The sequence below is a fragment of the Haemaphysalis longicornis genome, unplaced genomic scaffold (assembly GCF_048455015.1).
Source record: "Haemaphysalis longicornis isolate Haplotype H1 unplaced genomic scaffold, Haemaphysalis longicornis Haplotype H1 scaffold_7, whole genome shotgun sequence".
Lineage (NCBI taxonomy): Eukaryota > Metazoa > Arthropoda > Arachnida > Ixodida > Ixodidae > Haemaphysalis > Haemaphysalis longicornis.
The window spans coordinates 133,479,099-133,551,187 of NW_027526422.1; the positions used below are offsets into that span (position 1 = coordinate 133,479,099).

The window sequence follows — 72,089 nt, forward strand, 5'->3', positions numbered from 1 at the left end:
ATTAACTATATAATCTTGGCCACTCTTCTTGTTCCCTTATTTTTGCTATATATTCTACTAGCGCCCCAGTCGCATAGTAATATGCAGCTTACAGCTCCAGTAAAGCGAACTCAACGAAGCGCCGCACGTGTGAGTGCATAGAACTACTTTGACTTCAAGACCTTTGTAATCTTTATACTGTTTACAAACTAAAACAACTAAATCTACCTTCTTTCGGGCAGAAATATTATGGGGGCTTAGTTTTGAGTGAGCGTACCTACTACGGCGAACCAGCAGCCTCCAAACGACTGACTCTGTCGAAGGGTCGGCCAGCCGCGCCGTCGAACCTAGTTTGCTGCAGTAAACGTCACACGCGACATCCTAGGTAACCGGGAAGGAGGATGCAGAGGGGAGGCCGGCACTTTCGAAATGATTTTTTTCCAAAACAAAGCCCCACCCAGCATCAAGAGTGGTCAAAAAATGGCCTAGAGCTCCACGCTTTAAGTTCCGCAAGTACTCCTATAAAGTTTCCAAACCGCTTCTGTGTCCCTGTAAGACATTAAGTGTAAATGATATACATGTCACCAGTGCTCTTTTTTCTGTCTTTTTCAGCTTTGACAATCAGTGGCAGTGGTAATTGTACGTTCGTTTCGAAATTAACTCTGCTCAAATGGGGTTTGTTACGAGGAAAGTTGAAGTCGGCCACCTCCTTTGCAAATAAAAAGTGCGCGATTGAAAAATTTTACGTCCCATATTTCTTCGTTTTAAGTTGAACTCGCGGATACTTGCTGAAGTAGCCACTATTCGGCGAGGAAAGTTAAGTAATAAACACTAGTGGCAGGTAAACAATTCTAACAGGTACAAGCTAACAAACGTAAGATTATGTTCTCTTAGCGGCCATCAATTTGTTGATTGAAAATGGGGCGAGCTTACTCGTGAATAAATTCCTAGCAATTCATTGTTTCAGCAAAACGTTGCGGGCAAGTCCTATACAGCCGAGCCAAAAATATCTTCCTTTCAAATGCGTCGACGATAAATCAGGCGAACATTGACAATTTGGGATGATCGCCGATTAACGTGTTTGAATCTCTGGGAACTTATAAGGTGGTCTACATTCCAAAAGATGGCTTAAACAAAATTGCTTTGATAAATTTATTTAGGTGGATTTACCCAACTATTCTTTTTATTTGGAAGATCCTCACAAGCTTGTTATTTGCACGCTTTCAAAACAAGATGATCTCGTGAACACCAGATCCGTAGCATGGCATTGAGTGAAGTTCGTAGTACAATTACCGACGTCAGTAAACTTACTGGCGTTACACATGTACTTGTAAGTGTTGTTTTCTTCAAGTTTAGAAACTGTACTGTTGTCACGTTTAAAATCACCTGGAGATTTCTCTTGATGAGCCTCATCATAAGTGCAGAGTCGTGTTCCTACAGCCACAACACAGGCGTGCATTAAACATAGGAACCAAACCATTTGCAGCATTGGCATTAAACAATTTTCTCAGCAAAATGTTTATTCACATTTGATATACAATATAATATTACGCTGAAAGCTGTGTACGATGACAAGAAAAAAAGTAGTACTGTGTCCGTTTTTCTTCTGCAGAATGTTTTAGCATCAAGAACTTCAAAGAAGACTCTGTACAGATGCATACCTTATGATACTCTGGAAGCTACCATCTCAGCCCGAAAAAAAAGGCACCAAAATATATCTTTGAAGAAATGCCTAGGAAGTGCGTTTTTACAACACCTAAACAAAATAGGCATGAGCGATGCGACTTTCGCCATTATGTGTTAGAGTTTGCGACTACAGACTAAAACTGCTGCGATTTCCTGACGAACCCCCTCTAGATCCAAGACCAGGTTAGTTGCCTCTGTCTAATGCGTGAATTTTTTACATAAAAAATAAGAGTACAAGAATTGTTCGAAGCAACTCCAAATTAATATAGCAAAATGATCATGAAATATTTTCCGCTTATTTCAGGAGCTCCAGCAGGGGAGTTGACCTCGAATAAAAACACCACCTGTAGGCATGTTAGAAACATTCGTGATGAGGTTGCAGTGACTAGTTTGTATTATTGTAAATACTAAAGTACACTAAACACATTTGGATCCCCGAAAGCGGACAGCTTACCATAAACGCAGTATACACAAATATAAAGTTGCAACTTGCGCCCTGACAACTACTGGATTTAAACTATCTCTTTTTTACAAAAATATGGTGGCAGCAATTTTTTCCTGCGAACCATTTTCTACAGAAGGTGCAAACTTATTGATATAGAAGTGGGTGTATGGTAGAATATTACGCTGATACACTGACACCGGCAAACATAGCAAATATGGCCACAATTTATCATGGCATTTTGTTGTAAATACAAAGCGATACTAAGCAGACAGCACAAGCATGGATACTTACTAAGCGGTCCGCCACACCAACGCATTGGTTGAAAACAATGGGCCACGTGCCATGATAACACGCCGAAGCAAAGACCTAATCTGAGTGGCCGTATCATTGAGGCAATGAGGCAGAATACCTTCCGAGGACGAAGTTCACTATACAGAGCTGAATCTCAGGCCGTGCTTTACTGTTTCAAGAGAGTTACTCTTATCTATATACTCTATGCTCCAGCTGGCGGCTAGCAATAATGAGTCTAACGGTGAAGTGATTTACAATACTGCAGAGGTGCAACGGCCACCATAGGAAATATTGATCGCCCACTACGACGTAAATCAAGCGCGAGATACACAAGAGCCAAATACAGAGACGTACTGTGTGCACCAGCCGCCGTTATTCTTTTAATGAAGCTGTGACAACAAGCCAAACTTTGTTTGCACAGAGAAAACGTGAAGCCAACCCTTGAAGGACAGTGCCTCCTCAGAATATCAGTGCATGATAGTGCACTGAAACATCCTAATTTGAAGTCACATAATTCGGACCAACGTAAAAATGAAACTTCTACATTGGACGGGCATTTGAACGAGTGAAAATTCTCGCTAATTCGAACCTGGTGCACGTGCCACGGTTATTCTAAGCATATTGCCCGCGAGCACAGACTACTTTTGGTGAAATTCGAAGTCGCAGGGCAAATTTTCGTGCGTCACCAGCCTCCGCAGCTTCCCAAATCCGTAACGGCGTGGTTTATCCGCGTGGACTGCATTAACAGCTGGCATCAACCACCGGGCCTTGCTTAGTCCGCTTGCGGGGGCGCGCTTCTTTTCTTTCTCTGGCGGGCGTTGACTTTTTGCTTTCTTTTTTGTCCTTTCGCAGCACGTAGACATTTAAGTGTACTCAGAAAGTGGCGCGATAAAGTCTACTTAAACGCGCATGCATTTGCAATACTGGTAGCGGGCCGTGGACCGCCAAACAAACGGGCCCCCGCTATTTCGAACTCTAGCTAATACGATTAGATTTTCTATCCCCTCGGATGTCAAATTAAAAAGGTTCGACTGTTTTTTTGAAATTCTAACCCCGTGAATACAATATTTTTTTCCGATTCAACAATCGAAGCGAATGCCATTACTAAAGGTATTTTAAACGTGTACTATCGGTTAGCGATTATGTACACTTCAAGCCTTTTTATATAAGTTGTTATGGCTCCAGACCAGGATTGTTTTACTAATATATAAATCGAGAACTACCTGGATACTTTTGCGCCAGTACCATCGTAGGAATGTGTGAAAAAAATGCTGCCTTCGGTTGGTACGTTAGTGCCCGTAGAGAGGCCTTAAGTGTGGCACAATACCGAACATAAGGGTTTCTTGCAACGGCAGCGGAGTGAACCCGCCTTGTATCGCCGAAACGTTGCCTTTTTGTAAGAATGGTATGTACTCTAACACACTCGTTTTCTTCTCACGGTCACTTTGTATTCAAAGATATAGTTAGTGAGGTATCCTCTACTCTATATTTCCTCCTCCTTTTTAGAAGTCCCATATTTATGCCGGCGTGCTTGATACTCCTGAAAGTTTTAATCTCAAAGAAAAAAGCAGTCGCAAGCATTCGGCAAATCCAACTTTCGGCAGCCGTTTTCGGATATTTTATATCACTAGACCTCTCTGAGATTGGTTCACAAAGCGACTAAGCAGCCCATGGGCCTCCTGCGGGTGACGAACTTTCACAACCGACTCGGCACTGAAACACTTCAATGAAAATCACCAAACTTAAACGTTTATTCCTGCGGGTGAGGAATTTACACAACCGACTCGGCATTGAAATACTTGAATGAAAATCACCGAACTTCCACGTTTGCGTCCTCAACTCTGGTCATACCTCTATACTCTCTGTTTTAACCCGTCTCCTTTTTCGGCTTTCTCTATTCTGCCAACCTTCCCGTTCTGATGCGCATTTTGCTTCGGAGGATAAGTGGACCTGGAGGAGAAACGGGAACACCTCGATGTTTCTTGCTCCCAAGGATGAGAGGTAAGCAACAGTTTTCGGAGATCCTTTCGCTCATACAGTGGATTGTGGCTGCATGTACTAGTTATAATTAAATTTGTATTGGCGGTGACATGTTTGAGTGGCGCACCCTGGCTCGGAAGTCGGCCTAGGGACTCGCGCAGCCGTCGTCTGCTACGCTCCGCTTGTGAGGGGCAGCAGTGCCTGTGCTATAACTCACCCGCTTTAATGCTTTAGTGCATTAAAAAGCGTATTTTTCATAATTCAGTTAATGTTACCAGCTCCTGACACATCTGAATTATTTCAAGCTGTATCTCCTACAAGTTCACAACACACGAGGAGAGAGAAAAACTTCCTTCACCGCATCGGTCAGACGATCATGTGCAACTCGTCCTTCCTAGCCTATTCAGTAGGTTCAGCGCTCAGAGCTCCTTCAAAAGTACTCACAATGCGTCGGCTTTCCTACACTATTTTTGAGATGCTCCTATGAAGGCTCAACAGTGTAATGCTACATACCAAGCACTAGGCCCCTACACGAACTTCGCACAGCAGGATATAATGCGGTTGTCGTCTATCTCCACATTTATATTTATATTTCCACATTTACACATATATTTACAGATATATTTACATTTTTACAAATTTATATTTATTGTCCTCACTTACCCCTTGAAACTAGGCTGGCGACTGAATCCCCAAAGCAGAAATGTCAGTTAATGTCATCTCCCCCATTTCTCTCGGTTGGCTAATAAACACCTAACTGAAGCGGCATCTCTCCTGATGCCTCAATACCTTTGAGGAAAACTAACAGCTGTGCTGTTTTCGCACCAAGCCCGTTTTTATAAAATTGATTTTTTTGGGTTTGAGATCTGTCCTGCCGTAAGATAGTAGGTGAGTATGCAACATGCGCGAATATTCAAGTTACAAGCTGTGCATAGATGCAGCTTTCGTCTGGACTCTAAGCCTTGCACCGGCCTATTTATTAGTGCCTACACCACCACTAAGGCATAAAGGGCACAGCTGGACACGACATAAAAAGAGAGAAGAACATCAACGTTCAATAAATACAGTGCAGTAAAACCAGACAGTAGGTGCTATATTCAATACAGTATAGAACATACGTTTATGAAAACAGGAACATTCAATTCGCATTAGATACAATGATAACGAATGCATGCTTTACGAGGTTATGCTACGCTTATATAGAAGAAAATTGTCAGCAACTGACTTATTCAGCTGACTCTAACCAAGAAAAAAATAATCTTTTCCAAAAGCGACAACACTCTGAAGGCAAATGATTCGACTGGCAAACTAAAAATGATTTTAAAAATGCTGCTGCCACTCATCGGTACTAACTCATGGTGTGAATGCTTCTGACTTGTCAAGTATTTACTGCGGTGGAAAAATATTGTTACGGGGAAAATGGTATATTGCAGGGGTAATTAAATATGCCACACCGTGGGGAACACAGCAGCACACAGTCTCAAGTGGGTACAGCCACAGCGAGATGGCTCGTCCTCTTTCTCCCCTTCGGTGAACCGTCCACCGCACCAGCTGTCCGGGCTGGGGCCAATCCCTCGGTGTCCATATTCCTTTCAGAGGATACATACCCAACCCGTGACAATATAACGATCGCAACTACTACACATTCCAGAAGAGTGCATATCATAAAAGAGCTTTTTACGCTGCTTAGTTCGCCGTGCGACCACGTGCCAACTGTTCCAATTCCAAAGCTTGCTTCCAGCGCGTCGTGCTGAAGGTGCGGCACCTAATAATGTTTCCAAGGGCTTAGGACGTGTCGAAGCTCCCAACAATTTGAAATTTACCTTTTTTCAAATTTACTGGGTGAGTCTAAACTGCAACACCCATATCAAGTGTCAACCGCAAGCAAGATTTGTGCATTATTACCAGTGTTGTACGGAACGGCGTTACAAGGAACGGCGTTCCTGGAACTAGTTCCTTTTTGGAGGAACGGAGGAACGCCACCGTTCCATTAAGGGTCGGTGGAACTGTAACGGTAACTCGTTACGTTTTTGAAGGAACGGCAAGAACGGCGTTCCTGCCGTTACATCGCTAGGATTTGGCTGTTTTTGATGCCAAGGCTCGAGTACAAAAATCCACAACGCGCTACTGCGTTTATCTTCCCATAAGATGGTCAGTTTGCCCGCCCTTCAGCCGTACGTGCTTCCTCGAAGGTGAAAGGCAGAAGAATAACCACGCAGCAGGCCGCCGCTTGTGCTTGCTTTCATGGTGGTTGCTTACGCGGCGTTCGACGGGTGAATAGCGCAGCCGCGAGAATGCTTTTCATCCTTCATCGTTTGTCTGGGGAGGCCAGAATGCGGGTCTGGCCGATAGAATTGTTCCCTGGCGGGGAAAGAACAGAGAGTTTTAGCAGTCCGTCCGTACTGTCGTATGCGTTGTTACTGGGTTTACCGGGACCCGGCTGGGCACTTGGGCATTCGTCGCGGTAGGGGAATTAGTTCCGCGGGCCTGCCTTCGCCTTGTCCGTGCCTCCGCACCCTTCCTACTCGCCCTTGCGCGCGCTCAGGAGCAGACCGGTCCCGGCCAACTCGGTAACAACGTAGCCAACGAAACGGACGGACTGCTAAACGGGATCCGGACATTTCGGTGTCGGACATTTCGGTCCCGCACGTTTCGGTGTGGACATTTCTGTGCACGGACATTTTGGTGCACGACGTCTTGACCCAGACATTTTGAGTGAGAGGATGTCCCAGGCATTCTTTGAACATTTTAGCTTTAATATTGTAATTTTGTGACTTGATATGATTTTACGTTCGAGACTTGTGCTTGCGCCGCCGTTCGTGGAAGCGAACGCTAAACCCTGGAGGAGCATTGCCACGTGAAACCCAATTTCTGTAGCAGATGGTAAAAATTAACGTTGTTATTTTGGATCCGTTCAACCATTTTTCTGTTATTTTAACATTCATGTGAACAATCCTAATACTTTAAGTGTTACCAAAGCGCTTTCCTTTCACTTCACCCAACCGTGCATGACGCTGCTGCTTTTAGTCTATTCCTCCCCTCTCCACCCCCCCCCCCAAAAAAAAAAACTTCCGCAAAAAAACAACAGAAAAACGAGTTCGATTAGGCGCGTGTGCATTTCGGTTTAATTAATCTCTCAATCAATACCCCCTTCGTTGCATTCGGTGTCAGTTCTACTTAAAACTAACAAACCAACCATCGCACTTGCGGTGGCGTTACTAAGGGGAGGGGTAAGCTGAGCCCCGCCGGCAATCATCCCCCTAAGTAGAGAGAGAGGGGTGTCCCTTGTGCTTCACCATTGCGTCAACTGGACTTCGAAAACTTGAAGGCGAGTGTTGCCGCTCTCGTCACACTAGCCTATTCATTTTTTTCTTCTGCTCCTTATAGTGGGAGGAAGCGATGTATGCCTGGGGTGTCCATGATATGCGCGACTTGATGAGTTAATTCATAAGGGGGCGACTGAAGGCGCAGAAAGAGCGATTCCTGGAGTGGGTGCGCCGTCGATATGACCGCGACGCGCGGAAGGGCGTAGCCAGCAAACGAAAGTGGCCATTGTGTTTTTAGCGGCTTTTTGGGTGGCTTTTTGTGTCACATTATAGAGGTTTCGTGCGCCCATGGTGAATGTAAAGCTTTTTCTATGTTCTAAACGCGAAGTGTGCTATGTAATTGTTCTGAATGTATCACCCAATTCCTGCAAAAGCCTCCACTAAGAGGCTAGCAGTATGTTCTAAATAAAAAATAAAAAATCACTGCGGTGACGCTTCGGAGACAAAGAACTCCACCACGCATGTAGGATTTTCAGGGAAAACCGAAAATAATATGGCTGAAAAAGAAATCTGGTCGAGATTCGAGCGTACAGGCGGAAGGTGGAAGGTGGGGGGGGGGGGGGGGAGGGCGCTAGAACAAAGAATTAAAATGTGGTAAATGTAGGTTTGTAAACATTAAACGAAGGTTGGTTGTCCCGAGCACAATGGCTGGATTTTGTATGCACAACCGGTACGCGCTTAATCAGCGTTTAGGACATTAGAACCTGCGGCTGTTTTCCAAAATGCACGTTTTTCCTCCCAGACAATATCCTAGACCAGTGTTCGCGAATTCATTTTAGCAAGGCAGCCCAGCCTACGTAATACTCTTCATAATGTTTTCTTCATTCTGATGGGCTAGCTAATGTTTGTTACTTTTTGGATATTGAGAGTGTGCATGTAATTTTTGTAATTTGAGGATGTGATTTAAAAAAATACAAAAGAGGCGGTAGACCATGGTAAACACGGGTAATTGCCTTAGCTAAAAAGAGCGAAAATAAATTAACAACCTCTCATAAATGAAAAAAAAAACGTGTGCTAAAGAATTAAATCAGCTGCATAACAGGTGTTCCAGGAAGAGGTATTAAACAAAAATATAGAAATGTAGAATTTCTAAAAATACCTGGCAAAGATCGAACATGGCATCAATCAAAAAAATAAATTCACTGCTCCAGATTGTTGTCCATAACCCACGTTAAGCGGAAATAAAAATATAACGGCTGTCGCAAACAGGCAAGCACCGGAAAATTTGGTCGCCGACATTTGGACACCGAAATTTCCGCACCGAAATATCCTGCACCGAAATGTCCCCGAGCCGCTGGAGTTTGTCCAGTGCTCCCTGAAAAAATTCGCCTAGGAGCGCTTCTTTTGATTATCTTTATCTCCACATAATCTGCTGCCGGTGGTGTGAATATTCTTATAATATACCTAGCTCGATGTGAGTTTTAAATGTCTCACTTAATTTCTACCCAGGATTATCGAACACTATATTTTAATTTAAAAACCTAATTGTAACGTTAATGTAACGACATGTTCCAACTTACGAAGTGGAACTGGAACGCGTTCCTTTCGCAATAAAGGAACTTGTAACGGGAACTCCTTTCAAAATTGGCAAGGAACGAGGAACGAGCTTTCGTTCCTATTTTGGAGGAACGTGTACAACACTGATTATTACCCACATGAACTCGGAAATCTCACTGGTGTATCTACGCAGGAACCACAGGGAGCGACACACCTTAACCACTGTAAAATAAACAAGATGACGCCTACACAAACTTGGTGTAAAAATACGCCTAAATTCCTATATTGGGATAATAATTTTGAAGCCTTGTTATTGGCGATATAAAAGGCGAAGCTCTACCCTTCTCTCCAGGACCATCATAGAAACTTGAGTTGCACCCGCCATTTCTCGTTTAATTCATTTATTATTTCCAGTACTTTCTGAACTGTAACCAGATCATTTTCGTAGTTTATTACTCCATATTACATACAATCATCAGGAAACCCTTTCATAGATAATTTTACTTACAGTTTATTTTCTTTTTATTCAACAAAACTTTAACGCACAGTACCATTCCTCTGGCACTTCTTACGTGATGGTGTCAACGTGTTCGCGTGCTTTGTTCACAACTACACATTGGCTCGTTAAATTTAGTTGTTCACCTGTAAAGTTAATCACATATTGGTTAATTCAATATTAAAACATTTTCTACCTTCGTAAATTGGGCAGCACCAAATTAAAAGCTTTTCAGAAATACAGAGAATCGAGTCTATGGTAGTAGCAGTTTCAAGCGCGCATTGCATGAATGTGAGTAAATCCAAATGACTGCGTAACAAATTAATTGTCACCGCGAAGACCGTCTTGACGCCCATTTACCCGGATTCAATTTTGTGTTTCATTGTCGAAGGTTATAAGCAATGTACGAAACGCCTGTAGCAAACGTCTCTTAGCGCTGTAAGACGGTACAATAAAAATATTTTTGTGGCCCCTATTTTTGAATAGATACAACAGCATCCAGTTTCGAGTCACTAGGAAAAAAGCAGTCGATTAAACAGTTTTACCCGGACACCATAAGGGCGCAACATCTGAAGAGAGCGTTGAGGCCTCCGTAGGGTCCAGAAACGGTCGATGCACTAGACAGCTTAGCACGATTTGCACAACCGAAATATCAAATACAATTCGCCCATCCGGTACTCCTGAGACACGGAACAGATAAAAGACACGCTCTTGTTTTTGTACCGGAGTTTGTAAGAGCAGAGATTAAACGCGGAATAGAGTATTTTCAGTGGTGCTTTCAGTTACTACGTCATTGAGCTTTCGAGCAGTAACTGAAACAGGGCACGTTTTCTTTCGGTTAACATGTTTGCACAAACCCTATGATTTCGCTGAAGCCATTATTGAAAATACTGAACTTAAACAGTTTTCTCAACTGTCAGAGCAAAGGGATGTTCTTAAGGTTAAGCAAGTTCCTAGTTGATAGACTGCGCGAATGATTACTGCAGTTATTTGTTCTATTTCTGTGGTAAAACACATGACCATCTTGTAACGATGACTTGCTTCTTCAAGTCAGTTTATATACCAACAAGGATGGCACGCGACAAAGTGGCGTAGTGCCAAAAGCTTACTTTTGAAACTTCACCAAAACCTGTTGTACTGAGAGGGATTCCTCAAGCGTATCGAAGACAAGAAAATAATAACTAAGATCAGCAGCAATGTCACCAGTATTTGCCTTCACAGAATGATATATAGGCTGTCATTTATTGTCACTGGTATTTTAAGGATAGTAGTATTTATTGGGCTACCTCAACACAGAAAGCTTTGTCTGTCTGTCTGTCTGTCTGTCTGTCTGTCTGTCTGTCTGTCTGGTCTGTCACTCACACTGTCTGCCTCTACCTCATTTCAGTCGCGCAGCCAAAAAGTAAAAGAATTCCTGAACGACACGGTTAAACATGTAAAGCAGTTCTAAACAACTAAAACTTGTGGCAATGTTTATATTTGGCAACATGGTTGCGCAAAAAGATAATATTAGGTATACTTGTGGCAAGACATTAATACACCAGTATATTTAAATTGTTAGTATAATCGAAATAAGCGGCTGCTAATCTTAGTGATTGGTTTAGGTTTTAAGGTCAAGATTTAAGTGTTAAGTTTGTTTTAGGTTTTAAGCTTAAGTTTTAAGCTAAAAAATGTAAGCTCAAGATACAAAAAGCCCTCGCAACGCGTCCTAGTGCCAGTGTTCCCAGTTGAAACTAACAACGCGTTCCAGTAGATACCGCGAGCGAAAGAAGGCAGAAAAATTGAATTGACTTGAGGAAACGTCCATCTGTGTTCTTCGTGAGAGGAGCGAAATGCTATTTGAAGCGCTTCAGAGGTTGGCGGAAATAAGAAAAGAGGTATTTATGCGGAAGGCGCGGCAGAAGGCTGTCGGCTTTCGACAATATTTGTAACGAAATGAGCAGATACGCATCAAATTTTTTATAGCTCCTGTTCATTTTCCGCACAAAAGCTTCGTCGTTACAAATTCTTAGTATAACTACCATGGAAGGAAGTTTGTCTGCTGCACTTGTAAGAAATAAATCAAGAATACTATTTTTTCTATTGTAGTCTCGAAAACACTTACTCAAAGAGAAAAAGTTTAAAATGTTGGCAACTGCACTATGTAGTTTATCAGCCATTCATATAAAATAAGGTTGTCTGTAATAACCAATGTCCGAAAGGTTAAAACCTCAAGCTGAACCAGCATCGTCAATTTTTGATCGCCCTTATTTAACTGCTAAGATTTGATAATGATTCTACAGTGGCTTACTTAAGGACCGTACAAAGAGCACACTGGTGGTTTTGCCATTCTGAAGCCTTACTGACATTTTCTAGATCACACCTGTGGCTTCTCATACAGCTTGTGAAAAGGCAAGGCCTTCTTCAACCTGGATAAATGTTCCCCCACCATAGATAGCTATTCTGATGTTTTTTTTAACTACTCGAAGTTTGGTGGCAGCACTTCCCTGTCAACTACATTTTCGTGAAACCCTGAACCCCTTGTTCTTAAGAATATTGTTCTGACACAATCGAATAAGTTATGCAGTTCATTTTGTTTATTTTTATTAGAACGGCAATACTCCAATATTTGTTGTTATTTGTCTGTTAATTTCCTCCTTCATTGCTAAAGGAATTCGTTCGTATAAGCGCCATTTTTATAAGCAGCCTCCGCCCTACCATAGGCGCTCGCGAAACGAAGGTTATAAAGCTCACGAACAATGTCGGTCATTGAGCAGTATCCGCAATGTTTTTATTCAATCAATAGGTTGATGTCCTGCATGAAACTGACTCCCGTCTTGCTCTTGGAAATTCAATTAGTTTGTTTTTACAACACCGCATAGATACTCAGAATTTTTTACCCATGACACGGTACTCTTTCTTTTCATCTTTGGTGACACAATGTGTTCAGCAGTTTTGGAAGACCAAAATTTGGTTATGACTCGTCGAACCTTACCTGCTTCAAAGCATCCGAGGCAGCACAGGACCGTTCGGCCTAACGCAAGCCGACGCACTATGGTCAGGGATTTTCTATCCGGCCTTTTTCCAGCAGGCGTGTTCGGCCTGTGTCAAAATGTGGGCCCTTTGAGACCGTGTACGGCCGTACTCCCAGGGCTATCCAACGGCCAGTCTCCATCGTGTAGTCGACCAGGTTACGTTCATACGGCCAGTTTTCCGCCGTAGGGCTCAGGCTATTCGAAAGCCACCCGTGAGCCGCCGAAGTACGGCAACCGGACGTCAGCTGAGATGCGGTCATCGGACTCGAGCCGGCTTAACTCTTTCGCTACCGCAGAAAATTGACCAATTTTGGGGTGTCCAAGAAAACATTTTTTTTTCTGCTAAAAAATTATTTAGGCACTAATTGCAGGAGCACAAAATGCAGATTATTTAACGGCCTTTCCAATAACACCAGTTTTTTAAAGGTTTTCATATATCATAGTTGTGAAAAAAAATATCAAAATCAAAAGTTTTGTCAAGTTGTCGAAAAAAATGATAAAAAAGGAGTTGTGTATATCAAACCACCGGTAGTAGAAAAAAATTAGAATATACATTTTGCAGGGAAACATTTCAAAAACACACCCTAAAAAAAATGTCGACTTGCGCAGAACAGTTTTTCAGATATAAAAAAAAAATGTTAGCACGCACGGTGCTCGTGTCATGCGGTGAATCCCAACCTCTAATTCAATCTGTGCAATTTTGGGTGGTTCCTTGGAATAAATCTGGCGGTTTGACGTTATCAGAGGCACCAATTTGCCCCCACATAACGTAAAAACATCTTGTCAATGGCTGACTTTGCATTTACAGCGAGCACAATATTTGGGACAAGCACGCGATGCAGAAAAAAACATGCATGAAGTTGAAAACGGAACGCCGTGGCTGATGTTTGTTGTCGTTCACGGTCAGTTATCTCTCAAAACATAAAGCTGAGCTTTATTATCATCTTCTTACTCGCAATTGTAGCCTTGCTCGCAAAAATGAGGTACGATGAGCTAGAATCGTCCCCTGCGATCTTTGGCCGAGTAGCAGTCGCGCGCTAAAAAAGATCAGCACAACGAGCCTCCTCTATTGCAGCGCCACCTAACATTTTTCAAATGAAACAGTACAAAAACTTATCGGAGACTCCGTCCGAATAGACAGTTCAACTAAGCAGCAACATTAGACACCCGGATATACCCTCGCATGAAAACGAAACTGGAAGGCGAACAGCTGGCAGTGTAAGGCCGGTTTGAAGCGCTGTCCTCGGCGGAACAGATATCTGGCGACTGGGTGTGACCTTTTGACTTGCATCTGAAGTTCTTATCGCAGAAATCGGGTTAGGGTGGGGGGAAATGAGGAGCGCCGTGCTTTGTTCGAGGATCAGTCGCGGACGCTTCAGGCGCCATGGCAGTTAGCCTTGAAGTTGGGTAACTGCGTAGTTGCGCTAAATATGAATTTCGCGATGCAGAAACGAAACCAAAACTGTTGTAAACTGTTTGGGAATGGTCCTGGGGTAAGTAGAACTACCAGAGTACTTAGGACAACTTGCGCAAAGGCAATAAAACTGCCTAAAATCATAAAGTAGCTTTGCAACCAGGCACTGCTGGACATTTTCAGCTGATTTCTGGGATTATTACTGTCTGAGCGTGAACCTGACGATTGAAAATCGTTTGCTAGTTCCCCATTCACGCCCTGATAGCAAAAAACAAGCGCTGGTGCAGAGTAATTACGAGTTGCACGCGTTCTTCGTTGGTAGCCTTGAGGCGCGATGACCACGCCCCTTTTCCACAACCAGGTGATTCAAAAGCGTGTCAAAAATCCCGTTTCCGTTGAAAAAATGAAAACAAAACTGATTTTGAAAGGCCATTTTCTGATCTAACTCCGAACAGCTTTACTTGTTCGAGAAACGCCTGGAACGCTATGAAAAGGCGCTCCCAAAAGTATCGATCAAATTGATCGATTTTGATAGGCGCGGTAGCGAAAGAGTTAAAGCAGCCGGAAGTTCTGTCGTGCTACAGGCATTGGAGTTCAGCCACAGTATCTTAACTGTAGTGAGGCCGCGGAACGACTACTGCATGTAGCGGAAGCAGATGACTCAGCCGCACTGTGCCGCAGCACAAACCCACCATTTTGGGTCCACTGCTCCCACATCAAAGCGAGCCGCGCAACACCACCAGCCGTGTAGCCTTCAGCGCAGCCCTCTTTATTGATCAGCCTCGGTGGACCGCAAAATTCATTTATTAAAACCTGGTCACAACTTGTCGTTCCTATAACTGCTGTACCTCTTTTACCATCGGATAAAAAAAATATTCATTTCATTGCTGTAGCTGGAACAGTTGTATTGTCCAGGTCCTGATATCTTCTGTGCGGTGGCCTCGCTGCAACAAAAACGGGGTGGAGCGGAGGAAGCTTACTTTAGTGGTTTGAATTTCACAAAGAATTGACGCTTTTAACGAATTTCTTTTAGGACAATCTTCCGGAACACTTCCATGCTCTGACTGAACCAACTAGTTTTACAACAGTTGCTTGACCTGTTAAGTCGTATATGAAACCGGCCTCGAATGCCTTTACGAAGCGTTTGGTAATACACAAAACACTCAGGAACATTCCATACAATTTCCTTCACACAGAAAGTATGTCCAGTTTTTGACCATTTCTTTTTGAATTAAACTTTATGCTCGATCAACTTTTCTGATTAGCTTTCACAGGGCTAATTCTAGCCGAGATCCAAGAAGTGCCTTCATTTTTAATCTATATTTGATGTTGTTTTTATAAGCTGCGCACATACCGCTTTATAGTTCAGAAGAACTTATTTCTCTTTAATTCTGTACTTCGTTAAAAAAAATTAGGCTTGTTGCGAATGACGCCCTGCTTCAGGTGGCTGCAGTTCCATCCAACTTTGTGTTCAAGGTGTAAGACTAGAGTTTCATAATTTGTTTCAAAACAATAAGATAGGAATATTAGTATGAACCTTGCATATGACAACGAATAAAGCAATCAATATTTCATTGGTAAAGTTTCAGTGCGTAAGGCTCTCAACCTCTTGAAGGTGAACTTGCGGCTCGGCCTTAGTATACACACCTTCCTCCAGCGTTATAGTGTAACATAACCTTTCTCGCACGCCCATCGAAAACAGCACCAGCCGTGCTATGCACTCCACCATTCCAGTGGCAACGTTTTCGTACTTTCAGGAGCGTCAATGGCTGCGTGTTAGTTCATTTCCGTTACGACAATTGACACTCCGGGAAAACAATTTTCGCACCATGCTATTCCCATTTTCCAAGGGATGCCCAAAAAGAGGCACTTTTCGACTTGTCTCTAATTTTTTAATAATTTTTATTTATTTGTTTTTTGTTTATTCGCTACCTGATTCGCCTTTGCATGCATTACAGCAGGGGAGGCCTAAAAGAAGCACAAATGCGAGACCAAGTAACAAAATAATTCAACAAAGCACGGCGAAAATCCTCATTAGAGACAACGGATACAATCATAGGTTGAAGATAACTCCACATTCGTATTGACCTAGGAGAAATGAACTGCGCAAGGTGTAACCCTCAAAAAACGTTAATAATTTAGTTGAAGATAGTGGTCCCACTTTCGGATATTTATTATGACGCCTTTATATACTTCTCGTTATCGATTCCAGTCCTCCAATGATAGATATTGTGAAATAAATTCAAACTGAGGTTTCGTCTCGATTTGTCACGTCTTACCTTTTACGTGTACTCTTGCTTTCTCTCACACTGTTTTGACGAACCCAATTAACTATAATGAATTGCACTGTCCATTCTGTACGTTTTCGAGCCTATCGACCAACCCTTTGGTGTACGGATCCCAGCACACACATGCGTACTCCAACATAGAGCCCACAAGTGTGCAATACGGTTGTTCTTTTAGCTTAGATGAAGGTTTGCTGAACTTTCGTCCCAGATAACCCAAAATACGTGGAGTATTAATTTTTATGCAGAACAGGTGCCTATGTCACTTCAAATCACTCGTTAAATAAACTCATAGTTATTGATATTCCGCTGCCATTCGTAAAGCAGCGTCATCTACGCTATGCTTATTAAACTGGTATGAACGTTTTATTGAAGAGGGGACGTGAACAAACTTTTTAACATTCAGTGACACTTCTGAATTGGCACACTATGATGCCATTACATTCAAATCATGCTTCAGGTATCCAAAATCATGTTCATTTTCTACACTCCTCTAAACTAAACAGTCATTCGCGAATATTTTGAACAAAGATTTGACACCAATAATAATATCATTTGTATAACAGAAACAAAAGAGGGCTCACAACTGATCCCTGGGGAATTCCTAAGTCAACCGGAACATATCCGGAAGAGCAACCGTTGAGAACGACCGACTGCTGCCTTAGAGAGAGGTACTCAGTTCTTCATGCACCAACCGATTCATTCAGTTTATAGCCTCGCACTTTACTAACAATGTAGCATGGAACAACGTCAAATGCCTTTTTGAAATCCGTCAAAAAACAGTCAACTACTTTGCCCTTATCGATGGCTAGAGCTAAATCATGCGTTAATTCAACAAGCTGAGTTGAGCAAAAAAACCTTGACTAAATTGGGGTTGACTAGGATGCTGGATATTATGTTTAACCAAATGTGTCATATCACAAGTGTAGCTGAGCTCACCTTCATACACCGAAACTAAATTAAAATCCAGGCTTCGTCATTGAGTGAGCTCGGCTTTTATTGCAAATTTAAAATAACCCTTCTTTACAAACAGGCAGTCAAAAAATCAGACCACGTAACGTAGAGCAGGGCACGAAGTTGAGACTACAAATGCACCAGCTTAGATTCGAACAAAATAATGCAACATTGTTTTTTCAAAGTATTATTGTGAGAAGAATTGGCGGTAACTTGCGCTTTTGCGTGCTCTTGCCTTTCTTTGGCGGGGAGTCCTTGATATGACGCCGGTTAAGCTCCTGTGTGGTGGCAGCTTGCTCGACGCCCTTGTTGGCCCGTTAATTTCGGCGAACCACGGCCATCTCGAGTCGGACAACTATACCGCGTCGATGTCTCCAATGCTCTCCATTTCTCGAGGGGGCGAATAGGCTGGCGAGGCTGGCGGGCGAGGCGTGGTAGCGCTGCGACTGGCGAGGCTTAGCTGACCTCTCGGTGTGGCACAGTCTTCATATGGTAATAAATGGTATTCCGATGGCCTAAATGGTTAACTGGAAGTGTCCAGTGAGTCCTTGCACCTTGCCCGTTCACCTAGAACCTCTCATTACTGCTTGACAAAGGACGTTCGTTCATAGAAACAATGAGCAGATTGAAAACGCGTCTACATCGCTCGGCTCCCTAACGAATTTTTCAAACTACCAGTTTCCAGGTGTGCATGGGGTCTCGGCGCCCCGACGCGTGCCGTTGTTCGGCTGTACACCGCTTACCGACGTAACGACGGATAACCTGAGGCTATACGTCGGCCTATCTCCAGCTAAACACCGCTTGGCAAATATTCTGCGGAAGTTCGGTTGCCGTAATTCAGACGAAGACCACTAACCGAATGAAGAACATGCATTCTGGGGACTTAAGTAGGCCGGTCTTCCTTTATACACCGGTTGCCTGAAGAAAACTAATATTCTGCCGCCCGACGCGTGCCTCACCATGTAGAGAGCGAATGCACGGCAGCCGTACTCCGGCCGGTCTTCTTCCGAACACCAACTGCCACAACAATACGAATATTCTGTGGCCGTTAGCTTGCTGCTCTTCGGCTAAACACTGTTTCCCGAAGGAACAACGGATGCCCTATGGCCGTACGTCAGCCGCTCTTGTGAACATCCACCGCCGAATGTAAACTGAAAAGCTGGCAGCCAGGTACCTGCCGCTGTGTGTCTGAACACGGGTGGTCGGAGAAATACCGAACCGAAGTGCTGGGAGCCGAATTTTGTCTGCTTAACCGATCAACAGTGGCTCCCATAACCTGGATGGTGGCCGGAAATGCCAGAAAGCGGCCATGTACGGGCCGGTCTTGGGACACACTTTCTGTGCTGCATGGGATACTACTCTATGTGCTCTCGAAATGACCTCGTAAAAAAATTTAAATTGAATAAAACGCCAGAGAAGGCACGTCCTTCCACGTCTTATATGTGTTAGAGCAAATCCAATAGAAAGCTGCAGCTGACATCTTCATTTGGATGCAACAAATCTTAGTGCGACATCATAGCGCTACTCGTAAGTTCAGAAAGTGTTTAGAAACGCAATTGCTGCAGTTGCGATCTATGCATCATGAGCACTGAAGTTCAACGGAATAATAAAGACTAGCACCAAAGCTTTTTAATCGCATTGACCCATTAGAGACACAGGGACTATGCTGTCCTGGGGCTTAAGATGTGTGCGTGGATATTTCGGCTAAGGTGATTTGGCCAGTTTGAGCGGGAAAGCGATAATATCATTGCATTAAGGTTTGTATTCGCCAATGTATTAGCCGCAGGGAATGGTTTGATTTTTAGCTGAGATTAAGAGAATGAATATCTGTGTAGAGAAAGAAATTGTTTGGGCAGAGGGAAAGGGGGTGAAAAGATGGTAGGGAGCTCAAGGGTGGAATCTCAACTCTAGGACCCCAAGTGTAGCAGCACCTTTTTTTGTGTCCCAACCAGCTCATGGTGATGTTAGGGTTAAACCTGCCGCCCCTGTCTTCATAGAAGGAGATAATGTGATGTCTGAGGTGTTCTCCCCAAGACGTACCCTTGCGCATAATTAGGCTGAGCGGAAGAGGGTGGATGTTTCTCCAAATTCACCACAAATTTAGGTGATTGTCTGATGTTCCAAAAGAAACTATTTGCCAGCACAAAGTTCCACAGACTTGTGTTGGTTTATCCTCCAAAGAGTTTGCGATTCTTTACTATTGAGATTCTCTTGAGCCATGGGAAAGCATCGTACTCACAGGCGTAAAATAGAGGGATATTCGAATGCTTTTCTGGTTTTTTCGACTGCCGTAGTCGTGTTCGCAAAGAGCTAGTTATTCGTGTTCGCTTGTCTCATATTCGCTGCCTCGTTCTCTTCTGGACCCATTTGTCCAGGTGTCCAGGTTGTGTTAACCTTTGTGGATGGTTTGTCTTACCACAACATTTAGATATTCTATCTCCACCTAACAGTCTAACACCCTTTGAGAGTCTATAATGATGTTTTAGCTTCTATTCGATACTTCGTCTAGTTCAATTGTCAAGAGGATGGCTCGCACTTCCACGTTTTTGTTTCTGTTGTAGCCGGGTCATGCTATGGCAACGATGGCCAGGATATTCTACTCCGCCTCGTCATTTCGCACATCCCGGAGTCGGTACGCTGCGTTTTAATTGAAACTTTCTTTTTATGAGTTTGATCCTGCCTTTTTGCCTTTGCTTGCGTAGGATTGGTTCAATGCATTTGGGACATAGTTGTTATGCAGAGCCGCTGGGTCGGTGACGTATACGTCATAGCATCTAGTTCTTTCTTTCCCTTGACGACTGCCTATCTCCGTACGGTGGCCCGTCAGCGATTATTTTTCCATACCAGGCCTCTTGCTGCTACCAGTGTAATTACTCTGATTTCTTCAAAGGTGTTATAGCAATCCATTTTGATGACCTTTCTACCATCATCATCTTTATTATCATCATCACCGCCCTCTTAGCTGAACTTCAGGACAGACTCCTTTACAAATGACCTTCCCCGTTCCAATTCTGCACTGCCCGAGTCTATTCTTTTGCTGCAAATCCTCTCATTGGGTACCTCCGTCCGGTTAACGGCCTTCCGCTTCTTTTATTCACGTCTATCGTTATGCATTCTGTTACCGTGGTGGTCTAGCAGTTTTCGGTTCATCTCATGGTAAAAACTGAAATGTTGAGGCATGCCTTATATGGTGTCCTACCGCATAACTTCAGGTCTACCGGGGCTGCCTTAGATCACATAGGGGAAGCCCTTGTTAAGGTGTTTGTTCATTCCGGCCGGTGCGGGTAAGTTTGTAGTAACGTAGGCTCTGCGATATCCGGAAGATGAATGGTAGGGGCGTGAGTCTTATCATTTCTTCTACCCTCATTCCTCGTCATCTCTTCGTGAAGAGCGGTGTTCAGTAGGCACCTCACTAAAGATTATCTCTATTTTCGAGATAGTGAGATGGGATGCACCATTTGACTCAATAGCCAAGCTGAGTATTCTTAGGGTTCTCTTTTCTGGCAGGACATCTATACCTGTTTTTAGTGTGATTTTTAGCTCCACCGTGTCAGGCCACCGTTGATTGCCAAACAGAGTGCGGTGGAGACAGAGCAGCGTGAATATCAAAATGTATTTTCTCATTTCTCGTTTTTAGACATCATATAATGGTGTCTTTTAGTTTGTTCCTGCTCAATATCGGCTTTATTTCGGAAAACTGGAATTACTCTTTTGTCCCTTGCTTGAGGTAGTGGCACAATGTTGGTGCGGGATCAGTTCTCTGGAAAACAAACACGCCGTGGTGGCGCCGTGAGTAAGGCGTCACCCTCTTAACCCAAAGGACGCCTTGTGCAATACCCCGCAGCGGTGGCGTTTTCCTGTGCACAAAGAAACTGCTGTGCGTCGGGGTTTCAGAGCACTTTACAGATTTCCGGGTGATCGAAACCATTCCAATGCGCCCTACTACGGCGCACCTCATAGCCCACATGTTTCTGCTGTTGGCGTATTACTGATAATTTAAGTGTTTTAACTTCCGTCGGATAGGCTGTTTTTTACGATGCCGTCAGTGGAGGCAACGAATGAGTTCCATGTCTGCTTCCACCCATCGGGCATGATGGGGCCGCACTGCCCAGGCGGGCCACCTGCTGAAACTGCGTATCATTTATTTTGTCTCTGCCTAATATCATTCTCCTTCTTTCCACACTGAAGTTACCATTGCATTCAATCGAGCACTCGCCACAGGTTGCCTCACTCGTAGCATCCGAGTGGCAGCGATTACGCGTTTCCGCGGATGCTTGATGATCATGGCTGATAGCGGAGGTGTAGCAGCATCGGGAAAATCAAGAAGTAATCCTAATACCCTATTGGGGTAAAATGAGATAATAAATTCTCTATCGGTCCTCAATGTGTTCAACCGCAGGTCACATGCAGCTCTCTCTGCTTTATTTGCCTTTCCAACAAGCCCTCGAATATCATTCGCCTGTTGCACTGCATAAATCGTTTCATGTGCAAAGACAGCGGTTTCCAGTTTGGTCACAAAGTGTGCCACCGTCACAATGACCCCTGCTTAATCGTTCTTGTAATCTCCAAATGCTTTCACTACTTCTTGGGGGATTCATCCTCTTATAAAGTGGGGGCGGCAAGAGAAGAAAACGAGTCGTTATAGCTGTAGCTAGGATCAATGAAACGAGGTGCCGTTGCAAGTTGATTTTACAAACTGTTTCTTGCACTGTTCAACCGGTTAGTCATGTCGCGAGCAAGTAGAGAAAGCGATATTTATGCAGGATGTTAGACCTAATGTTACCTTTCCGCTCTCATGAGGAGAGGTTTTGCAAAATACCTAATTGAGAAAATAGTTCAAGAAGTGCATTTCTTAACTCTGCATACACAGAAAGTCGTGCGTTGTAGCAGCCTGTGTAAACTTTTCAGTGCCTAATAATATCGGTGTTACGTTTTTCCCACTCTATGTGATATCGTTTCCTTTCATTTTCGTTGCCCTTTATTGCTGTTTAAATTTTTGGGGAATAGAAGTGACAACAGTATGAAAACGACTGCCAACATGCGAGTCATCTTTGGGTACAAAGAGCACGGGTATGAAGATACCAAGCACCACCAAATTCGGATGAGATATTTGAAGCATACCACGCCGCAAGTGGTTTGAACTGAAAAACTACTCTACAAAGACATTTAATTGCAACATTGGCAAACAATGCCTTTCCAAATTCTTCAGAAAGTTAATAACGAAGCGTGTGGCATCGGCCTCACTGTAGTGTCTCTCCTGCAAGTGCAATTGACTCTGCCTGTTTCAAAGCCGTTAACGTGACAACTGGTGGTTGAAAACCCATTAGACGTAAGTGAGCCTACGTATCTACCATTACATAACAAAATTGTAAGCTTGTAGGTGAAATTATATTCGGAGCGCGTTGCATTTTCTCTTTATGTTGCAGGAAGCTACCAAATTCTGCGCGGCCTGGCGGATTTGTTTAGCACAGGCAGATGACCACCGAAACGTAAGAGTGCTTTGTCGGGCGATCTCAGTCCTACATCGAGATTATTTTTTCTAACTATTCACCCAAGCAAACTAAAATCAAAGAAACTCTGTGACAATAGGTTGCAACAGCACCTGGCCACGTTTTGGTACCCTTTAGTTTTGGGAAGTACATCACCTAGTGTGCGCCGCAATTGCGTCAGAGTTAAATCTTACAAAAGTAATCTATCCGTGCCAGTTCACAAAGTGGTTGCAGTATTTGACGCTTTACTCAACGTACGAGACATATATGCAAATCTCGCTTTCAAAAGGTGATTGACCCTCATAGAAGAGCCGCGATAATGCAGGAAAGGGTGCGGGTTGTATACAATGAGTGTGTTAGAAGTGAGCCGGTTAACGCGCTGATTAGTGCAGCGCTCGAGGGAGTAGTCGTTTCTAGAGATACGCCAGGTAAAAACAGGCGCTTAGGGCCTGGTGGCCCAGCTAAGAACGCTGCTGGTGGCTGCTGGCGACCTATCGCAATATGGCACGTCTGAATAAAAATTGATGGACCTGAGCTTGCTGACGTTCCTTATAAAAAAAAGCAAATAGGCATCCACTTTTTTTAAAATTGGGTGCGAGCATCTAAATTTGGAGATCTTCCAGCTCGCAAAGAAATATGCAGGAATTGTGAGCCGTATGCTGACGTGAAAGCGAGATCATAATTTGTTCCCGCACTCTGTGCATTCGACTGCAGTTATCATGATAACTGGTGAATCGACGTTTAACTGGCTATTTCACCATTTGACAGAGCAACTGAAACTCCGAAGTGAGACGTTACCATTCAGTATTATGGTGGCTCTATTGAATGATCTTCACAGAAGCGAGACCTAGCAGTCAAGTATGGAAAGAGGAAAGTATAACGCTTATGAATGCAAAGGACGTAAGAAACTAAAGTATACGTCGACAGTCTTCCCCTGTCGCGAAGTCATAAAATTGGGGGCGCACACATTCCTTTCATACCTATTCTCACCGCTGACCATAGCGGTCATTGTCATTCACGGTTATATTTGAGTAGCATTTGAAAAGGGTAGCTTTATAAAAAAACCCTTTACACACTCCCTTTGTAATAGTACAGTGACGTCAAGAGAAGCAATAATACGCTCGCTTTAAAAGCACGCAACATGTATAATGTAGCTTAGAATCAGTAGCTCCTGAGTCGTAGGAGTATTATTGTGGTTAAGGCCCATGATTCTGACCGCGCCTCCCTGGGTTCGAGGAGCATTTGAGCTACACTTTTTAATTAATTTAGGTGCAGGAACGTGGACTTGCCATCAAGCCGTTATTTTATTGGTGAAACAAGCAATGTTCCCACATAGAAGAAACAAATCACGGTGATGGATATCGGTTTTGGTTGGGGATGAATATTCGTAATGAGCAGCGCTAGCTTGTAGAGTGGGACAGCGAGCGAGTATATTGAACTAATTAGCGGCATAAAGGCAATTTTCAACATGTATTCATATATATATATATATATATATATATATATATATATATATATATATATATATATATATATATATATATATATATATATATATATATATATATATATATATATATATATATATATATATATATTGCTACGTGATGGGAGAGCAAATGAGATAAACGAGGGTTAGCGATGATTAATCATCTATTTAAAGTATTTACATGGCACCCAGGACAGCGCCCAGCCAGGCGACGTGATACCCACGCCTTATTCTTCATTTCCAACGCCTACATTTTTCCTTCTCGAAATATACTCCCGGCTTGAAGCGAACGTGCCTGTCTATGCCCCGAGAGAATGACGACTGCACTGAGGTTGAGCGCAGCGATGACCCCAAACCATGAATGAATGCTTGTCGGCACTGATAACGATGATCGACTTGTTGATGCCTAGGTCCCGCAGCAGCGACGTCACCAATGCACCGACGAAGGGTCCGAGGTACTGGGATTCACGCCGAAAAAGAGGGCTCTGGACATGAAATCTTCGCTTGGTCTCGTCTCGTCTCCCTTGGAGGTAGCTGTTATTGGTGGTGTAGTCACGGGCAGGGAACACAAGGCGGCGTAGGACGTGGATAGCGTGTGGTTGAGGCAGAGCTAAGGCTCTCGACACGGTCCAAGCACCATTGACGGTTGCGACCGGTTGCGATAGCGGAAACAGGATGGGATAACCTTGGACCATCCACCAAAGACGTTACGTTGCGGCAGAGGAAAAAAGACGAGCGATGGTTAAGGATGTGACCGATCTGTGAACGATCATCAGCAATGAGGCTAAGGATGAAGAGTAAACGAATACTTCACCGATTTCTTTCCCAAGCCTCTAGCGTTCCTACCACCGGTACTTCAGTGATTGCGACCTGTGTCAGCCCAGAAAGACACCAACCTCGCTTCCAGAGGGCCGGCTGCAACCGCTTCACGCACCGACAGATATTTTTTCTTGTAGGTCTCGACCGAGGAGAATAATAAAATTGCCGGAGTAAACAGGGCGCCCGTAAAGGGAAGCCGCGACGCCATCTTGCTATGGGAGAAGACGCGCAGTTGTTGCAGCGCCCGTTCCGTGCGTGCACGGAAAAGTGTTGATTCGCGTAATGCCATCAAAGCAAGTATGGTTGGTTCGTGTGTGGCTTACAGAGTTACAAACAGAGCGAAGGCGGTGCCGGGAGTCACATTTCACAAGTAAGTTGCACGTGTGCAAGTTTATTCCAAACTGAGGTCAAGCTCGTTGCATTGTGCCGCGTAGTATTTGTGCCTTGAAAGTTTACTTTCTTTGCCCCTAAGTTTCCGAAACATCGACGCCGACAAGGTTGTTGCAGCGATGCGTCTATTCTTCGCCTACTAAATTTTCTCGTGCTCCCTGAGACCATACCATGTTGTTTCTGATTTTAAAGGGTGTCTTTTTTATTACGAGATGTAAACGCAGTCTAGTATTTGCTACCGCCTATTCAGGATAAAAAACTCGGAAAGTCTAGGGTTCATATTAATTCAGTTAATGGCCAGGTTATATTTTTTAGGTATGTAAAAATGTCACCCTATCAATTTCAGGCGACACTGTTGAACCCAACATTTTGATACAGTGCCGCCAGGCGGCAGAACTATGTTGTACTACTCGAGAACGCTGGTAAATACAGAGAGAAGTGAATTCGGCAGTTTCGTTTGGGTGCCCGGTATCTATACGCGTTGCAAATAGGGCCGGTGATGTAAAAAGTGAGTATAAATGTGTTTCTCTAAAACTAATTCGAAAATAGAGCTCTCAAGGTGAGCTTGCCATAATGCAAAGAATACACAAAATATACAATTTATTGGATCGAATATATAATAACATGCTATATGGTACTGACCTCGAAACATCGAACAAACGGGTAAAAACGCAGATTTCTAATGTGGATTCTTTTGTAGATTTGTATAATCAAGTGGTACTTTTGCGAAACTTTTTTTATACTCGATTAGTAAAAGCAGTAAAAAATCCTAATGTTCTACGCAAAATACACCATTACGAATTGCCTAGAATATATACCAACAATGGTAAATGGTGCTGGGAATACTACATTCCTTTTTATTTCAATCAGTTGCCCAGGGGCACAGAAATGGCATGCTCAATTATTAAGGCTAAATCTCAAATAAACATTGGTGCAATAATTAAAGTAATGGAGTGTCGTAGACAGTGTGTCACCCGGTAGAAGCAGTGTAATATATTTCGAACAGCCCCTTCGGTACATTCATTATTTTATTTGTTTCGTTAGTTTGTTCAAATTACCGCCTCATTTGTTTATAGTCTGTAAATCTATAAACATGTGTGTGAACTTTAAAAATAGGAAATTTTATGAAGTTTGATGATTGATGATCGCGAAAGTGCATCTTGTTATAGTGATGTGTATAGGGTTTTCTCTTTTTTGTTGTTTCTTCGGCAAAAGAGTTGCCTCTTGTATTGTTACCCCTGAGCGAGCATCCTGAGTCTGAAACACCCACAAGCGATTTGCGCTTCTGCGGGCACGAAATGTACTGTGAAATTTATCGCTAAATGAAGCTGATGCGTGTATGTGTGTATGTGTGTATGCATGTATGTATGTATGTATGTACGTATGTATGTATATATGTATGTATGTATGTATGTATGTATGTATGTATGTATGTATGTATGTATGTATGTATGTATGTATGTATGTATGTATGCATGCATGTATGTATGTACCTATGTATAGGTTCTGTAGGGAAGAGGCTGTGGAAAGTACAGCGTGATTAGTGTGGGCAATGGAAAATACAAACGAAAAGCAGTACTTACCGGCCCCATCAATCATTTCTTCCATACATCAGTGAAATAAGTGCTTTCGAAGTGCGGTAGTTAGCGCCGTGGCGCAATTATTATTTCGTTATACCAACAAATTTTCTTAATCCAATATTCTTTCGTTAAGCCTCAAGGATATTTTGTGGTGCTTTTAAGCTGTTGTTTTGTGAAACACCATAACAGGATTATTTCTGCCTGTAATATCTTGAATGCGTATCTTGCCAAAATTATGCACTCGACTCGACATCACACGTGTAGCCCGTAAAGATCAAACAAAGCGTGCGGTTATAACATTTTTGTAATATCCGCTTACACAATTCCCAGAACGTGTGTCCCTGTCCGTAGAAAGAATAAACACTGTAAAAAAATTCTGATGACTCTTCCAACTTTGATAAAAATCATAAAACATCACGAATTTAAAACTCTGCAAGGAACAACGGGAAAATTTGTAGCACTCAAAATTCACCAAGGAAGTAGGGGTTTTGCAGAGCACAGTTTAGCAATCAAACTCTTAACTCCTGCATCGCCAGGTGTTGTAGAAGAATCACACTGAAAATTGCTTACTCTGCTTTTATTTTTTGCCCACAACATTGGCAGGAAATGTATGTACGCAAACGTGTATCGAAGAGTGTTTGGTTCTCCTAAACTAAGTGAACCTGCAGTATGTAAAATTTAAAATAGTGAATGTCTGTTCGCGGAAGACCGTTATTTTACGCAGGGACTGCAAAACTAGGCAACAGCGCCGCCAATTGTTCTAAGCAATTTAAAGCTTAAAGCAATGTTCAATACTTAAATACTTAAGTTTGAAATATAATCTCCCTATGCAAACGACTTCCTTTCTCTTTTAAAGCAGAGAGGGGCAGTTTATATTCTAGTAGCCCCCACGAAATAGCTATGTACTTGTGTTTATAAGCTCCCTACTTGTTTCTAAATAAGATTGTCTTTTCTTCCTTAAACCCAAAAATGTCTGTATGTCTGTCTGCCTGTCTGTCTGTCGTTTCACTGCGCCACCCGACATAAAGGTAAAAGTATTCTAAAACGAGACGTTCGCCCAGGCAATACCTTTCCAAACAACTAATTATGGCACCACACTAAACACTCATCAACACTGTTACTCGACCCGCCACGTTGGCTCAGTGGCTAAGGCGTTGCGCTGCTGAGCATGAGGTCGCGAGTTCGATTCCCGGCAGCGGCGGCTGCTTTTCTGATGGAGGCGAGAAGCAAAAACGCCCGTGTGTGAGAGATTTCGGCGCACTGTAAAGATCACCAAGTGGTCAAAATTAATCCGGAGCCCTCCACTAGGGCTCGCCTCATCGCCTGCGTTGCGTCGGCGCGTTAAACCCTACAATCAATCAATCTTCAACACTGTTAAGCAAAAACAAAATATTCGGCGATCTTGAGGCAACACATGCGGACAGAGCTAGTACCAGGCCCTGTTCTTCTACACCAGCACCTCTGGGCCTGATTTTGTAAAATCAAATAAAATGCCGTAAAAACAATTTTGTTGACTAAAAAAAATTAACATCGCATCAAAGAATACGCCTCGTGTGACGAACGGTTCTAATCCAAGGCGATTTAACTGTACAGCAAAGAAACATTGAACTTTAGCAAGTCTCCACCGTGTTTATCACGGGACGAGCGCTACAGGCGGGTAAGAGGTGAGAGGGGTGCGGGCAAGAGAAGTGCGGCATTTACCTGGCAGTGGCAGCAGGAGATCTTCTCTCGACAACATTTTCAATAAATTATGATCACATACGTAGCGACTTTTTTACATGACTATTGTGCGCAGTATCAAATATAATAAATAAATCTCGATACAAAGTAGACACCAGGAAACACTCATTACATTTGCATTTTTCATAACAGGCCATAGAATTTTTCTTAGTGTGTTGTTATCGTATTTTCGAAAATTAACTTTAAAACACCTGACTGGCTTTTAGACGTAGCGGTGGTACACCTTCATTAAATTCGCTTAAAAATTTGTTTTCATTCCCTGTCACTCCGATCGCTAATACACAATGCATTTCATCGTAAAGAAAAATGTATTGCTTATGCTGACTTCTAGAAAAAGCTTTCCTATATTTGGCGTTGGTTATCGCCGTTATATTGCGGTGTATTGCCGAAGGAGACATGTATACAGAAAACATATCACCGATAAGCGCGTACTGTACTTGCTTGTTCCAGCAATGTTGGTTCTTGGGCAATGCACATTCTATTCCCATTTCAGCCTGCTTGAAGAACTTGAGGCGTGGGGACCTCATTTACGCATAAAGAGCTAGTATTGAGTATTTCAAAGACTTTGCATCGGGATGAAGCGGTGTTTGGAAACTTGTTATAACTCTTTAGGCAACCGTTGTTTTAGTGCGTTTTTTTATGTTGGAATAATATTGAAATGTCGGTGTAGTTAAATTTCGTATTATTTTTCCTCTCGTGGCTTAGGTACAGACGATTAAAAGAGATCGGCCCCCTCAGGTTCATTATGAGCGGATTATCTTGCCACTGTTTGTCACCACAGAAACATAAATTCTGAGCCATGATTTTACCATACAAAACCGCATAACGCTTACAGTTGCAACCTGTTGACGTTACTATGACTATGCAGCGTGGGCAATTCGCGATGCTTCCTGCAAATCGACCACCTGTGTCGAACACACCAGTTCACAAATTCATTTCATATCCCATCTTTCATGCGTTCCAGCTTCACCTTCGAATTTATTAGCCAAGATATTACTCAAATCAATTTCTGACGGGAAGAAAGCTGCCGGGAAAAATTATTTCTTGCGCAGTAGGAGGGGGTCTGTCATTTACCTTGCGTCACACAACTGACACATTTCACGCATGATACGGCAGTATTGTTGAATGGGCGTTAGTGTGTTGACTGCGATTTCTTAGATTTCATTAAAGCATTCCATGTGGTTCCTCATAAGCTGTCATGGAAAAACCTCTCCTGCTATGCTATTAGCCCCGACAATTTACAATCATTTCCAGCGTACTTCGCCGGTAGCAACAATATTTAGTCATCAATGGCGCAGCCTCTCATACCTCAGCCATCCCATCAGTGGTGCCCAAAGGGTCCGTCTTGGGGACTGTGTTGTTTTAGTTTTATATAAATCACATCAGTAATACCATTACGTCTTCAACGATGATCTTAGTGAACGATTGTGGGTTACTGAAAAAGACGTCTTTAACACTAAATATGTTGACTCCGCGTTTTAATTTTTTGCCTTTTGTCTGCGGTGCACATTTGTTTGCGCGGTGTAAGGGTAGAAGGGGAGCAGCTGAAACAACTCGAAACATCCTGATCCGCCGCAGTGTATTAAAGCTTGCTTCTGTACCAAGCGAAACTGTCTTGGCGCCAGCGTTGTAACATCCAAGTGACTCCCCGCTGTGAACCCGCGCCGCCTTCGTTGAATGATTTATTATGAAGTTTTTCGCGTCGACGCTACACAGGCGATTTGGGGCGCCGTAGTGGAGGGGTCGGGATTTCTTTGGACCGCCTTTTCATATTTAACGTGCACTGAAATGCAGAACACACGGGCATTTTCGATTTTCGTCTACATAAAGAAACCGGTCGCCGTGGCAGGGAATCGAACCCGTGTCCATGAACTCGGCAGAACCACGCCTTAGCCACTGATCCACCGTGATGGGTGGCGCTGCGTTTCCTTTACTATAATAGCATAAATGGAGATAATTGGTCGAAAAGAACTTTAAAATTTCAAAAGAAGAAAACTTTAAAGAAAACGCAAAGAATGGCAAACATTGTCACCAACTGCATTTCCACAAAAAACATTTCGCAGAATTTACGCGGTTAATTATTTTGTAATAGCCTACCTGTAGATAGCTGGTCGACCGAATGGCGAGGACGAGGAATAAACTTTTATTGAGCACACCAGGATGTGTTCAGCCTCCTATGTCCAGGAGGCCCGAGTGCGAGCCGTGTCCAGAGCTCACTGCACCATGGCTTGCTTTTGCTTTGCTGCTGAGCTATTAGGCTCCGCCTGCCACTGTTCGGGTTTGGGGGACGGGATGTAGTTAGGATGGTGAGGACAAGAGAAAACTAGGTGGTCATTGGTTAGAGGGGTGTGACAGTGAGAGGAGTTGTAGCGGAAGAGGGACGGCGAAATGTGGTGGAGGATGGGGTGATTATAGAAGGTATCAGTTTGCAGGAGGCGGTAAAGGGTGGTGTCGTGTGTTGGCAGGGTGGAGTGGGGCGGGGCGTATATCTTCGTATGTCTGTAGTGGGATAGTATGGAACAGAAGGTGTAATCAAGATGAAGGAGCATGTTGGTGGGTACCACGTGGTGTCGGTCCTTGACATTGGGAGTGCCCGGTAGTGCAGATCGCAAGCTGCGGCATGAGCCACTTCATTCCAAACCAGACCGGCGTGGCCAGGAGTCCACACAATGGTACCTTCTAGGTCCGGAGGTAGGCAGCGTAGCATGGGAAAGGCTTGCTGTAGGGCTAAAGCGGCCCGGTAAAGGTGACAGGCTTGCTTTGAATCGCTAATGATGGTGCGATAAGGCTGACATCGATGTGTAGTGATGGCATGGGCGATGGGTACGGCTTCGGCTTCGGGTGTAGGCATATTTCCGTAAGTGGCCACAGTAAGGATGCAACCAGATGTGTCCAGACTGACTAGTGTAGCCGTAGAATGGAGGGAAGGGTGTGCAATATGCATGTAAAGGGCCTGCGGGCAGTTGCCGTAAAGCTTCTCGACGCGGTGTGCGCGACTTCTCTTCACGCCCGGTTGTAAGTGGGGTGCATTTGCCTGGGTATGGGCCCTGTTCTGAGTTGATGCCGAATTATAGGGGAGGTGCAATGTAGGTTGAGATGAGCAGGGGGCGGAGTGCGGCCTATAGGCACGTTGCACCGCACAGAGGCCGCTGTGAGCGTAACGCTTTTCCTACTAAAGTTGTCTGCAGCGCACGCTAGGGCATCGATAAAGGAGCGGCGATTTCTAGAGCAGTTATCACCTTCTGCCTGCAGCATGCCGTGCCAACAATCTATGCGGTTGACACTAAGACATGGTTATAGAAAGACGGCTTTAATGAAGGCATGGGTTCCCCCTGCCATTTGTATTATCTGCAATCTGACTGGTCGGCTATAACAGCACCGACATAAATATTTTCTCCTGCGCCACTTAAGCTGTTTATTCTTTTAAATGCAGAGCATTTCTTAGCCTCGCCTCTTCCTGCGTCGGACGGCGTCCACAGCTCCGCGTCCACAGCTGGTGCGCGCATGCGTTGTAGTCAGCCCGTTCGCTCGTCACCCCCGGAACGCTCTGTCGCGGTCTCGGCCACGGCCGGGCTGGAGGAGCGGCGGGCGCGCACTTTCATATGAAAGTGCGTGCTCGCCGCTCCTCCAGTCCGGCCGTGTCTCGGCGTAACAGGTGCGTGATAGCAGCTCGGTGGGGCGTAGAAGAGCGCGCGCTGCTTGCGCATGCGCGCTCTCCCCCCCGTACCGCTCTCCCTCTACTGCGCGCGCTGCAAATATAAAGCCGCTAGCGGTCGCTCGTGCTTCAGTCACTGCGTTGCTCCTTCCTTCCTTGGTTGACGCTCGCTCCCACGTTTACTCGTGTCTGCTACTCCAGCATCATGGAAGAAGCGATGGAAGCAACACTGCCTTCAACCAGTACTGAGGCCCCAATGCTCTGCATTCACTCGTGTTCCCCTCGCGGGAAGGCGCGGGAATTTTTTTTTTTGACCTTGTTATCATGACGTTTCCTTGGATACCACCTTCTTTGCGTGGGCGCCCGTGCGTGACTCGTGATAATCCCGACTGTTCGTGTCTGCGACAGAGCGCCGACACTTACCTAATACGGAGGCTACGAACCAAGCCGGTGATATGCGTGAAATCTTTCCCAACAGAAATGACCCACCGAACCACCAGGATATAGAAAACGGCGCTGCTGCTTGCGAGGCAAGCATCAGTGCAACGTGACAGTATTACGAACCTGACGGACTGTTGGGGTGAGGACTAGTCTTTGTAGTTGCGACACGCGCTGGGCTTCGATGAGTTCATTAAGGGTGTTGGGGAGCCAAGTGTCAAGAGTCGTCCGTTGGTTGTGTGAGTAGAGAGGCTGGAGGCCGATTTGTACGTCTTTCTTATGAGGGCATCCAGCTTTGGGGTCTTAGTCTTAGTCTTTTAGTTAGTCTTTTAGGGTTTCAGATTGACGAAAGGAGCCCCGTAAGTGATACGGCTAGTGAGTAATGCTTGTACCAGGCGACATGTGTCCGACTCTCGCGGTTCATATGAGGAGCGCGGGTTCCGACGAATGAGATGCGGTAGCTGGTTGGCTGTATTGCTTAGAGGTGGTGGAAGAGCTGGCCCGGATCCGTCTTGATGGAAAGCAACTACCATTACGCGCAGCGTGGGAGCTTGTGGAATAGAAGCACCGGATATGCTGACCTGGGGATCATGAGTGGTATTTGTTTTCTTTCCCTAGTACGAGAACGAATTGTGAAAAATAAACAAAAGAATCATAAAAATAGCAAAAACGGAGAACCATGTAAAGCCCTGCTGTTCCACAAAAACGAACATTTCGCGAGAGTTCCAGCTCTGCTCATTCTAATAGCGTAAATAAAAATTCACTCAAACCTCATTATAACGTACGGGAATAGAACACAATAATATATATAACGAAGTCGATGAAATTCTCCTTGAATTCTCACTACAGAACAACGCATTTGAGACCTCGTTGAAACGAAGGAAATTTTACCTGTCAATCGATATAACGAATGATATTATTCTGCCCTTCCCATCTCACCCCCACCAAAAAAAAAAAAAACCCCGCCAATGGTGCGTAACGTATTGCGCCAAGTTCAACACTCCGTCACCCTGCTGTTTTAAGATCCCCGCGTCGACATCGCGGTATTGCTTAACCACTCCACACGCGGCACAGCGACCCTGCCTCATGGCTCAGCCAGCGAGCGGAGCGAGGATTATGGCTCCTTCAGCGCCTATGCAGACGCGGTTACTTTTGCCGGGCGAACCTAAGCAAGCGATGATACAGACGGCGTAGTCTACAAGCCACGTCATCGTCGGCACACGATGCAGTTGACGTTCGACGTCGTTTCTTCGGTGTCCATGGTGACTCCGACAACTGCAGTAACTTGGTGGCCTCCACTGAAAATTCAGTTTGCAATTGTGGTTTCCGAAACAAAGGCGCATCAGGAACGTTTTTCCAGCTATGTCTAGAGAGCCATAAAATAGGCAGTGTGCAGATTGAGCAAGCAAAATAACGGTCTCCTGTTCAATTCGGGTCGCAGCAGTGGTCGCGTAGCGGAACAATAGGACGCTAGGTGGTTTGGTTCTTTGCACGCTTATTGTCGTGTACCTAACTGAGCATACATTGCCACGCCGGGCATAGCGGAAGCTGCTGCCGGTCAAAATAGTGGATTATTGTAGTGGAGACCCCGCCATGCCAAATGGCGGGCACTATCGGGCACGCCGCTGGCGGGCACTATCGGGCACTATTGGGGGGCATGGTGGTACAGATGGTCGCATACCCGTCTAGCGGGTTTAGGCGTCACTTGGGGGGCATGGTGGTACAGATGGCGGCATACCCGTCTAGCGGGCATAGACGTCACAGGGAGAATAGTGGGTCGCGAATTTTTCTGGAATGGCAGCCGTCTTGACAGAATATGCATAGAATGCGTGGCTGCCGGGACACTTTTGCTGCTTAATGTGGAAAAAGTAATGCGAAACCGTGCGCTCACACCACAGCTTCATTTTATTGTGCACAGACCCTCTTTTCACGGCGGCTCGCCTCTGTAAATAACCTCCACAGGTACTCGAGGGCATAGTTGACGCACATTTCACCAGGTGATTCTGAAAGTAGAAGGCAGGCCACATATCTGGTCAAGGAAACTCACACAGACCTTCCATTTTTTGTTTGTTCGCAATAAAACGTCCTCTTTCCTTCTTATTAACATTTTGAGTCGCCTTCTTATTCTGATATATGAACTCAGCCTGGTTTAAGGATGAACGAGTGAAAACCATTGACAAAAAAAAAAAAAAACTACGGGAAATATAGTTCTCACCAAAAATATTTTCTGCCTTTCATTAACATACTGAAACCACAGGGCGTGGAAAGGAATAGTATCACAGTAAGAGGCCTAACACAAGCGTTGACCCGCAACCTGTATTAGCAAAATGGAAAAACACATGCAGGTGCGCGCATGCGCAGAGGGAGAAGAAAATATTGATGCACCTTTGCAAACAATATTGCACTGAAAAACAAGAAAACACAGGATAAAGCGTGTGTAGAGGGGGTTGAGAAATCACTTGAGCATATGGCCGACAATCCTGGCTTCTTTTTTGTGGAGCGTAATCAAGGTGTGGCTTACGCAGTCAGCTTTTTAAATGTTCACGTAAAAGGCTTCTAGTATCTCCCTAACCATTCCATTTCTAAGCTCGAAGTGCCCCTTGCTATCATCGAAACAGGGTTTGCACCCACACTTATTGCAAGTTGCAGGTGAAATTGCGTACGTGCGATCTTTTATCGTCCCCGAGTGCGCTTCTAGTCTTACATTTAAGAAGGGCTCCACCTGCCCCATGTACTCTCCTTCACAAGACAGCGGTATTGGGTAAACAGCACACATTTTACAAGGCAACAAGCACACCACGTGTGTTTACACCATGAGAACGTTTTTTTGTTGTTCACCAATGAAAAAAATAAAGCCGGCCTATTTTGTTCTTAGCTGAGTAAAAGGGTTGCATACTATATAGGGACCCCACATTTTTTGCCTGCGTGCCGTTTTGTGCATGTACGCAAGACAACTCAGCAAAGGAACTCGTGAAACGTGCGGTCATGCCCTACATGCACAAGATGGCACATGGGCTGAAAAATGTGGGGTCTCGATATGGCGTGCAAATCCTTTTCTCAGCTAAGAACAAAATAGGCAGGCTTTGTTCGTTGGTGAACAAAAAGTGTCCACATAACGCCAGTTTTACAACTTCCAAAGTCAAGCACACGCGTGCTTTTGTGCCTTGTAAAATGCGTGTCGTTTACCAGATACTGCTCTCTTGCATAACAGTGTACGTGGGGCATATGGGAGCTGCTGAAAAGAGCACCCACAGACGATAAAACATCACACGTATGCAAATTTACCCGCACAGTGAAGAAAAGTGTGCATGCAAACCTCGATGCGGTGATAATGAGGGGCTCTTCGAGCATAGAAATCGGATGCTTAGGAATATAGTAGAAGCCTGAAACATTAACATTTATAAATCAAAATATTCCGGCACTCCTTGGGCTGCACCGTCCGGCTGCTTCCTGTGGGTACTGCGGGCAGACCAGCCGCTGCCCCAGCCGAATGCCACCGCTCACGTTGGAATGCATTTTGTGCGTCTCATATGGCGTGAAAATGTGTAAATGCCTTTTCATTTGATGTGTCATCATGCCACAGCTTACTGCCTGAAAGCACATTCAAGGAAAACGAGAACTAATTCTTATGCCAGGCTTGACCACGCTGCACACAGATGCAGTGTGTCACAGCGTGTCGCATGTCGTGAATGAAGGGTGTTGCGCGTTCTCGTCAAAATCACGAACTGTGTGGTTCGATTTTGTGGGGACCTGTGTTTCCCTACGCCTCGCCTGCACATGCTTTCGCGAACCAGGAGCCGCCATTTTGGGCGGGCGGCGCATCGCGTGAGCCATGACCTCTTCGTGACCCCATGCGATGCGCCGAAGCCGAACCCGTGCGCGAGTCTTCGGATTCCTCAGGGCTAGTGTACGGCTCGTAGCACTTTCTCTAGCGAAGCTAGCCAGGGTCCTCTGCTATCCTGTACGTTCGCCCACAATTTGTAGTGCCAGTCTTTCTAATGTGCATTGTTATACCCAGGTGTTTACAGCTACTTGCCGTCTTTTTAATTCCCACATTCAAGTCCCGTGCTCAGACAGAAATTCACATGCACAGAGGCCATCCGTTCAAGTGTGACAGCGCCGCTGTTGACTGCACTAACAAGCAATGCAAGCACAAAATATTAGTGCAAAAATATCCTGAAGAAATAAGCATATAGATATACAATGAGACAAACCCACAGAAGCATAATAGAAAGACACACATCGCTTGCGTATTTTTCCTTACTTCACTCCTAGTGTGCCATTCACTGCTTTACTCCTACATGAAGTCTAATCACCCTATAAATTTTCCTGGGGCTCACGGTACTGTGCAAATGGGTCATCACGCTGAACTGAAAACAGTGAATCAAGCAGTTTGGCACAAACACAAAAAAGTGTGGCTGCATGTTTCTTCCAGAAACCTGTTACTGACCCCCTTGACGTCCATTGCTGACTTTGGGTATTTACAAGCGTGCTGTCAATAATTCTCGCTCAAATTGTGGCCTGTGAGGATCTATTTTGCTGCACTACCCTTTTGTGGTCAGTTGCCGTAGGTGACGTTGCCATACTTGAGGGATTAGCTGCACACTCGCCCTTCCCACATACCCGTGCTGCAACGCAAGCAAAGGGTTGATTTTCACAGACCTTGGCCTCGTAAAATAAACACAGCTAACTTCTAGAAAAACTGAGTTTGTGACTGCAACTGCATTTAGGTCAATAAACGGGCTTTCTAAACTGGCGTGCCACACCTTTTCTTTTTTGCTGCTCGTGCGAAGCTGCTGGATAGAAAGTACTTTCGGTTCAACATGAAGACCCAATTGCGCAGCGCTGCAAGCCTCCAGAAAATTTATAGACTTCGCACATGTATACGCTTGAGTAAAGTATTAAATTGGGGGAGTTGGCTAAGTTCATTTTGTACAACAGTGCAAACACACAGACAGAAGGAAGGAAAAACATGCAAGCTGTGTCTTTTCTTCCTTATGCTTCTGTGTGTTTGCACCATCGTACGATATCTATACGCCTATTTCTGTGGGTTAGTTCTTGCATGAAGACTTTGCAGTTGTGTTGGTTGTTAGTGCAGTCAACAGCAGCGCAGTCATGCTTGAACGGGTAGCTTCCATACATAGTGTATTTCACGCAGGGCATGGTGACTTGGAGGTGGGATTTAAAAAGAAAGCAAGCGGCTGTAATAACCCGGGTACAACAGTGGGCATCAAGAAGTCTGGCACTACAAAATAGAGCCACACAAGTCATGATTTTGTCGAAAACAACATGCCACACACTGCATTCACAGTCTGTGCAGCATGGTCAAGCCTCGCATAAGAATTAGTTCTCGTTTTCTTTGAATGTGCTCTCTGGTGAACAAGCTAACTGTGGCATGATACATCAAATGGGAAGGCGCTTACCAATTTTCAAGCCACACGAGACGCACGATATGCAGTCCACGATGCGAGCGATGCCACGCTGCGGGGGCGGCAGCTGGCGTGCCCACATTCCCCCACAAAGTGCTTGAGGGGCCCTGGCCAGGCAGAGGAGAACGGGAACTCGTGACCCGCAAGCGCGGGGCGCGGGAACCCAAGTATCCTCTGTCGGGTCAGGTTCAACCCTCGAGTTCTAGGCCCAGTGTTTCTAGGACTGCATAGACTAGAACATTAGAAGGGTAGACCGCGCCCTGCGAGGCCGGCACCTACCCCACGCAGGATCCTGTGAATAAAGTCTTTTCTCTCTCTCTCTCTCTTGCATGGCAGCACACTGATCACAGAAAAATGCTGCGCCCAGGGAGAGCCAGGCAATTATGGTCTATAAAGGTGACTGCGTAAGCCAGACCTCGATTACGTCCCACAAAAAAAAAAAGCCAAGCTAGTTGGCCATATGCTCATGTGACTTGTCAGCCCCTCTCCACACCCTTTTTCGTCCAACTTCTTGTCTTTTTAGCGCATTATCCTATGCAAAGCTGCATCCGTCTTTTCTTCTCCCTCTGTGCAGGTGCGTAGTTGCATGTATATGCGCATTCTTTCTGTTGCCTAATAAACACTAGTTCGAGTCAGGACTAGTGTTCTTCCCCTTTTTGTTGTCCTGTTCTTTTCCAGCGTGTTGTTTCCCACAATCATAAATGTCGGAAGTCCCCTCCCATTTTTTAACTAGAAACTACCCCTCAGCCTGAACTCAAGTTGAAGAGCTGGGAACAGGTTTTTTTTCTGTAATTAATACCTATTCCCCAGTAAAAATACCAACTCAAAACCGGCATGTCAGCCAGTTGGAAACATCTTATATGCTCTAAATATTACATGAATTGACAATATAATCTTTACCTATTTTTTTAAAAAGCGCACGATAATATAGATGTTCACATACTTTTTCAAGTTCCACATTGATGAAAGATGCTGTCTTCTCTATCGCCCATGCCATGCTGTAGAAGGTCTGCCCTGTCCATCCTGTACCGCCGCTTCTGTAGGGTTGCCAGATCGAGGCAGAAGTCTCCATAGGATGTGTTCCGCATCAGCCACGTCCATTTTTCGTCAGGCACATCCACATTTGGACCAATCTGCACTTGCAATTAGAAAACAAAGCAATTAATTTTAAAATCCCAACTGATCAACTTGCACTCTTTGAATCAGGTATAAAGTACTATATCCTGTGTTGAAGTTGTATCTTACTTTATTAGAAAGCTAAATGATGTAACCAAACTTTACTGGTCACATAAATCCAAAGATTTGATCAAATAAATGTCGTGCTCTGCAACATGCTATACAACTGGTTCTCAAATGGGGGTCCGCAGACCCCAAGGGGGTCCGCGAGAGCACTTCAGGGGTCCGTGAAGCCTCTTTCAAAACTTTTCCCCTGCCACTGTTTTCTCGATTTTGCCAGAACTTTCTTGATATGCAAAAAGGTGGCCTCGCTGCATTACATGTATGTTTAGTTTCTCTGCATAGTGCATATTTTAACACCTTCTTTCCGCACAACATGCCAGCCATGACAAGAGATAAAAAGGCCTACCTAAGGCAGCATATAACTGTTCAAAGACTTGTACATACAAGTACAAATTGTTTGACATAATGACACCGATCAACATATGCTCAATCGTGTGGTCCCCACTGTTTCGCAAGCCAAGAAGGGGTCACTGGGGCAGTCATGGCTGCGAACCACTGCGCTGCTATACTATTGAAGTTTTGGTAGGCCAAAAGATAACACACACCCGCCGCAGTGGCTAAGGCGTTGCGCTGCCGAGCACAAGGGCATGGGTTGGATTCCCGGCCAATTTTACCCTAGTGGCGCGTAGATGGGCAAAGAGCAAAGCCGGCCGCCCCACCTAGCTTAATTTTGGTTCAACTAAGATTATGCCTGGTTATGCTTGGAAACTCGGCCAAGTATTATGTGTAGTTGTTTTGAAATGCGGACAAGTTTTAAAAGAAAGCTTTCTGCCTCTACCAGCCAACGGTTTCTTCGTGGAGTGCGCAACAAGAAACTCCCAACGTGGCTGAGGAGGAGGAGGAGGGCCCTTTTCACTCATGGAGCAGTGTGTAGATGGAGCGGCAAAGGGCGCTATTACCCAGCGTTCCCCGAACGCCGGAGTTGCTTTCGGAGCTGTGCACCCCGGCGGGCACGTTGGCTAAACCATTCCGTTGGCTTTGTCATCTGCTTTAGCGACGGTTGTTTGGGCCTGTTCTTGTGCAGCTTCGCGTACATTGCACGCTTCCTTCACACGACTTTTCTAACTTGCTCTACAGCACCTCCTGGGTAACCCAGATCCGACAGAATTAAGTGGCCATACACCAAAGGTACGTTTAGGATTGGTTTGGAGGGCAGGAAAACAAAATGTACAGACCCCTTTACAGACATCTGGTCACTAGAGAAACGCTACCTTTTGCGCAGTGCTTGCCACAAATGGGACTCTGTTGTCTAAATTACTGAATACAAATTTGGTTATGTTTTAACAGGCATTACAGAAGGCAAAAGAATCAACAGGATCTGATAAATAGCGATTATAAAAGTTCCCTCAGCTTTTTCGCAATTCTCAACCTTACTAAGCTAACTAGTTATCGGTATAAATGGGAATCACTAAGCTCACATGCCGAATTGCTTCGGTGTCTGCGCTTGTGTCGTGCGGTGGTGTAGCCCCTAGCTAGATCATCAGAATGACGAGGTTCCGCTGTCTCACCCTTAGAAAAACTCTCGTCACCGTTTTCTTTTTGCTGACGCACGGCCGGGATACAGCGGCGGCGTCCGGCGCTCTAGCCCGGCCATGGCCAACACTGCTGCAATCGGGACGCCGCCCCCGTGAATTCCAGATAACGGCTGGCAGAATATGTGGTTTCACTCTTTGCACTGCCACGTTTGTGAATTCAAGTGACGGCATGGGCAATTGTTGTGGGTGTCGTTTACAGCTTTGCTTTCCAACCACCTTTAAAGCGTGGATTGGAAGCAAAATTTTTTTTGCTCGGTGTCGTCATTAGACCCCAAAAGAGGAATGACCACTCAGTGATGAAAGAATGTACAACGTATGCGTGCCAACCAACTTTGCAATGAAGCCCAATGTGTGCGGTGGCCACTTTTTTAATTGGAGGTGAAAAGCATAAGTGCGTGCATGTTCCAAGATTTTGGCACACATTAATGATCCCCAGGTGGTCAAAATTAATCTCGAGCCCTCCACTACAGTGTGCCTCATCGCCTTTGTAGCGTCGGCGAATACACCATACAATCAATTAATGCAGCTCGAAGGGTAATGGAGAGCACAGAGGGACAATCGTTTGCTAAAGAACTTTTTGAACTCCTTTGCTCTCAACCATTTGGCTGTGTGGTCTGGTGTCTGGGATGCTAATTAAGTTGATTAATGTTAATGTTTCACCGACATTTGGCTTCTTTCACTGCACTAAGTCATGCAAGGATTGAGCCATAGTGAAGCTGCAGGATTTCTTTCTACGCGAACGCTGCAGAACCCAGCAGCACACGTTTGTACAAGTTTGAAATTGTCTGTTTACATGTTCCGCGATGCTTTGCACTGTGGCAGTAGTAGTCATCATATGCAAAAATATCGTCGTGGTCCTTTTGACGAGCACTGCATGCGCCACTTGACAACAGCTGGGGCGCAGTGGTGCGCTTACATGCACGACGCATGCGCTGCTTTCCTCGATTTGCGTCGAGGTTTCATGGAGCAGGTGTTTAGCAACTGTGGCGTTGCTGGTCGCTAGGCAACCCGAGGCACTCCTCTAACATTTTGCTTTTTTTTTTTTTGCTAAAGGCACTCTGCATGCAGGGGTCAGTTGGCGGTTACTCGAGGCACACGCTCACGAGCACTCGGCATTTTTTGGGTATTTTAAACGCATTAGCGCCACACATTACAGCCAGCTACAACAGTTGCACTGTTCAAACAGCGCGCATGGGAGAAAAATGCTGCATGAAAGCCAGTCCGTAGTCCAGCATTCCAGTGTCTATGAGTATATACTGGCAGATTGACCATAACATGCTTTCATTTCTATTTATCACACTGCGCACCAGGGGGGAAGTCTTGTACTAGCACCATCATCATCATCAGTGCCATCATCACCACGAGTATGAAATGGCTGATCAAACACGACTGCCCACCTGGGCGGCTGGTCTTCAGCGCTCCCAGTTCTGGCCGGGCCTACGCGTACACAATAATGTAGCAAGCCGCATCCGCAACAACCAAATCTGCTTCTTAAAATAAATTCTAATCTACCCAAAATGTTTGTTTAATGCTTTTGAAGTAAGCCATAACCGAGCACATGCAACTGAGAAAACAGTGTTAATAGAATAGCTTATTGCAGGACAGATATTGAAATGTGTGACGGTAAAACTCTGGAGTGCTGTATCACTGCTTCGTGCGGGTTATTTTTATGCGTACACGATTGAAACCAGGTCATTCATCTTTTACAAATAGCTGCTGCAATCAGGCCACTATTCGTAAACTCGAAGCGCCAAGGCTAGTACAGAGGCCACATTGTCTACTGCGACTTGTGTGATAGGAACACGTTACACTTCTTACTGTACACGTTTTTCACTGCTTTTTCACGACATAATTAGCCACGACAAAGTATTGTTCTTCCATAGAAAGAAAAGTGCGAAACAAGCCACTTCCGGCACGTATCTGCAGGCTGTCGGGAGCGGCTGCCATTCTCAGCATCGGTTCCCAAAACCCAAACGCCAATTATTGGACCGTCTGTGCTGTGTGCAATCAGGTTTTAAACCAGTTGCTGACGCTACCGTTCTTTTTATGTCGACTATTAGACAGCATTCTTGCATGGCCAAAAATTGAAGTGCAGTTGTACTTTAAGAACCAATATTTTGTAAGAAATAACTGTTCTTAGAACTTTGCTCTTGAGTGCTGTGCATGCATCCAGCTGAAGTGGTAAGTTAAAAGAAAAGTGCTGCCGAGATTTAAATTGCAGGCTAAATTCTGGTTTTTTGGCTCCTTATGATTCATTAGTGTACAGCAACGACAAGGGAAAAAATTCTGCTTACCTGCCCATCTACAGCTGCAAACATTTTCAAAACTGGCTCAGGGAGGAAGGGAAGAGGGGACACCACAGCTCCAGCAACACCTTTCCTCCAGCAAGCGAACCTGGTGGTGGTCGCACCGGCACTGCAACTGCTAAAAGCAGATACAAATGAGGATCAGGCTCAATATACTGAAACAGTTCAAATGCACACATAAAGGCCCAATGCAATGCATTGAAAGTCCACGTAGGTTCCTAAGAAAAATGGTCAGCCGTGTGGTTAGCTGTCTGCTCCAAGCAATGCTATTATGGGCAATAATTGTTGCATTGTGCACCAGAAGGCAATAATTATCAGGACAGAAGTGCAGTGGATCTTAGTAGCATATTCTACTGTCACCGCACATCTGCAACCAATTTGTTTTACGAGAAAGCCCTGGAAGCAGGTGCACATTCTCGAGACTAGCCTGCAGCCGGCAAAGGTTATTCTCCTCTACTCCCTCTATTCTCCTCTACTCCCTCTCCTCTACTCCCCCCTTTGCTTGCAGCGTGATCAGCGTCAAATATGTTTGTCCGATTCTTCGCCAGCTTTTTTTTATGTCGACATGTACTAATTAACTGGAACTGCCAAACAAGTGGGAGGAAAAAGTGCAGAGCTGGAAAGCAGTAAAAGCTTTCTAAGCACTAAGATGAGAATAAGCATGTTGTTTGTTTCGATGCCCACGTCACCCTGACATAACGAACCAGCAGAGCACACGTGGAGATCATTAATGAAGAGAGGCCCGGCAGAAAAAAGAAAATATGGTGGGCCGTATGATGTTTTTTTTTTCGTTTTTTACTGTTCATCACCATCACCATGCTTCACCGCACTTCCAGATGTGATGTCTGCTGCTAGACTAACCATTCAATGAGAGGGGGCACACATCCACATTAGTAATTTAAGTTGCCGTGGGTGATTATGAAGCCCAAAGAAGCCTCGCTTTGAAAAAATAAAAAAACGTGCCATGGCCAAGAGCCCCTCAGTTCCCATCAGCTCAAATGTGAAACCTGAAAGCTGCAACACTTAATCCTGAATAACCCACTGGCAACTTGTTCTCTATAGTTCAAAGGCTTGCGGTCACTCACATGAAGAAAAAGGTTAAAGATAACTTCGTTTAGCCATCATTAAGTGCATGCCATCCTAGTCATGCATAAAACTAATTTGCAGTTATAGCTCCATATTAATTACAAGCTAGTTAGGTACGTCAACACCTCTTAGCCTCCCAATTCGGGCTGTGGTATCGTGACGGCTCTCCTCCTCGTTTTTTGGATAAAGCCAACTATTACAAGACTACCTCCATCTTTTTTTACTTGACACTTGTAACATCTTATATTTCTGCTTCAAAATGCGGTTAAATTATGTGCATGTTCATGGTGGAACAAAACTGCTCACAGGGTAAGAAAACTAATAATAAACTGAGCACATCAAGCTCACTATTTTGCTCAACCGGTGTTGCAGGTTTAAAAAGCTGTAAGATGTGCCAAAACATAAGAACAAACCCCGAAGTAAATAAGCAGACACCATCACGCTAGCCGAAAGCCAACACCAAGCCTCGTTACGTTTAATTACAAACTGAACCAGTTCTAGGCAGCAATATGATGAAAGCAGTGATAACTTATCTAGACGCGTGCAAAGATGGTGCAAGTTTGGAAATTAGACTTCGTTATGTTACCTAGCCATCTGATCGGTCAACCTTATCTGTGTCAAAACATTATAAGCAAAGTAGTAACACTGCTAAGGCTCAAATGCTTTTTAAAACAATCCTTAAACTCAAATAGGCAAATTCAGCTTAAGCAGACACCATCACGCTAGCCGAAAGCCAACACCAAGCCTCGTTACATTTAATTACAAAGTGAAACAGTTCTAGGCAGCAATATGATGAAAGCAGTGATAACTTATCTAGATGCGTGCAAAGATGGTGCAAGTTTGGAAATTAGACTTCGTTATGTTACCTAGCCATCTGATCGGTCAACCTTATCTGTGTCAAAACATTATAAGCAAAGTAGTAACACTGCTAAGGCTCAAATGCTTTTTAAAACAATCCTTAAACTCAAATAGGCAAATTCAGCTTACTGAAATTGAAGAAGGAACATAATGCAAGACAATTCACAACTGCAGAAAAGCAATGTGGTCACCATTTTTTTACTAGGCCCGAACACACTCAACGTCCCACGAGAAGTCTCGTCCATTGACTGGGAGTACGTCGTGCCCGTTCTTTATCTTCAAAGCAACTTCTCTGCCTGCAAGCGGCCAATGGCCTGCAAAATGCAGATTATTATCAACCAACATGCCAGACGCAGTCATTTTTCCTCGAACCTGGTGCACCCAAAATGCAGAATCACAGAGATCACCAGGCTGCCTTGCCCACTGTAGGGTAGATTATGAAAATCACTCCTATACAACATTAGGCTGAGCGTAAACATGCCGTAACTGACAAAAACCACGGGGCATGAATATCAGCAATCAATATTTCGAATGATCCTTCTAATTTTTCTCTGAGAATTATTGGTAAGAACAGTAACATTTACCGCAATAATAGCACAAAAAATAAAATGACAAGGCAAACATTTATTTTGAAATATACACGCTCTGCGCATTCAGAAGCTACGCCACTCGAAAGATGTGTAGAGGCATGCGGGAATGTGGTCTGTTCACACAAGTGTTGTATACAGGGGTGCAAAACTTGGGCTTTACATATCAGGGAAGTTTGTCTGAAGGTAAAACGTTCCCAGATGGAATGCACAAGACATTTAGCAGCTGCTCATTTATTTACATGAAAAAGAACTGAGAACCCCTTTTTTAGTTTGGGGGTTCCACGCACTGAATCTGCACCCAGACTACGGGATGCGCGAATTTGAGGGATCCTCCCAATTTAAACCACCCTGGTTTCGTAAAAATGCACTGAAATATCGACACTACTGTTTTTTTTTTTTTTTTTTTGTATCTATCAGAAGAACTGCAATGGCCGCGGATCACTACCGAAAAAGCCAGCGCAGATAAAACAGGCATGCTCTTTTGAAGCACTTGCGCTTCTGCAAGGTAACTTTTCACAATTAGGAATGAAATGAAAGGAGTGCCTCGCGGGGAATATGATACTTTGGATGGGCATGGGAGAACCAGAAGGCAAACCCCTTTCGACATGGAGAGTCTGAACGCACATTTTATTGCCACTTACAAAAAGTTTCGACCTCTACAGCGCGCGCAAGGCAGCGGCCACCTGGTTACAACAACGCTGTTTATCCGTCCGTAGCACGCCAACGTCTAGACGAGGCACGATACGCGCAATGTTTCAACGTGGTCGCATAAAAATTCGTATGAATGCATATTCCCGATGCGGCTGACGGACGCACAACACTATTCACGCTCATAATTGAACACATTAATACTGAAACATTCATAGTGCGGAGCGTACGTGCTAGGGGGCCCTAAATATACTCCGATACCCTGCTCTAGACTGAATTCAAGGCACACCCCGCGTTTTACCTTTTTTTTTTGTTAGTGTACAGTTCTCCTAGAGAGAGTACTCAGCCGATTACACAGCTACGCATTATTTTTATAACCTGGAGGCTGGAGGGAAGTGGTATTTTTGGGTGGCTCATAGCGAAGAACAAGGCGGTAGCGTTTTCGGTGCGGTCAGTTTGACTAATGACACATGATTCTACTTCGCACAACCCAAGGCGCAAGCTTTGGAGCAAGTGCTGCTTACATACCTGACAAGACGGAAAAGGTCGCTTGTCAAATGCCAAATCTGCGTAACGCCGATATGATAGATATCGCACACCAACGCGAGCGATACGTTGCACACACAGAACGTCAGTCCTAAGGGCCGGCACCGGCTCGACAACAGTGCTCCGTTAAATACACTGGACTAGTAAACGACGTTTCACTTACCTTAACTGCCCAGCCGTACTTGTTCGTCCGGTAGATAAATCCATAGTCATCACGTAACCAGAAATTTCACGCCGCTGAGCATTTACCGAATCGTAGAACCACTGCACGCAGCCATGACGGTGGGAGCCGAGAGCGAGCCGCCGAAACGTCGCCGCCGTCGTCTGTGTCGCGCTGCCCCCCTGCCGGCGGCCAACTGAGTCGAGTGGCGCGCGCCGTTCAAACATCGCCTCCTGTATTTTTACAATGCCAAACGCATCAGCCCGGACCGGCCAACCAAGCCCTCTCCCTCTACTCCGGCCACTCTCCCCCAATCGCCAGCCTTCCCAGTGCTTTAATCACGTGACCGGTTCATCCTGGGGCGACGCGTGGTGGAAAACGGCAACCAAGCTATTTTGTTCTGCCACTTCTCATAAGGGGCGCTGCAGTGATCACATTTTCTTTGTATGAATGTCAGATTGCTGTTTCGAACCCCGCCATACCGGCAATACCTAATACTGCTGTCGTTCGCCAACAGTGGCCGTAGACGCGGTGGATGCGCTTCAGGCCGTTGCAACGTGACGCGGCGCATTCATCGCCTCCGCTTGTTTGTTTTCTGGCCGACCTGTCTCCTTGATAGCAGCCGAGGCTAAAAATGACTGCTGATAAAGTTGATTTAACTTGGCGGCTCGGGCTGTCGGCGTCTCATGTTGTCGTCGTCCTTCGTCGTCATATTCTCATGTGGTAGCGGTACTAAAACACCAGGACACTCGTTTCCCAACGCCTCGCGCTAGAAATGTTTCATGTACGTGGGAAAAACGCGTCGCAGAACAACACACCGGGACACTCGCTTTTCGTTCGCGCTTCGTTGTTTACACCTATTCCACGCCGTAGTCGCTTTAGTCTTAAAATTTGCAGTTCTACGTTTCCAATTTCCCTTCTCCACCGTCTCCGTAATTGGGATGTCTGGCGCTGTGTGCTAAGAGAGACTTACAATCTTTGAATACATGTATACAGTGCATGCTTCGCCCCTCTCCAGGTTTCGTGTTAGTGGAGATGGCCCGGCCATTTTTTACTCATTAGGGCTAACAAAAAAAGTTGTCATCAGGTACGTCTACTAAGAATATCTGACGAACTATAAAGGGATTCAAAAATAATAATAATAAACAGCGACAAACATCGTGCTCGGCAGATTTTATTCGGACTAATATTGAAGTGGTGTGGAATTCAAAAATTTAGAAGAAAGTAATAGATAAGAAAAGCGCTTGACGTTTGTTGGTTCCGCAAAACATGCATGCCTAAATCGCCCAAAATGCAGACGGCAGATGGGTGGGTTTTGTTTTCTGGTTTGTACAAATGAAACTAGGGCGAAGTCTAACTGAAACTTTCACACGCTATTAATTGTTGTCGCAGAAGCGTGTATTGGCACAAAGAAAAAGTATTGCGATAATTTTATAACGGTTAAAATTAGCCTATTCGTCTTCACTAAAGCTTTTACTAATGACCGGCGTTGTCAGGCATCATCTCAGATGACCCGCAGACGGAAATGGTTCGCGCAATACTCCAGCAAACAATTCCGCGTTATATCGTTTTAGTATTTGTACCATCTATTTTTTTGTTTGCCTCCAATGTAAATAACCCCCTCTCGCAGCGTGTTTGCCGCGCATCGCGCATCATTACAGCCGCTAAAACATTCAACCAAGTCGCGCAGTTTGAAGGAAATGCAAATTGGAACTCTCGCAATACGCTGGCACGGCTATGTCCTCGAAGCGAGATTCGTCTCGAGCGTATGCAAAAAAAAAAAAAAAAAAAACACCTTAGTAAATATAACTTCTGTCGGCGAGCATTGATAGCGTCGATATAGCTTTGAAGTTAGTTTACTGCCGTTCGTCTTGGACACGCCACGCACACAAATAAATCAAACATGTAGTTATTGATGGGTTTGGCGTTTGCATGGTCAAATAAAAGTACTTTTTTTAATCAGGCGGAGCGTGGACGGCTGCAGGTTTAATGGGAACCATACTTTCGCGAATGTCGCACTTTATCAAAGAATGGGTTTGAGCTAGCTAAGTGGTACTGCATGATCAGCAACTTCAAGCCCGAAAATTCTCGGACGCAGGACGAGACGGGCAAGGACAGCTCATGTCCTTGTCCGGAATGTCCTACATAAGAACGTTTTCCCGCTAAAATTGTTAATCGCAATTTATGTTTTTAATAACAACGGCTGCGTGAGTGTCGTTCTTAGTATTTTTACTTTATTACGGAATAAAAATCTTTCCATGCTATAATTGCTTGCCGAGTGCCCCCACAGCCAGGACCGTGTAACACCCTGCATTTCCACAAAAAAATGCACAACTGGCGGAAAAACCACCCGTGTTTGTTTTAATTGAGTAGATTGAAATAATTGATCGAACATAATTTCGAAAAAATAGAAAGAAACACAACACAAAAATTTAACAACAGCGAAGTGACGAAATAAAAAAAAATGTGCGCACCCTGCGCGCTGGCACCGTTTAAAAAAGCTGCCTGTACTAAAGAGTTGTTCAGCGCCAAGCAGAAAGCTTTGTCACGGCGCCTAGGCGAACTGAAGCAACCCAAGAAGCCGGAGCGAAGTGAACAGGCATCAGAGGGGGAGGCCTTGACAGCCACGAATCGTCCGCTCTCGAGTTGACTTGTTGCCCCGATAGCCCGCTCCAGGCCCGGTTCATCCCGCGGCCCCATCTTGTGGCGAATCAGCGAACCAGGCGTACCAGGCTCTCCCATTGATAAGCGGGCGATGCGTTTGGCATTGTAAAAATACAGGAGGCGATGGTTCAAAACGCGTTAAAAATAAATAAAACTCTAGCATTGTCATGGACGCCTAAGCTGTCGGTGAACGGTAAGGTCAGGTGCCACTTACATCCAGCAGGAGTTGAGAGCCTGTTCTGTAAGCAAACAGTACGTGTTCCATGAGCTATTTCATGGCGTGACGGGGCTGCAGGCGACAACGGCTAGGAACGACGGTGGCGGTTCTCTCGCTGGCTTCGTAGTGTTGCATCTTTTCATATACATGCAGAGGCCGGCATATCATCTTGTAGTTCATATATTAGATAAGTTCGCGTTATGCACGCCTGTGCGCACGCAGGTCGGCTTACTCAAGTGAAGCTTCGTTTCTAGGCCTGGAGGTATATCACTGGCTAAGCTTCCAAATACTTTACGTGCGAATATAAACATGCTCCGCTCACAACAAATTGCATGGGCGCTGTCGATATCTATACCGCTTTTTTCGAACGCTCATGGCGCTATTCACTGTTAGCGCATTTTAACGGCAAACGACGGTGGGCATTGCCAAGGAGAAAAAAGGGCGTCCCCATCGCAGACGATCAGTCAACACTATTAACGCCAGCATGGTTGTGGTGGGTCACGTTGACCAGTAAGGCCACCAGTATTGCCCAGGATAGCCGAGGTGCCCACCTAACCTACCGCCATTATTCCCACCTACTCCCAGCTTTAAAAACGTTGCCCAGGTAAGTTTCCAGTATTGATCACCATGCCCACCTGATTTCCCAGGATGCCCACGTGATTTCCCAGCAGAATTTATGGTGGGATTTGCGATTTGCGATTATAATGATATAACAAAATGATGAATCCAACGAAATATTTGCCGCTTCGCTTCAACTTTGTTATAATAGGGTTTAAGAGTAATAAGTAGAACAGAATTTCGAAAAAAAATACGAAATGTAACAAAATAGCGAGAATTCCGAACGGTGTAAGGACCTACATTTCCACAAAAGTGGAGATATCGTAGATGTTTCACCTTTAATCATCATAAAAGCGTAAATCTACAGAATTCGTCGAACTGAACTTTGAAAAAAAAAAAACATAAACATACATAAACAGCGAAGATGGCGGACCGTGTAACGCCCTTCATTTACACAAAAATGCATATTTGGCAAGTCTAACACCTGGAATCGTTACAATAGCGTAATTGGACATAATTTGTGTGGCAGAATTTAGAATGAACAAGAAATATGGCTTTAGAAAACTCACCCTCTCGACAAGTTGCATAAGAACTTCACGAATGACTTCACAATTCTCTTAATTCCTGCAGATTTTTTGTAGCTCAACCTTGCTAATGACAATATCTGTTTCAAACCTGTCTATGTGGAGGCACATCTATTATTGTTTCATTATAATTGTTTCATTATTATTGTTTATTATTATTATTATTGTTTCATTATTGTCTGCTTTATGGACATATTTCACAAGGGTAAAAAGTTCCAACAATTTACGTCTCAGATCTAAAGACGGTAAATACAAAGCTTCCAGTGCCAAGCATTCGTCCATAGGTATTCTATAATCAACGCGTCATAGATACACGTAGCACTTCTTGAAAGAATAAATTAACGCATGTCTTCAGAGTGTGTATGTATACACATTAGTAGACGGAAATATTCTGTGGAGAGAGGGTATATTTAGTGCATTGGCCTGTCTTTGCTAATGCCCGCAGGCGCGCTTGCTTATGCTGGTCTCGAGCAGAATGCCAGTTGTCTTGGCAGTGTTTGTTTTGCCAAGGTCCTGTTCGTGGATATGGTGCGGTATCTGTGCGTGAGTATCCTACCCGTCGTATATTGCGCGGGCGGATGAGCAATGCAATACAGGCAGCAAAATTTGTCGGACAGACAACTTCATACATTGACAAGGGTAGTTTGTGCAGAGCGTCAAAAATTATTGACTGCTCATATGTTTCACCGTGCCGTGCTCGCTTTCACCTCCATAAAGATACGGTGGCCATGACCGATGAAAACCATATAACTTCCGACCTTAAGTCACTATGTACAGTACGGGCAATTAAAAAGGCGTTCTAGCTTCCTACTGTTTAGCGCAAAAATGGAACTGGAAAGTGAAAGCACAAGTGCAATGACCTTGTGCGTTGTCTTTTTACTGTCCCTTTTCATTTTTGCGCATCACCGAACAAAGCATGAAATAGGACCAAGGCCACGCAGTCGTGTAATAAAAGCATACAACTGATAAAATTGCTGTTTGAGAATTTCTTACTACTTTCTGGTGTGACAACAGCAATAAAGTACCAACCAAGTCCCATTGCAGCAACCAAGTCCCATTCCGGCAGTCCGTCACAAAAGTGTCGCACCTGGTTGATGATGAGTGGGAAAGAAAAACTGATGCAGACTGTTTAGACATACAGTCATGCCTGCCTCGCTCAATACCTATATGTTTCCGCGTCAGTAGAATAACATAAGAATTATTGATAGTGACTATGAAATGATCGATCATCGGAAACATCAACCAGGAGTTCGGAATTGGAAAATATGCGTGTGTTTTTAGGTGCGATTCTAGTCGGACGTATGGCCGCGTGAATGCGAACGGACAGCAAGTTAGGGGATAAGAAAACCCAGAGAAGAAAAAAGAGAGTATTTGGATGAGGAAGTCTAGAGGGGGATGGGGAATTCAGAGACAGAAGAGATAAAAACAACACGGCTGTTCAATTAGAATATTGAATGAAATGGGGTCGTCTCTAAATATTTATTAACTTCACAATTTCTGTGTTGCGCATAAAATTGCATATAGCAAACGAAAAGGCTTTCTTACTGATCTAGTTTTCGCTACCGGACAACACAGGAAAATACGGCGCTACTTAAGTCGTAGACTATGTCACTATTCGGAAGGTAAGAATTATTCCGCGGTGACTAGTGATTATCAGTAAACCACAGTTATATGGTAGCCGTAATGGCTTCTCTCAAATGCAAGCAACGAAAGCGGAACACCTGAAAAAGTGTTTGAAATTCACAAGATACCCAGCATACCTCTAAAAGTTCTGCTGATGAGAAAATAACGGTCGGTTGGGATACATGACTGCCACAGCGTTCGTTATCCAAATTATGCGTGGAGTTCCCAACAGTACACTGGCTCTTCTCTATTAAGGCCCACTTTTAAACGCCCCATTTCTGACCCGTTTTACATTTTCTCGGCATTCTCAGAAAAATAGGGGTCAGGTAAAGTACCACCTACATTTTAACGTGGGCAACAATAGGCGGCATCCTAAGAAAGAGCACTACACATTTTGAAGGAATTCCGCTGACTCGTACACATATCCGGGTTAGCGTTTCCAGCAACGGCAGGAAACTTGCAGTCTGTATAAACAGAGTAGGCGTACCTGTAGCACTCCATCTCCGTGCATTTTTCACCCTTACAAGCCATGAATAAAAACCAATTTCTACTGGTAACATTATGATCAATCTTCTTAACCTACTCCTGCAGCCAACGATACCGAACCACGTCCGCGATCTCAATTCTAGTGTGTCAGCCCGTACGTCTACATCTCGCCACAGTTACGTCCTTTAAAGATGATGTGGAGCAGGAATCATGGTATTTACGCAAGCCCAAATGCATCGCAACTGTATTTTTTTATTGTATCTGTGGTGTTGTCCGAAGCTCTTCAGCAAATGCGTTGGTGCGGAGGACCACTAAGTAAGTAAACACCCGCCGTGGTGGCTCAGTGGCTAAGGCGTTGCGCTGCTGAGCACGAGGTCGCGGGTTCGATTCCCGGCCGCGGCGGCCGCTTTTCTGATGGAGGCGAAAAGCAAAAACCCTCGTGTGTACGAGATTTCGGCGCACGATAAAGGTCCCCAGGTGGTCAAAATTAATCCGGAGCCCTCCACTACGGCGCGCCTCATCGCCTGCGTTGCGTCGACGCGTTAAACCCCACAATCAATCAATCAATCAACTAAGTAAGTAAACTAGTATTAGGGATTCATGTACGATACTTTTCACACAATGACCTGAGCTGACTAAAGTTTTCAAACCAAATTCAACATTCCAATTTGCTTGCAGCAATAATGCTTACACTACTATCGGCACTACCCCAACCACAATCCGCTACACGTAATGCTTCTAAAAAAATCATCTCCGCTCTATACAGTTAGCTGTCGCATTCGTTTTTAACGCCGGTACATATAAAGCACTGAACTTATTTATTCTATTGTTTACTAAGGGAAGAAATGCTGTTCTCCCTAAGCTGGTTTTGTTTTCAACGCAAGTTTTCTTGTATAAAAAATTTCGAGAGCCCAATAAATCTGCAGGAATTGCACTCGTGGTCTTCAGAGCACATTTACGCACTGGAGGGCATTTTTACTTCTTATTATTAAAATAAGCAACTCCTTTGGGACACTCTTGGGGCAGTGAATGGCAATCTAGCTATGCGGAAAAAGCTTGCATATTAATAAAAATTGTATAGTTGAAGTATGCAATTTTTTCTTCTTTTCGAACTGTATATGAAGTTTGAAGTTTCTCTCTTTCTGAAGGGAAAGAGGAAGCCAAGGCAAAAATCGACGTGGCATGCAAAGTTGTAGGCTGTCTTTACAGTCGAGAAGCGGTTCAGAAGCCATTATTTAACAAGTACAAAAATAGACAGAAAAGCCGCGTAAACACAGCATTACGAACTAGGTAGTGCGTCTTTACTCATATCCTCTACACAAGAAAGACAAAGCAACAAAAACTGCAACCCGCAGAGGAAAGGTAAAAGGTAAAAAAAATATACCTGTGTAGCCCCTTACACGCATAATAGCAAAAATAATTAGCATAATAAATCTCCTTAGGAAAGAAAAACACTATAAAGTACAAGGATACGAAGAAGCCACTGATAAGGTCTGGAGTTCATTCAATTAAGTATTTGTTAGCATATTGTTACAGTGTTAGGTACAGGTAAATCACTAGGTTGTCCGTTACGTTAGTCGGCAGTCAATCGCCTGTGTAGGGTATGTCCCAGTGAAACGGGATCCAGGGGGTATGCTGGCACGTAGAAGAGGAGGGCGAAGAAGAGTTTTCCCCGGCTCGCTGCTGACCGGTGTCTGTGGTACCACGTCTTGCCTGTGACTCCGCAGGACTTGTAAATAAAGCCTTCATCCATTTGTTATGTCCGTAGCATCTGGTGGAGGTGCGGGGTAATTCGTCGTCCTGGACGAGGCGGAACCACCCTATTTTCTACGCAGCAGGCGTGCTGCCGGGCTACCTCCGGAAGAAGCGACAATGCCAACGGGGCCGACGGGTGCTACCTCTTCTGGAAGGGTCGGTGTCTGGCCGCATCAGAGAGAACCACGCAAGTTTAACAGAACTATCGAGGAAGACGCCGAGGACTGGCTCAAGCACTACCAGCGAGTGAGCAAGTATAACAGGTGGGACGCTCGCGAACAGCTCGAGAACGTGGTCTTCTCCTTGGACCTTACTGCATTAGTGTGGTGTGACAATCATGAGCACAGATTTGATACGTGGGACAGTTTCGTCAATGAATTTCGGGCGAGCTTCGGCGACACGGCTGCCCGAAAGAAGAAGGCAGAGCAGACTCTTGCGCAGAGAGCTCAAGTCCCGGGCGAAACTTGCACCACATATATTGAAGAAGTCCTCAAACTGTGCAGCCTCGTTAATCCTTCGACGCCAGACGAGGACAAAGTAGGTCACCTGCTTAAAGGTATCGCCGAGGATATTTATAACTACCTCATAACTAAGGAAAACCTGGCGTCAGCTCTGGATGTAATTCGTCATTGCCGCGCGTTCGAAACCCTGAAAATGCGACGTATCAACCCCAAGTTTGGACGCCTGGCAAACGTGACTACTGTTGCCAGCGTGGACGTCGGCTCGACCCCTTCCGAGGACCTAGCTTCTGTGGTGCGTCGCATCATTAGAGAAGAACTCGCACAGCAAGGTTTGTGCCGTGACAACAGCTTTCACCAGTGCGCTCTTCCTGACCCAGTATTTCGCCAATGCACAGTGCAAGCCGTCCAGAGTCACTCTCAGGTGCCTTGCGTTCGAGCAGGGAATAGGAATGAGCGCACCGCTTACAATGAAGACCATACCAGGCGTACAGCTTTCAGTCCTCCACCTCGGGAGTATGAAAATTACTTCGAGGAGCCAATCCGTTACGCACCTGTCGGCTACTCCCGACCACGCCGTTCCGTAGGTCAACCGGTCGCATTCCGTGAACAGCGCACCTGCTACAACTGTGGTATCCGCGGCCACATTTCCCGCTTTTGCCGTCGGCCTCCCCAGCATTACGAACCGCCACCTCGACGGCCATACACAGATAACCAGACCAACGCACCCTTCCAGCGGTCGTTCCAGCCAACTACAATGCGCAATAATTCCCCGGGTTCCGACAGGAGCTTCACTCCTCCGCCGACCACTCGACGGCCGCGATCTCCAACGCCACACCGCCGAATGAGCCCACCACCCGAGGGAAACTAGATGCTGCGGCCGACGGGGGTGAGGTCGCGGGCCGGTAATTTTCGCCAATTCCCCTGCCCGTCGTTATGTCAAAGAACAAAGTGACTGTTTCTGTAGATGGTGTGAACACGGAAGCTTTGGTAGACACTGGAGCTGCGGTTTCAGTCATGAGTTTCGCTTTCAAAACCCGTCTTGGACCAAAAGTTATGTTTTTCTGTGACCGAAAGATTCAGTATCGTGGAGTCGGAGGCGAGCGTTTGTTTCCAGTTGGAATCTGTTCAGCGACGGTTTTTCTTGGCGAAGACAGCTTTCGAACGGAGTTCATTGTTTTAGCCCAGGCAACTCATGACGTTATATTGGGATCGACTTTTTACGTGATTGCGGTGCGATGTTGGACTGCGGAACTGGCAAAATTTCGTTCCGAAACGAAACTCTGCCTACTTATGTTGAAGAAGAGTGTAATGACACTAAAGGCCTGTTTTCTGTCACCGATGACGTCCTGCTACCTCCCATGGCGGCTATGTTTGTCCCTGTAAAGTCCGAAACATTCCTTCGAGGGAGCTACGAAGTTCTGGTGGAGGCGGATGCAACAAACGCAGTTAAGAAGAATGTGCTGATACCCCGTGCTTTGGTTGATGTCGTTGATGGGTGCAGCTGCGTTTGGACGGTGAACGCTTCCAGTGAACCCGTACTTTTGCCCCGTGGACTTAAACTCGCTCGTTCCGACGAAGACGTTGCCGTAACCATTCATGCGGTGAATAGGACGCAAGATGCGACTACCAACAACACAGACTACACCACCCAGCTCAAGCGCATGATAAATACCTCGCTTCCTTCTCATAAGCAGCAGGTGTTACTTGAGGTGCTTATCCGACATGCTGCGGTATTTGATTTTGCTCGGGATGACCACGAAACTTCACTGCCGGCGTCACGCATGCAACATCGGATTATCACTGAGAATACGGCACCGATTCGTCAAAAGCCATACCGTGTGTCCCCTTCTGAGCGCAAGGTAATAACTGAACAGACGCAGGAGATGCTGAAAAAAGGGGTCATCCGGAAGTCTTCAAGTCCGTGGGCAGCTCCTGTGATTCTTGTAAAGAAGAAAGATAACTCTTGGCGCTTTTGTGTGGATTATCGTCGACTCAATGCTGTGACAAAAAAAGATGTGTATCCGCTTCCGCGCATTGATGACGCCATCGACTGCTTACATTCAGCGTCGTACTTTTCTTCGGTCGACCTCCGGTCGGGCTACTGGCAAATTCCAGTGCACCCATCTGACAAAGAGAAGACGGCCTTCGTGACGCCTGATGGGCTCTTTGAGTTCAATGTGATGCCTTTTGAATTATGTAATGCGCCCGCTACAATTGAGTTCTTTATGGACACCATTCTGCGTGGCTTAAAATGGGACATCTGCATGTGCTATCTCGACGATGTCATTATTTTCGGGAGGTCATTTGAAGAGCACAATAGCAGGCTTGCCATTGTCCTGGACCGCATCGAGGAAGCGGGATTGGTGCTGAACTAAAAAAAATATCATTTCGGGGAGCGCCAAGCCCTCGTACTAGGATTCCTCGTAGATAAGGAAGGCATCAGGCCGGATCCCAAGAAAATCTCCGCCGTGCGCGATTTCCAAGCCCCACGATCCCTGAAAGAGGTGAGGAGCTTCTTGGGTCTGTGTTCCTATTTCCGTCGATTCATTCAAGGCTTCGCGCGAATAGCCGATCCCGTGACGTCCTTACTCTGTAAAGACGGCCCTTTTTCTTGGACGTCCGACTGTGAGTACTCTTTTCAGCAGCTTAAATTTTTGTTAACTTCTGGCCCAATTTTGCGCCACTTTGATCCCACGGCACCCACCGAGCTCCACTCTGATGCGAGTGGCGTGGGCGTTGGAGCTGTTCTCGTCCAGTTACACGAAGGGGCAGAACACGTCGTCGCTTACGCCAGCCGTACCCTGTCCAGAGCCGAGCGCAACTACACCATCACGGAATTGGAATGCCTCGCCTTTGTGTTCGCTGTACAAAAGTTTCGCTGCTATCTGTATGGACGCCACTTTACTTTGGTCACGGACCACCACTCGTTATGCTGGCTTGTCGGACTGCGCGACCCCTCCGGTCGCTTAGCTCGATGGGCCTTACGCTTACAAGAATACGACTTCAGAGTATCTTACAAGAGTGGGCGCCGTCATACCGATGCGGACTGTTTGTCCCGCTTACCTCAACCGGGCACATCGACCAACGACGACACCTTCGAGGACTGCCTGGCTTCCGTGTCACCAGAATTCCCAGACGCCCCACTTTTTCGGGCCGAACAACGGAAAGATTCAACGCTGCGCAGGCTTTTTGCAACCGCGGAGGACACAATGTCGACACCCTTTATTGTCCGCGACGGCTTTCTGTTCAAGAAGAATTCCTCTGCTGATGGCGCGCGTTTGCTTCTTGTTGTCCCCACTACGCTCCGACATCTGGTTCTCCGCGCAATGCACGACGACGTAACATCAGGTCACTTTGGCCTTTCCCGCACCCTACATCGGCTTCGGGAACGCTTTTACTGGCCTCGTATGCAAACAGCAGCGCAGAAATATGTCGACAGCTGCCCTCAATGCCAGCGTTACAAGCGTCCTACGTCTCCGTCTCCGGGCCCTTTGCAACCGGTGAATCCTCCCATGTCGCCCTTTGACAAAGTGGGTATTGATCTGGTGGGGCCCCTACCGAAGTCCAAGGCAGGTCACCGTTGGATCATCGTCTGTGTGGATTTTTTGACCCGCTACGTTGAGACTGCTCCTCTTTGCACTGCAACGGCCGCGGATGTCGCATCTTTCCTCTTGAATCGTGTCATTCTACGCCATGGAGCTCCTCGCGTTGTAATCAGTGACCGTGGCCGCCAGTTTACGGCGGACGTCGTGGAAGCGCTTCTTCGGCTTTGTGGCTCCGGATATCGACATTCCACAACATACCACCCGCAGACGAACGGACTCACTGAACGCACAAACCGCACGCTAACTAACATGCTGTCTATGTACATCGATTCAGAACAAAACAATTGGGACACTGTTCTTCCATTCATAACCTACGCGTACAATACCGCCAAACACGAAGTCATAGGCTATTCTCCATTCTTCCTTCTGTACGTCCGCCTTCCTCAAAGCTTCCTAGACACCGTCCTTTCATTCTCCTCGCCTAAAGATACGTCGCTGGCTGAGACTTTGTGCCTCGCTGAAGAAGCCCGGCGACTGGCTCGACTGCGCACCCTCAGCTCCCAGGGGCGAACCAAAGCACGCTACGATCAGCGCCACCCACCAATCTCCTACTACCCGGGCGAACTCGTTTGGTTGTGGACTCCAGTTCGCCAACGAGGCCGCTACCAAAGTTTTTGCTTACGTACTCTGGCCCCTTTGTAGTGCTGTCTCAGCTGAGTGCCGTGTTATCGCAAAAGTTACTGCTCGGGACCGTCGCTCCCGCAAGACCCAGGTCGTGCATGTTGCTCGGCTGAAGCGTTGTCATAGCCGCACTCCTTAACTCGCTCGGTGCGCTTCGTCTCCACGGGGGGAAATTGTTACAGTGTTAGGTACAGGACAATCACTAGGTTGTCTGTTACGTTAGTCAGCAGTCAATCGCCTGTGTAGGGTATGTCCCAGTGGAACGGGATCCAGGGGGTATGCTGGCACGTAGAAGAGGAGGGCGAAGAAGAGTTTTCCCCGGCTCGCCGCTGACCGGCGTGTGTGGTACCACGTCTTGCCTGTGGCTCCGCAGGACTTGTAAATAAAGCCTTCATCCATTTGTTACGTCCGTAGCAATATATTGCGAAATTTCCTTCAGATGTCGCAGACTCCCAATCGAACGAAAACAGGTTAAGAGCTGCGACCACCTGAAACTGCATAATTTGTGTGCAATAGTTCCTGCGAATTTTGTCTACGCTTTTTTTCTTTTGAGTACCCAGGTAGTATTTAGTTTCCCGTTTCATGCAGGGAGGGATTTAAATGGTTTCGGTGTATCTACTGCAGCAGATGAATATAGTATATTTGTTTGGATTTTGTGATGCTGTATTTTTAAATACAGGGTGTGTGGGCAGATCAGTCGGCTTGCCATGATAGCCTTCTAGTGCACGCAAAGCTTTTTCTGTAGAAGTGAGAGCTTATAATAGTTTAAAACAGTGTAGCGCCCAAGACCAAGGAACAGTACGCGAATTCTGAATTGAAGAGGGCAAAATACATTTCAAACTTCAGCCAAGGAGGCACAATGTTTGAGATTTTCTATAAACACCCAAAGGTCTTGCCTGATTCTTGAATGAGCCTCACTACATGAACCTTCAAGGAAAGGTTTTTGTTGAAATAAATACGAAGAAATGGGATTTGTAGAACTTGTAATTGCGTGTTTCGGAACTTTTATACCTTCATGAATATTGACGTTAATCCGCCTAAAGAAAACAAAGTCAGTTTGTGAAATGTTTAGAATAATTTTGTTATTTTCTATCCACAAAGCTAGCGTGTTTAAGTAACAGTTCACCTGTATTTCGAGTTCTGTAGCAGACATGGCACTACACATTGCATTGGTATCATCTGCAAACATGAAAAGTTTCGGTGATTCAGGCATTTAAGAAATGTCATATGCAAATATCCTTTATTTTTCGTTTATATTCACATGAGGCGGCCAACTACACCGTATGTGCTTGCGTGTTTTTTTTTCTTTCTCTGGTAGTCATGAGAAAGCATTGTTCAACTTAACTAATATATGTAGTTTTTTTACAACAATGTTTGTTTGTATGGCACTTTTTATTTGCATTTCCATTTGACACTGCTTTTAAATACATTCGGTTCACAAAAATTTGCATTTCTTCTGGAGGAACGTCCCGGTAGCTGCACTGCTTCGAAGCTCAGCCATATTATCAGGATGTCAGGAGTAATAGGGTGCGATTTAGTTGCGTTATGGTATAGAAAACAGAGCTCCTATCATAATCAAATATGATGACCACTTCGCTTCTTAAAAAAACGCAGGCTTTAGAGTAAAATAGTAGCTTCCTGCTTTGGGCCTCGTGCGCTTGTATGGTGGCGCCATGATGCGCTGTGTTCAGCGCCATCTTGCGGGCAACGGAGGCCTAATTTCTGAAGTCCATGAGCAAACGGCGTCCGGAGGATAATATTCCGCCTAGTACGATTACTAAAAGAGAAAGATGGAATGACCGCTATTCTGTTGCCATGCGATACGAACAGCCAAACGGTACTTTATTAAATAGAATATGGCCTATGGTTCGCAAAGGCGACAGGAAAGCGATGCATCACACAAAAAACAGTTTTAAGCAAGCGCGGTTTTGTCTCCGCGCAGCGGCGGTTACGCTGCCATTTCGCAACGGCTTCCACTGAACACCAGCAGCGCCGCCCAGATAAAAGATAAAAATAAAAAGACGGAAGCCCGCGATGTTACCAAGAGAACGAGATGAGTGCAGGGGTGTGCGTCTGTGTGTGCATCGCCTCCTGGAAGCGATAATGTATGTGTGAGGGAGAATCTGATCGCTGGCTCCACCAGTGGACATTTTTTGTGGGGCCGCCGGCCCCCGAAGAGCATGAAATAACGGCATAACGTCCCAACGACGCCAGTAACGCCTTATAGTTGGTTGCTGTGGTCGCTTTGGTGGACTTGATTTATTGAGCCTTAGATCACAACGGCTGGGTTAGAACTGCTGGCATAACCAAGCAGTTGGCGGACAGCCTATTGTGAGAAGACCGACTACGCGACTTCATGGTGCTTGCAGAAGCCAATTTCTCCCGTGGGTACACTCCCCTGTGCCTTGTACATGTCAGGAAGTGATTTGATGTGTTGTGCGTGTGAAATCGCGGCGAAAGATTTGTGTCTATATTGCGACACCAAGGATAAGCGGCTTCAAGAGACGAAAGATTCAGGTTTGTAGAGGCAGGTATTTAAAAATGCCAACTGCTTGAATAAACTCCACCTCAATCTGCTGAAACTACGATGAGTTCGTTGTATGGGCTCATAAAAATATCGCAATGCTTTTTGAAGTGCTTCCTTGGTTTATAAATGCGTACTTAATATGCGAATAATTTTGGACGTAGAAGCGCGAGACGAGGCTTTCATGAAAGCCTCTGAACTTTTATTTACCTTGTTTATCGCTCGACATAGACACGGGCACAGATATGGTAGATCGCACAACAGGAGCTTTAATTGTGCACGAATGATTCCTCTCGCATTCGGAGTGCCCTTGATAAAATAAGACCATTTTGAATAATGGAGATTGTTTCAAAGCTGACAGAGTTGTACGTGATGTTTGTGTGACTACGCCGCAAGTTATCTTTGTCAGCAAAAATATTTTGCGCAACAAGCCCCACTTGAACTCGTTTTTCAAACGCAAACTACAAGTTGTACATGTTTGAGATATTTGAGAGTCCTTTCAATAAAAGTGTAGATGCGAGTCTCCGAATTGTGGCTGGTGTGTGACCATCTGTTTACGGTTGTGTAGCGTGAATATTTACGTTTCTGTTTTCATTTTAAAGCTTCATATTTTGCTGGCATGATTACGTACAATTCAAGCATGCATATCCGTGCGTTGTTCCATGTATTTTCTGATGCGTGCACCGATGCGTGCACACCAAAGGCTATTTGAGGCACTACAAAATATTCACTGGATACACGGCATTTTTTTTTGCAGCGGCCTTACGCCAAGTAGCGTGCACATACGCAAATGAATTTATGGATCTGTTCTTTTTATTTCTTTTCGGGTATTATGTGCTTCGTGAACGTCGGCGTCGCAGGCAGCTGATCCGTATACTGTCGTCTGCTTTTATTGGAGAAGGGGCGCTTTCTAAATTATTTCGGCTTGTATTCCGGCACAACTCCTCAGCGTTATATTTCTATTATATAACAATTGTGAATTTAAGAGAAAACGTGGTAATTTTTGTAAACTTATTTTACAGTTGTTGTTTAAATTAAGCCGCGTAGCGAACTGCTGTATATGTTTATTTTGTTCTTCAGAAAAAATTCCGCCGCCGCTCCCAGGTGACGCCACATGTTTATTTGAAACTGCAGTGCACGAGGCCCTTAGCGTTGACTGAATACCGTGATATTTAGCTTTAAAATATCTTAAAATATCGAACGTTTAGGGATGACCATAAAATTATCCAGTGGTAAACATAAAACCGCCATTCAGCGTGAGAGGCCGATCATCGTACAATTTTACTCTACAAGGGAAAAAATGTACCACTACAGAATTAGGTAAGCCCCACGCGGGTAATAAATTGCCCTCGACTATTTCAGATCCATGGGAAGCCGCAAAGGCAGCCGGAATCGCCACTCGTCTTTTTCTGTCATGCAAAAATGAAACCATTGCCTTGAACGTAAAACCTTTAATAATAAAGGTACACCGTTCTATGTTTTCTGCGGCGCGGACGCGCTTCAGACCTGATGTGGGAAACGAGCCGGTAATAAGGGGCTACATTTATTACTAACCTGCGCTGTTCTCACCGCTGGCCAGTAAACACTGCTTAAAGAGCTCGTTTACGGATGAAGTCGGGTGTCGGCGACCAAGAGGCCCGTCGCCGCAAGGTGTCCCATCTTGGTGGGACGCAAGGAAAAGCACCCTCACAGTAAATGGTGAAAACCGGCTTTAGCTTCGATATGGTGGAAGATTATGCCACATGATTTAAAAAAAAATTGCTAATGCTTCAATGCCCCTTAATGCGGATATTCAGCTCAGCGCCAACTGCAGCCCTATCGGTGACGACGCATACCTGCTGCGTCTCGGGCAGTGGTCGCCTCATCAGCAAACCAACGACGGCGCGCGCTATGTTCTTGCGTCTTCACGTAGCGCGTTGCCGACGGGCAAAATGTCTCACGCCGCCTCGGCATACCGCCCTCCCCTCATACTATCGACATACTGCTCGCTCTGTCTCGTCCATGTTCCGTGTCCTCTCCGTGCGCTCTGTAGGTTCACGGCGACGCGAAAACACCACGCTGTACACCTGCACTTCAAAAGAACCTGGGTGTTACCACTGGCGCGTCACGGCGTGTGTCACGGCCACCCGACGAGAATCCCCCTAAACGGTACCACCGCGGCACGGGCAAAACCCTGGTGTAGGGTGAGAACACTCTGTGGAATAGTGTGACCCGTTGGTCACTGGAGGTGTTTCTTTCCTGTTTGCAGGGGAGTAGTATCATCCAAATGAAGTGCGTACGTTTGGGATAAAATAAAGGCTGCTATCAGGGCTGTCTCGTTTGACATGCAGTGAGCTCGTAGAACATCTCACGGTCGAGGCCGCAGCTCATAAATCCGTTCAGTAATGATGAGACACGATATAAAAACAAGTATTTAGAAAGTCGAGCTTCATCGCTCGGAATGGAGATAAAGATCTGCTTCAAAACTAGCCTCATAACTGCGATGACAGCCATGGCCTCCTCTTGGAGGCACCTCGGGTATCCTACATGGCTGGATGGGTATATATTCAGGGTGTCCCAGTTATAATGCACCACAATATCAAAAAAAGCACTGGCGTTATTTGAGCATAACCTACTGGATTACGTCTGCAGTACAGTGAAGTGCCGGCAACTATTTTTTGTAGGAACATCTGAGGCGTTTTTTTTTTCGAAAACAGCCAGATCCACCTAACGAAAATTTGAGGAACAAGTCGAAGTTTCTGAGCGTAGCGGAATGCAACGCCGTCAAAGCTATTATATAATATATTTTACATGCCAACTAGGAGGTGCTTATGTCCACAAGTGATTAAAAATTATGCCGTGAATTTCACCAGTATTGGGGCGATAAGTTTGGATTTGGCTAATATTGAATTAAAACACCCAATTATTTGATGAGGCATTCTTTTTAAAACTTTATTTATATTTACTAAAAAGCATGGTATGAGTGACGTATGGTGGAAAAGGCACTGCAAATATGCAACAGGGCTTCAAGAACAACAGAAATATACATACAGGACAGGTGATTCTTCTTAACACCATTAGCAGCTCTTTTTAATTCTTTCCTAGGATAGATTTCTGGGGCACGCCTGAAGGCACTCACTAAGAAAGCAAGCTCTGAATTGCTTTGCCATTAATTTCCAGAGCGCTTCACAACAAGGCTGCTCATATCTTCTACTTCATCTTAACGAAGTGGTTCGTACTCTCCGAGTGCGGGGGGGGGGGGGGGGGGGGTAGGCAAGGTGGAGAGGATCAGCCAGGTCTTGTCAGCGGTGGCTATTTAGTTACGAACTAAGGTGGGAAATATGGAGTAAAAAAATAAATAGCACCAGAGTTATTCCGTAGGGACGGGTGAGACGAAATAAAGTCATTGATTTTACATCTCGCATTTTCACTTGGTTGACTTGTTCTTACGTTCGATTCCTCGTTCACATCTGGGGACACATCTTTTGCCGTTATCCTAATTGCCATCTCAATTCATAATAGGCCAGCTCCAAAAAGCAAAAAAGAATCAAAAACACCGACCAAACAGTCTGAACGGTCAACCCAAAAGCCAAATCTCATTGGGCAGATGGATTTGACTCATTTTTATCCGTGAAACAGCACGATATGGCTCATTTTTTATACGAACTACGATCTGAATACACGTATTCAGGTGCTACATCATATAATTTTTGCCACCCCTTTTTTAGCCTAAAGTTGCCAAGTTTTTCTCGTGACTTCAGTTTTATCCGACTTAGTTTCGGTTTCTGGATTTTTCCCATTTCGGAAAAAACGCCTGATTTATTCAGCGAGTTGTCATTCAATATGGCACTCGAGACGTTTTGTCCAAGTCCCCAAAGTATAATGAGAGTGAGAGAGAGAGAGAAACTTTATTGAAAGCAGAAGAGGTCATCCCCACTGACGGTAAATCTTGATACTCCAGATAAGGAAAAATTCGATATATACCCGTAGATGTGCTTGGTCGGTGCACCACCTGTCTTCCGGGTCTCCGAGTGCGCTTGCAGCTAAATCGGTAAGACAACGGGCTGTCGCTTTATTACTCTATTAGTTCCACGTTAGATTCCTGACGGTACCAATGAATTCTTTTATTTGTTCGCGGGAGTTTTCTGTTGACACCAGCGGTCGCGAAAGAACCCTTGGGGGGTAGAGGTAAAAAGCTTTGGTTTAACATAGCGAGAATGGCGAACGGCACAACGCCCGGCATTTCTACATAAAAATACTGCCCTTCCACTCTGTGAAGAATAATATCCAGCGAAGCCGTGCACATTACACGACATGCACAAAAAAAACCACGTTTCTTTGTAATTTGCAATCAAGCAATTAGCACTTTGCCACTAACCCTTTGAAGGATTCTAGTGTACAGACACGGAGCTATCTGTTTCCCTCCGGCGTCGTAGGCATCTTACTGTCTGCGTACCATACCAACCCAACTCGATCGACCACTGCGAACACTGGAAAGTTCACATTGGGGCGGTAGACGTACACGTTGTAATATCCCGCCTGCACCGAGGACATGTCCTCAGTCAGGTCATAAAACCTATATCTGCGTGTCAACCCCCCCCCCCCCCACCTCAACTCCCAACTTGTGCCAGATAAACCGGCAACCTGTTATGTGGAGGGTGGGCCCAGAAGTGAAAGGCACGGCCAGAATTGTCGCTCTGAAAGCCCTTCAAGCTGATTAAGAAGAGTTTTAGCATAACGGCTAGTGGAAGCTCTCGCTAAGGCATCGGGTTACCGGACATCGCATGCGCGCACGGGGAGGGCGAGTACGCCTCCCCTTAGCGGGAATAATACGCAGGCATGGCGAAGGCCGGCCCGCGGAACTCATCCATCCTACTAGAACGAATCCGCAAATGCCCAATCGAGTCCCGGTACCCGCCGCCGGCGCGATAGCGGGCGCTACCCGCTATGCTAAAACAATTTTCTCACGTCGATGTTGGTGTTCATACGGGAGAGATTCCCAGCCACTCGGTGAGCTGAAACGTGCAGTGGAAATGGTGGAGGCAGCGGCCTTTTGTTCAGGAGTATCGATTCCTTGGCGTGTTGGTATTGCACTACAGAACAATTAATTGCGCATGCGGACGAGTGAAAGGAAAGAGAGACACCACCGAGCGCTACATTAAACTCCAGGCTTAAAAGTAGCGTTCCGTGCTGTCTGTCCTTTCCTGTCCGTGTCCACATGCCCTTTGAATGTTTCTGCAAGGCTTTCTGGTGTTTTCGCACCCATCCGCACTTCTGTTCCGGAACCGTCTCTTTCGATTCCCAATGTTCTTCCTCTGCGCAAACGACACGTGTCTGTGCATAGGGAGTTATAACCTACTTGAGCTTCAGTCTACAGTACAAACATGTGGCAGTCCGTTTTATTCCCGCGTCGTAGATATTCCACTGTCTGGTAAACAGACCAACCCAAACCCAAAGCGCTTGACTACTGAGGACAACTGACACGTCGCATTGGGCGGCGATACTTCCACGTTTAAATTTCCCGCCAGTACAGCGCGCATGTCATCGGAAACGGCACGAAGACGAGCTGTGCATGCACGCTCACCTGCTTCTATCCCCAATTAGTATTTTCATCAACCGGCTGCCGTTGATGGCCGCATGCTTAGGCGTGACATACACGGGCGAAAATGTCGGCAAGCCTCGGCACGGGCAAGCCTTTGATGCTGAAAAATAATTATGGGTTCACGCACGGCTCACGTCGGCCTTGAAAGCGGGAAAGTTGCTCTGGTAACTCCTGATAACGACGCTACAGCGGTTAGCATGTGATTGAGCAGCTTCTGAAAGAGGCATCGGGGTGGCGAGGGGAATAACAGCTCTGAAAGAGGTGTCGGCGGTGGCAAGGAGGAGCGCCGCACCGGCGCTGAGTAAATCGGTATCACTGGAATGAAAATGGGCGGGGGGGGGGGGAGGAGGGGGGGTAGACATTGTAAGGAATGCTAGGCCGGACCGCGTATAAAGTCTGGACTACGTATAAAGCCTGCACTACGCTCTCGCAAATGCACACACACCAACTATAATAACTGGATTGATGTACAAAGCCGGAATAGACACTCCAGCACGAAGACGGACTAACTGTGGAAACACGAAAGTGCGGATGATTACGGACAAAGTCCTGAAGGTAGCCGTACGCTCACAGACGGCGATCTCAGGGGCAAGGAAGGCTGGGTGAGACGACTCACGAGACGCAGTTCCCTGGCTGGCCACGTGAGGTTACTGGAGTCGTTGTGCAGGTGTCTCGCTGGACAACCGCGTGACGGTGGCCGATGGCTAGCAGCGGGACGGAAGGGCTTAGGTCTACGCCACGGCGAGGCCTCGCTGCCCGCGCTACACGCCACCAGAACACCGATCACTCTAACTGGCGCAACAGCTTCTTGTCGTCTCGTCCGCCGTCATCTCGTTGAAAGCCCGGGCATTGGCTCGGACGGGAGAGCCAGTGACGGTCCTCGGGCCTACATCGCAAGGGTGGCCGTCTTTCTGCCTCCGAGAACAAACAGCTTTTTCCATTTTCTGTCGTTTCTTTAGACTTCACCACATTTGGTGCGTCAAAAGGTTCAGGCTTAAGCGTGAACAGCAAGCGGTATTGAACAATAAATCAGAACTACTGTGTTTATTGCTTCATGCGCATCTGCGTTTGCACAAAACATACATCAACCCACCCTACAATGTCTACATTTCCTCGTGAAAGGTCACTGTTCATACAAAATCCCGAGCCAGAAATTCGCGGAAGCAAAAACAATGCAGCAAGAAAAAGGAGGGAAGCGTGCAAAGCGGAAAAAACATTTTTTTTTTTTACTTTCGGGAAAGGCGTGGCAGTTTTTTTTCCTCCAGATTTGATCTAAACCGCTCTTCTAGAAGGCGCAGGAACCGACACCACAGTTTCTACCACAGCAAGGGTGCATGCGGCCCAAGGAGGATACGGCAGCGAATTACATGGCGAACTACGTTTGGCTCTCCCGGAAGACCCGCGCGTACACTGGAACTGTAACCTTTTTCTATACAAAGACCGGTACTGGTCCTGCGTACTCTGTTTGTTAAGTGAGTGGTCCATATAAGTATATAAGTGGCAAATACGCCGTGGACCAGGCGTCCAACGGGGTCGTTTCCACAGAACCGCGCGCCCGTTCCACTGCTTGATGATGATGATGATGATGATGATGTCCTCAAATATTTTGGCACGTACCCACAAGGGGGGATTGGCCAGGGCTAAACCGGTTAAAAACGTGTGGACTTCAAAATACTTATTTCCGGAAAGAGGCTGTAAAAGGAAGCTTAGTTGTGAATGAAACCCGAATTACCCATCAATCAGCACCGTTTAGCAATTCAAACGACCTGAGGCAGAAAAAAAATTTTGAATACAATTATATATATCCCTTCTTGCAAACCCCAGCTTTGATGCGCCAATAGATAATATAAGTGTTATCGCTAAAGTCAACCCAAACCGCTCAATCGGCTGCTTCAAAAACAGCTGTCTATCTGTTGAGAAACGGCGACAGTCGAGAAAAAAATGTTCGATTGTTTCGAGGACCTGGAACCGCACACATAGTTCTGTAGGGATCCCAGCCGTCGTTGTTCGTTGTTGTTGTTGCAAACTTTATTAGAACGGAAGGCCAAAGGCCAGGTGGGGGTGGGGGGGGAGGAAGAGAAGGGAGGACGGAGCACTGTTCTTATAATGCCGGCTTCAAGGGTTCTCTTCAGGAGTCGTGCAGACCACTGCTATATTGCCCGTACTAGGCCGCTTTTTGTGGCATAAATGGCGATTTCGAAGAGTGTGTCGTGTGAGAGGGATGTTGGGTCGATGTAGGTAGAGGTGTCGTGGTGTGGGGGAGTGAATGTACGAAATCGAGAAAACTTGGGGCAGTGCCAGATGAGGTGGTGGAGATCGGCTGCGATGAAGTGGTAGCAGTAGGGACATCGGAGGGCGTGCTGGGGGTAATACCATTGTCGAATGGTTTCTGGTGCCGTACAGGTGTTGGTCAGGAACTTGTTCAAGAAGATTTCTTGTGCTCGAGTTAGGGTGGGGAAGGAGGTGAGGTGGCCTGAAGGGGTGAGTGACTTGAGGCGTTGTTGTTTCAGCTGCTTGAATCTACGGAGCCTGATTGCGGGAGCGAGAGTGGGGTCATCGTCAGAGCAGTAGGGCCAGGGGTGGTCCGAGAAGGGCGGCGCCGGGGGTCCATCGGAGGCTATTGTGAGAAGGGCCTCCTGTGCAGCCACGTGAGCTGCTTGGTTCCCAGGAGCGGCTGGTTCATGACCGGGGGTCCAGTCGATTTGGACTTGGCAGCCTAATGTTTGGAGCGCAGTGATTTGATGAATAATGTGGTGGACAGAAGGGTGGGTGGACATGGGATGACAAAGTTCTTGGAGAGCTTCATATGAGTCTGTTAGGATGCGAAGGTTGGGGGGAATGGGGAGATGGTAATCGTACATAACGTAGTCGAGAGAATCGTGGATAGCGATGAGCTCCGCTTCCGTTGAAGTAATCGAGCTTTCGGGATCGCTCCGGCGTGCTCCACCTCTTTGTCGTCATCGTGTGGTTCTGGCTAACTTACTTGAACGGCCAATCACTCACGTGGCCATTCATCCCAGACATAAACTGCTTCGCAGGAAAATGCAGATATAGCAGACGTAACTTGTTTCTTCGTTATCATAGCGTAAATGAAGACAAATTGTTGGACCTAATCTTGAAAAACAAAAAAGTAAGAAAAATAGAACGCAAATAGCGAGAATGGCGAACCGTGAAACGCCCTACATTTGCAAAAAAATCCAAATATGGCGGAAGTAACACGTGTAATCGTTATATTAGTGTAAATGGACACAATTATTCAGAGAATTTTAAAAACCAAGAAAAAGAGAAAACGACGATAATGACGTACTGTGCAACGCCCTACATTTCCACAAAATAGTGGAATGGGCGGAAGTAATACCTGTATTTGTTGTAGTAGCATAAATGGAGATTAATGGTTCAAAAAACAAGAAAATAGAAAAATAGAAGGAAAATAGCGAGAGTGGCGAAGTGTGTAACGCCATTCATTCCCAGAAAATGCGGATTTGACAGACGTAACACGTTTACTGCCTATAATAGCGTAAATGGCGAAAATTTGCTGAATAAAAAACAAAAGCAGCAAGAATAAAAACGATCAATAGCGACAATGGCGAACCGTGTAACTACCGGCATTTCCACAAAGATTCAGATAAGGCAGATGTAACACGTTTAATTGTTACAATAGGGTAAATGTATATAGTTGGTTACACTGAATCTCAGAAAATTCAATAAATGAACAATCAAACGCAAATATAGCGAGAATCGCGTACCCTGTAACGCCTGGCATTTGCAGAAAATTTCAAATTCTGTGGAAGCACCTTGTGATATAGTTATAACAGTGTAAATGGGCGTACCGGACAGAAGTATAAAAAGCAGAACAGTTCACTGTAAAGAACCTACACTCCACACAAGCAACATAAGAATGCTTTCTTTGTGCACCATTTTGTGTTTGTGTACAGATCTTTCTTTGTGTAGCGTTTTAGTGGCTTTTTTATGGTGGAAAAAGTAAATGTTTTGATTTTGTTTGAAATTCTTTTCCATTACTTGTTGTAGCCTTTTATTTTATTAGT

General features: G+C 45.4%; 1 protein-coding gene across 1 annotated transcript; it reads right to left on the bottom strand.

The window, feature by feature from the left end:
- Positions 1–34,850: 34,850 nt before the first annotated feature.
- LOC144147017 (uncharacterized) lies at positions 34,851–47,492 on the bottom strand. Its single transcript, XM_077679031.1, has 4 exons — positions 47,368–47,492; positions 43,465–43,594; positions 39,340–39,529; positions 34,851–34,970 (listed from the first exon to the last, which is right to left on the bottom strand). The coding sequence occupies exons 1-3, from the start codon at positions 47,415–47,417 to the stop codon at positions 39,344–39,346; spliced, it is 366 nt and encodes a 121-aa protein (XP_077535157.1). The 5' UTR covers positions 47,418–47,492; the 3' UTR covers positions 34,851–34,970; positions 39,340–39,343.
- Positions 47,493–72,089: the final 24,597 nt, after the last annotated feature.

Excerpts from the sequence above, each read along its gene's own strand:
- LOC144147017 (XM_077679031.1), bottom strand. The coding sequence starts at position 47,417 with ATGACTATGGATTTATCTACCGGACGAACAAGTACGGCTGGGCAGTTA. Across the intron at positions 43,595-47,367 it reads AGTACGGCTGGGCAGTTAAG|CAGTTGCAGTGCCGGTGCGA; the intron begins GTAAGTGAAACG and ends ATCTGCTTTTAG. Across the intron at positions 39,530-43,464 it reads TTGCAGCTGTAGATGGGCAG|ATTGGTCCAAATGTGGATGT; the intron begins GTAAGCAGAATT and ends TTGCAAGTGCAG.